General features: G+C 47.4%; 7 protein-coding genes across 14 annotated transcripts; 4 read left to right on the forward strand and 3 right to left on the reverse strand.

Annotated features, from left to right (window-relative positions):
* Nucleotides 1-835: 835 nt before the first annotated feature.
* ncoa7b (nuclear receptor coactivator 7b) lies at nucleotides 836-10,588 on the forward strand. Of its 3 annotated transcripts, none has more exons than XM_067241017.1 (17): nucleotides 836-872; nucleotides 1,774-1,945; nucleotides 3,216-3,370; nucleotides 4,777-4,847; nucleotides 5,132-5,239; nucleotides 5,332-5,427; nucleotides 5,598-5,717; nucleotides 5,820-6,004; nucleotides 6,341-6,495; nucleotides 6,676-7,254; nucleotides 7,346-7,511; nucleotides 7,603-7,750; nucleotides 7,908-8,030; nucleotides 8,114-8,266; nucleotides 8,440-8,535; nucleotides 8,656-8,729; nucleotides 8,914-10,588. In XM_067241017.1, the coding sequence occupies exons 2-17, from the start codon at nucleotides 1,908-1,910 to the stop codon at nucleotides 9,047-9,049; spliced, it is 2,403 nt and encodes an 800-aa protein (XP_067097118.1). In that variant the 5' UTR covers nucleotides 836-872; nucleotides 1,774-1,907; the 3' UTR covers nucleotides 9,050-10,588. The 3 variants fall into 3 exon arrangements, with proteins under 3 accessions (XP_067097118.1, XP_067097120.1, XP_067097119.1); XM_067241019.1 differs by having other exon boundaries at nucleotides 6,374-6,495; XM_067241018.1 differs by lacking the exon at nucleotides 836-872 and adding an exon at nucleotides 1,363-1,400.
* A 365-nt stretch (nucleotides 10,589-10,953) lies between these two features.
* Nucleotides 10,954-13,570, forward strand: LOC136947484 (adenosine 5'-monophosphoramidase HINT3-like). The gene is made up of 5 exons (XM_067241580.1): nucleotides 10,954-11,262; nucleotides 11,560-11,680; nucleotides 12,107-12,176; nucleotides 12,858-12,984; nucleotides 13,233-13,570. Exons 1-5 carry the CDS (start codon nucleotides 11,101-11,103, stop codon nucleotides 13,311-13,313), a joined length of 561 nt encoding a protein of 186 aa, XP_067097681.1. The 5' UTR covers nucleotides 10,954-11,100; the 3' UTR covers nucleotides 13,314-13,570.
* A 566-nt stretch (nucleotides 13,571-14,136) lies between these two features.
* cenpw (centromere protein W) lies at nucleotides 14,137-15,152 on the forward strand. Its single transcript, XM_067241582.1, has 3 exons — nucleotides 14,137-14,347; nucleotides 14,540-14,653; nucleotides 14,943-15,152. The coding sequence occupies exons 1-3, from the start codon at nucleotides 14,261-14,263 to the stop codon at nucleotides 14,967-14,969; spliced, it is 228 nt and encodes a 75-aa protein (XP_067097683.1). The 5' UTR covers nucleotides 14,137-14,260; the 3' UTR covers nucleotides 14,970-15,152.
* A 5,060-nt stretch (nucleotides 15,153-20,212) lies between these two features.
* si:ch211-57i17.5 (usherin) lies at nucleotides 20,213-21,643 on the forward strand. 2 transcript variants are annotated; one of them, XM_067242482.1, is made up of 3 exons: nucleotides 20,213-20,326; nucleotides 20,686-20,895; nucleotides 21,522-21,643. In XM_067242482.1, the coding sequence occupies exons 1-3, from the start codon at nucleotides 20,315-20,317 to the stop codon at nucleotides 21,609-21,611; spliced, it is 312 nt and encodes a 103-aa protein (XP_067098583.1). In that variant the 5' UTR covers nucleotides 20,213-20,314; the 3' UTR covers nucleotides 21,612-21,643. The 2 variants fall into 2 exon arrangements, with proteins under 2 accessions (XP_067098583.1, XP_067098582.1); XM_067242481.1 differs by lacking the exon at nucleotides 20,213-20,326 and having other exon boundaries at nucleotides 20,557-20,895.
* A 2,165-nt stretch (nucleotides 21,644-23,808) lies between these two features.
* Nucleotides 23,809-33,149, reverse strand: fez2b (fasciculation and elongation protein zeta 2b). Of its 4 annotated transcripts, none has more exons than XM_067242247.1 (8): nucleotides 32,802-33,149; nucleotides 30,006-30,114; nucleotides 29,767-29,883; nucleotides 29,478-29,592; nucleotides 28,654-28,904; nucleotides 27,685-27,754; nucleotides 27,529-27,594; nucleotides 23,809-26,450 (listed from the first exon to the last, which is right to left on the reverse strand). In XM_067242247.1, the coding sequence occupies exons 1-8, from the start codon at nucleotides 33,107-33,109 to the stop codon at nucleotides 26,434-26,436; spliced, it is 1,053 nt and encodes a 350-aa protein (XP_067098348.1). In that variant the 5' UTR covers nucleotides 33,110-33,149; the 3' UTR covers nucleotides 23,809-26,433. The 4 variants fall into 4 exon arrangements, with proteins under 4 accessions (XP_067098348.1, XP_067098346.1, XP_067098347.1 ...); XM_067242245.1 differs by having other exon boundaries at nucleotides 29,463-29,592; XM_067242246.1 differs by having other exon boundaries at nucleotides 29,767-29,889.
* A 1,595-nt stretch (nucleotides 33,150-34,744) lies between these two features.
* On the reverse strand, nucleotides 34,745-45,719 carry wdr26b (WD repeat domain 26b). 2 transcript variants are annotated; one of them, XM_067241399.1, is made up of 14 exons: nucleotides 44,982-45,719; nucleotides 42,768-42,867; nucleotides 41,981-42,037; nucleotides 41,211-41,347; nucleotides 40,992-41,089; nucleotides 40,753-40,909; nucleotides 40,303-40,441; nucleotides 40,054-40,194; nucleotides 39,578-39,697; nucleotides 38,965-39,110; nucleotides 38,626-38,704; nucleotides 38,294-38,423; nucleotides 37,073-37,267; nucleotides 34,745-36,860 (listed from the first exon to the last, which is right to left on the reverse strand). In XM_067241399.1, the coding sequence occupies exons 1-14, from the start codon at nucleotides 45,290-45,292 to the stop codon at nucleotides 36,835-36,837; spliced, it is 1,836 nt and encodes a 611-aa protein (XP_067097500.1). In that variant the 5' UTR covers nucleotides 45,293-45,719; the 3' UTR covers nucleotides 34,745-36,834. The 2 variants fall into 2 exon arrangements, with proteins under 2 accessions (XP_067097500.1, XP_067097499.1); XM_067241398.1 differs by having other exon boundaries at nucleotides 40,303-40,492.
* A 1,267-nt stretch (nucleotides 45,720-46,986) lies between these two features.
* Nucleotides 46,987-59,157, reverse strand: LOC136947520 (adenylate cyclase type 3-like). Its single transcript, XM_067241618.1, has 21 exons — nucleotides 58,531-59,157; nucleotides 56,703-56,852; nucleotides 55,411-55,535; nucleotides 55,056-55,167; nucleotides 54,826-54,953; nucleotides 54,493-54,651; nucleotides 53,425-53,608; nucleotides 53,224-53,316; nucleotides 52,962-53,041; nucleotides 52,073-52,234; nucleotides 51,317-51,404; nucleotides 51,070-51,186; nucleotides 49,728-49,993; nucleotides 49,500-49,505; nucleotides 48,936-49,017; nucleotides 48,613-48,771; nucleotides 48,311-48,457; nucleotides 47,782-47,898; nucleotides 47,572-47,698; nucleotides 47,366-47,490; nucleotides 46,987-47,163 (listed from the first exon to the last, which is right to left on the reverse strand). Exons 1-21 carry the CDS (start codon nucleotides 59,155-59,157, stop codon nucleotides 46,987-46,989), a joined length of 3,231 nt encoding a protein of 1,076 aa, XP_067097719.1.
* Between the last annotated feature and the right edge of the window lie 4,132 nt (nucleotides 59,158-63,289).

The raw sequence follows: 63,289 nt of genomic DNA on the forward strand, positions 1-63,289 counted from the left end.
TTCACTGTGATTGTCACCCATTGTAGAAGTAATCATGACTCATAACATGACAAGATGTGATTTAACAGTAATGTTATAATGCATTACAGTAATTAAAGCCTTGCCTGCAGTATAAAGTTATACAGCCCTAGCAAACCCTAACTCTAAAGTCATGATCAGTTTCTGACATGCTGATTATATGTGCTTCCCTTTTTACAGTGTTCCAGGTCTACCAAAGAGAAACCATCTTCACACTGTTGTTCTTGTTGTTGCTGATGATTGTTTGGGTCATGTGGGCACCACAGAGGCTCACCTGGTTCTGAATCCTCCACAGGCCATTTGCTGCATGTCTTCATGTCTTGAAATGTCTATAATTCATGAAAATGATCTAAAATACATCCTTTAAAAAACCCTCTTTTATTAAATGGCTTTTACTGACCAAATATTTTATTTAAATTTTTACCACAGATTAACAGCTCTGAATTGTGTTAAGTGGGTACACTAACATGTTTGGTAAATTACATAATAGTACAAGACCACACATAGGAGTGTAACTATGTGTTGACAACAAATAAAATAATAACATGAATTCATTAATTTATGTATTTATTTTTTCAGATAGTGACTATTTTCATCAGTAAGTTAACTCCATTTTGTTCAATTTTTTTACTAATTTGATGCTTACAAATATGATAATTCACACAAAAAAACAAACTTAAGACAAAGATAAAATACATCTGTACGTTTATGTCACACAACATTGAAATGAGAAACGGCTTTGCTTCGCCAGGGCAATGAATCAAAAACGAAAAGCGCTTAACAAGTTAACACAGGGTGGCGCTGTTTAAGCGTAAACGAGCACTTGGAAGGTATTATAAAAGCCGCTGCTTGAGGTAGGTTGACAGGTCAGATATCTAACCAGATAAAAATGTTTATTGATGGAATTCAGTGCTTCTGTACATTTTAAGAAATGCTCTTTTTTATATGTATGTAGTTGGTGGTGATGCTCAATACATTAACTTAAGTGTACATCACCAGCTAAATACAAGACTACCTAGCCATCGTTTAGCTACCTAGCGACATCACTGCCCATTGTTTTGGTCTGCACTGCAGACGGAAGACCTAGTGGACCTTGTTCTCCAAACTGTTGCTAGCAATATATTATGTGCTGATCAAGCAAGTGCGTAGCAAAAATAGCTAATTGCAGCTGCAGATTTTATAGTTTCCGTTGTGTTATCGTGGTGCATCCTTCCTGTACATGACGGTGCCGCTATATCGAAAGGTAAAGCGTTAGCAGATTACAGTAGGTGCTGCATTTAACTACAGTACAGTATTAATACTAGCTACGAACTTCAATGGATATGGACCTGTTTTACTGGTCTGCTGTCTTGATCACCATCTGTCTGTTGTTGGAAACACTGGTTCGTACATAACGCTAATTGTTTTAGCTAGCTACTGTAACTGTTAGCTTAGAACACATTAAATTGTACTAGTGCTAACAGTAGCTAAACTAGCTACCAAAATGTTTCTTTTGACTGTATGTCTGGTTTCAAACGTTGTATGTAGTGACAGGCGATGGTATGTGCTATATATCATTTATAATTGCGGGGCAACTTTGAAAAGCCCTCATCACTACATCATTCAGGATTCCTAGGATCAGTACCGTGCGGTCCCTGTTGTTTCAACTATCATCACCGTTTTCCGGGGTTTATTGTGCTGGTAAGATACAGCGCGTCCACCACTACGCCACCAATTTAATTTACGCAGTTTTCCGTCCCCTCCCCTCTCCATTAGGATACGGAAGTGTAGGAACTCCGCGTGAGAGTGAACAGAGTGCACATATCACCACATAACTGCTCCCTGCTCTCCTGGGTGTGTGTGGGACAGCTGCATGCGGCGCTAACGCACCACACACACACCCCCCACAGATGGAGAAGAGAGAGAGGAAGCCAGGCTACTTTGCCAGGTAAGTTTCTCAGCGTGTGTGTGTGTGTGACACAGAACATGTAACAGCTTTGAACCCCTAGTTGTTTGGTGTTACCCAAAGCAGTAGCTTTTATAGTGTGTAACCTAGTGCTGTGTGGGTGGGTGTAGCTTAGTGGTGGAGCATTTGACTGCAGATCAAGAGGCTGTAGTCGCTTATGAGAAAAGTATCTGCTAAATAAACACATTAATATTACATGACAGTACAGCCTGTCTAGACTCCTCTCAGATCTGCCTGGGCTGAACAGAGGAGAGACTAGAGGTGTTGTTGTGTTGAGGAGGATTCTGGGAAAGGGAGGTTTTGTTTATGGGCTGAGCTGATACACAGAGAGAAAGAGAGAGAGAGGGAGAAAGGAGAGACAGACAGACAGACAGCAATGAAGAAAGAGGGAGACAGGAAGAGAGAGAGAGAAACAGGAAATGTAGAGACAGCAAAGGATATCTCTGCATTCCACTCTGCCTTCCTGAGGGAATGGGGAGTGTCGTCTGGAATGCAGTGTTAGAGTCTTGAAACCTTCAGCAGATGTGGGTCTGGCTGCATCCCTAATGATGGAGAAGCAGAAGGTCGACTCTCCCCATCCAGTCTTGTCTGCCTTCCATTCACCCTCTCCTCCATTAGAGCAATAACACTCTCTCTCTCCCCCATCCCCTCTCTCTCCCTCTTTCTCTCTCTCCTCCATTCTCTCTCTCTCCTCCTTCCCTTCTCAGTCTACCTTTCTGGATCTCCCTCTTTCATCTATCATTCTCTAATGTGATTGTCGTCTTTAGTGCATGCATTAAATATTAATTCCTCTAACAGTTCTTCCCAGTCTACCCTGAATAATATGTACGCTAAGTGATCTTGTAACTCATGAGGAGGGTGCTGGTCTGGATTATAGATTAAAAGTCCTTCAGCTTGTAGTTGTCTTGGTGTTGTATGATCTTGTACATGTAGCCAGTGTGACCTCACTCGCCTAAAGTGGGGCTCTGTGATAGTTGTGTGTGCTATGAGGGGAGAGGAGGAGAACAACGTCTACCTGACTTATACACGATGAATGAGGGGATGAGATGAGAGAATGGAATGGAGGCAGAGATATGGGAAGTGATATGTTGTGTCACAGTGGTTCATTGTTACTAAAGATTGCACTGATGTCCTCCCATAGTGACTGTTAAACCACTGCATAATCAAACATGCGTTGTCACTGACGATGTAGACTAGTGCAGTCAGTCTGAATGGACGTAAACACGACAGGCTTCTCTCAATCTCCCTAAAGGCTGAAAAGGCGGAGACAGCTAAAGCAGAGCCAATCAGAGAAGGGCGTGGCTCAGCAGAACCCATCTGATTCGCCGATCATTTCCTGTCCAGAAGCCCCTGCTCTGAAGCAGGGAGACCCTGTAGGAGACGACCCACACCTTCCACAGCGCCCAGGTGAGCACACACACACACACACAGTCAGGCGAGCTGCCATTCTCCCACACAAACACACACATGAAGTCAAGTGTTAATTTAGCTTTCATCCAAAGCAATGAGGGAGGATTAAAACCGTAACTGTATTTAGTTTGTGTGGACTTTGAGTTCAAACACTTATATCAGTTAGACAAACTATCCTGCCAAGATTTGTTGAACTTTAACTTCATCTCAGTTGGAGAAGTGGGAAGACACACACTCATTGAAGTGAGATCATCTGCTTCATGGTGATCTGCTCTGTGTGGATAAAGCATCTTCTAAGTGAACATTAATGAGTTTGTGATGTTTCAGTCTCCAGTTCCAACTCCTCAGTAAAGAAGTATGAAACATTGTACCTGTGAACATCGCATGCGTACGACCAATCCCACAACAGATGTTTCACAACTCCTGTACAGTAGCCTATCAACATGTTACATGAGAGATAGAGTTGAGACAGGAGAGAGAGAGAGAGAGAGAGAGAGAGAGAGAGAGAGAGAGAGAGAGAGACGAGAGAGAGAGAGAGAGAGAGAGAGAGAGAGAGAGAGAGAGAGAGAGAGAGAGAGAGAGAGAGAGAGAGAGAGAGAGAGAGAGAGAGAGAGAGAGAGAGAGAGAGAGAGAGAGAGAGAGAGAGAGAGAGAGGAGAGAGAGAGAGAGAGAGAAATATTGCTGTTCAAGCTAAAACAGTTGACAGACTTGTCATCTACATGTTGTTGTATAACAGAACCAAACAGCGCAGGATTGCAGCTGTGTCCACAGGGCCAGCAGATAACCCTGCTCTGGTCAATCATCCTGCCACAGGACTGTGAAAGAAGCCATGTTACCATGCCTGACTTACACACACACACACACATTTTAGTGTGCCTGCTCTTTGCTGAGTCATCTGTCCAGTGTGTCTGTGCGGAAGGAGGGCCAGGCTGCAGGAAGGAGTGTGAGGGTGGTGTTAGAGCATGTGAGGGTGGTGTTTAAACCTGCTCAAGCACAGAGTGCTGAGTAAGACAGACACACTGGGAGGTCACTTAGATAATTACTGAGGGGGGGGGGGGGGGGGGGGGGGCGTTGGGAGGAAGAGAGGGGGGGTGAGAAGAGAGAAAGAGAGAGTGGGAAGAAGAGAGGGGGGAAGGAGAGAGGGGGAGGAGGAGAGTGAAAGTGTTCTTTTAACTGTGGTGTAAGCCATCTTAAAACTAGATAGGTGTGTGTTATTGTGCTCATGTAAACAAGATTGCCCGTCACTAAGTTAGACTATGGACTCGTCAGTCTATCGGATCCTTTTTTCTGTAAATACTGACTGACCCCTCCCCCCCCCCCTCCCCCCCCCACACACACACACACACACATATATACACACACACACACACACACACACACACACACACACACACTCCTTCCAGATGAGAGGGACAGCTCTAACAGCCAGTCTAAGAGAGAGAAGAGGAGACCTCCAGGGACAGTGGAGTACACCGTGAGTCTGACCCCTCCATTACCCTGTCCCCCCTCCATCACCCCCACTCCATCGCCCTGTCCCCCCTCCATCCCCCTGTCCCCCCTCCATCACCCTCCCTCCATCACCCTACCACCCATCACCCTGCCACCCATCACCCTGCCATCTTGTCCACCGCAATACCAACTTATCACACACACACAAACACAGTCAAGTATTTGTGAGTTTGGGCACAGCCTTTCCTAGTAAAACTGTTTATAAAAACGTAACCACAGCAACACTGTTGCTAACGGTGTATGGTGCAGGTGGAGCCCCAGGACACACTGAACATCGTTGCTTTGAAGTTCAACATCACCCCCAACCAACTGGTCCAGATCAACAAGCTGTTCTCCCAAAGCATCTACCCTGGACAGGTGAGCTCCCAGCCAATCACACGCTCCAGCCCGCCCCCTGCTGCTAGGCCTGGTCCTGTGATTCGCTAACATGCCCTCCTGTCACTCTGCAGAAGCTCTTCGTTCCTGACGCAGAACAATCGGAACCGGACTCGAAGGGTTCCTGCGATCCTGCCTCGACCAATGGGCAGCCGGAGAAAGGGTCACAGGTGAGTGATGTGCTTCTGGTTAGGGTTAGTGTGATGGTGTAACGGGTGGTGTGATGGTGTAACGGGTGGTGTGTTGTGATGGTGTAACGGGTGGTGTGATGGTGTAACGGGTGGTGTGACGGTGTAACGGGTGGTGTGTTGTGATGGTGTAACGGGTGTTGTGACGGCAGGATGGAGGTGTGCGCCCGGCCAGGACGCTGCGCAGGGAGGTTACTCCGCCCTCCGAGGATGAGAGCCCCACCACCGTCAAGTTCATCAAGATGAGCTGCAAGTACTTCACAGACGGCATGGTGAGCAAACCCTCCCCCCCCCTGTGTCTGTGTGTCTGAGGGTGACCCCCGCCTGACCCCCACGTGACCCCTGCCTGACACCTGCTCTCTCCCCTCCTCCAGGGTGTGGTAGGGGGGGTGATGATCGTGACCCCCAACAACATCATGTTTGACCCCCACAAGTCGGACCCCCTGGTGATCGAGCACGGCTGTGAGGAGTACGGCCTCATCTGCCCCATGCAGGAGGTGCTGTCTGTGGCCCTGTACGACGACGTGTCCCGCATGAAGCTCAAGGACTCGCTGCCGTCGTAAGGACGCTCCCACGCCCGGACCAACCACCCTCCTGATCTCTGTTTCTTGCTTTGTGTGGGCTGTTAGCCATGTCACTCTCACTCTCCTGGTTTGGCCGTTCTGGAGAAGAGGGGGTTTAAATGTCAATGTTGTATCATTCCTTCACATTAGTTTGTCTTCACAATATACACGTACATTTATTTTTCCATTTTCTGCATTCAGAATGTTCATTTTATTTTGTGTTGCTTTCATTGGTTTGTGTTGTCTTTCTCTTCATTCATCATTTGTTTACATTTCCTTTGTTTCCTTAAAACTTGATCCCATCCTCCCTTGCGGTGACCCCTGACCCCCAGAGACCCACCCCAGGATCTGTGTCCTCTCTACAGGCCGGGGGAGTGGGAGGAGCTGCCGTCCCAGCTGCACGCTAACCCCTTCAGCCGCTACGAGGCGCTGGACGCCGGACGCACCATCGTCCTGGACGACATCGACTCCGCCCTCTCGGAGACCGGTACGATCTGGATCGTCTTGATTGATCATGATGACGACTCAGTGCATTTTATTACATCCATTGAAATATCACATTTTAAGTTGTTGAATAGGAGTGTAATGTAGAATATCATGCTCAAAACTAAAGGTTTGTAGTGTAGATTCAGACCAAAGCGTCAACATGGCGTCCCTGTTCCTGTAGTCATGGAGACGGCGGAGTGTGATGTGTCGTCTCCCTCAGACGAGGGCTTCACCGAGCTCGTGCTGCCAGCCAATGGGAGCGCAGACGGACTGGAGAGCACCAGCCAATCGCACGCTGGTTCTCCTAGCAGCCTGGACCAGCAGGGGGCGCTGTCACACAGCCAGACACTCACTCAGCCCCAGAAGCAGAGCCCCCCAGAGAGGACGGAGGAGGAGGAAGGTCTGCTCCAGCACAGCTCCGTAGAGGAGTCCCTTGCTGTCCCGTCGGAGGGTGGAGGTGCAGCGAGGCTGGAGCAGACCCCTGCTGGGCCAGGCTCCGCTGACACGCCTCTCCAAGCCGCCAGGAGCTTAACCAATGGCGTTGCCGCAGGATCCACCGGCGCCCAAAGCAGGAAGTTGAGTTTGAGCGAGGCAGAGGTAGCCTCTGGGAAACGTGGTCCCCGGGACGAGGTCCTGACCGGCCGGCCGCAGGAGGTGCCGCTGGGGGACGAGGGGATGAGCGAGGAGGAGACGAGGAAGAGGAGCTACGAGGCGGAGGTGAAGAGCTGGCTCATGGAAAGGATGCAGGCTCCCATCCAGGGTGAGTGATGAGGGGATACACAACTAGAACCATCCAGGGTGAGGGGTCCAGAGGTACACAACTAACCATAACCGTGTGTGTGTGTGCGCAGACATGCTGCTGTCGTCGGAGGAGAAGAGCAAGACTCCGCCCATGTTCCTCTGCTTCAAGCTGGGCCGGCCAATGAGGAAGTCCTTCTCCCTGGGCCGCACCCCTAGCCCTGCCCACGCATGCCGGGACACACAGCCTGAGTACTGGTTCGCTGTCCCTCAGGAGAGGTGAGAGGTCAACCAATCACAGCCACCACTGTGTGACTCATGCTCACTGTTTGATGTATGTTTTGAGGTTGTAATTGTTGTGCGTGTGCAGGGTGGAGCACCTGTATGCGTTCCTGGTGCAGTGGTCCCCAGACGTGTACGGGAAGGAGGTGGGTGAGCAGGGCTTCGTGCTGGTGGAGAAGGACGAGCTCAACATGATTGACAACTTCTTCAGTGACCCTGTCCCCAGGAACTGGGAGGTGAGGCCTGTGACGGTGTTTAATCTGCTCAGTGGTAGAACATGTGGATGGGTATAGCTCAGTGGTAGAACATGGGGATGGGTATAGCTCAGTGGTAGAGCATGGGGATGGGTATAGCTCAGTGGTCGTCTGTCATGTGATTATCCGCGCTCCGTAGATCATCACCATCAACGAGGCCAAACGCCGGCAGAGTTTCAGCTGTGAGGGGGAGGAGCCTGTGGATCTTCTGCCCGTGCTCAGTGATCCCAGTGCCCTGCTCCAGGACACACACATCGAGAAGGTACACACACTCACTCACACACTCACACTCTTACACACACAGTGTGTAGGACCTGTATGTAGTTATCAGTGTGTGTGTTGCAGCTGGCGTGCCGTCTGCCAGCCAGGGTGCAGGGTTACCCCTGGCAACGGGCCTACAGCACGGTGGAGCATGGGACCAGCCTGAAGACTCTGTACCGTAACCTGGCAACACTGGACTGCCCTGTCCTGCTGGTCATCAGAGACACGGACAGCAGGGTACACACACACAGTACACACACACACACACAGTACACACACACAGTACACACACACACACACAGTACACACACACAGTACACACCATACACACACACTGCCCTGTCCTGCTGGTCACCAGAGACACAGGCAGCCAGGTACACTGCTCCTCTCTCTCTCTCTCTCTCTCCCAGGTGTTCGGGGCGTTCTCCACACACCCCTTCAGGCTGAGTGAGTACTGCTATGGGACAGGGGAGGCCTTCCTGTATAGCTTCTGTCCTGAGATCAAGGTGAGACCCTCACTGGGGCTATCTCCTCCTCTCTCTCCCTCTCCTCCTCCCAGCTGTCTCTCCTCCCTTCTCTCTCTCCTGAACTAACAGAGGTGTGTGCGTGTGTGTGTGTGTGTTCAGGTTTACCGATGGACTGGGGAGAACTCCTACTTTGTGAAGGGAAACACAGACTCTCTCCAGATGGGAGGAGGGGGGTAGGTGGATTGCTTTAGCAGATGAACTGTTGTGATAAGATGCTGTTCTGAAGTAAAACCCAAGACACAATATCGTAAAAATAGTAATAGGCCCTCATTAGTGTAGCTATAACTCTGTCTCCCCCCCTCCCCCTCCCCCTCCCCCTCCCCCTCCCCCTCCCCCTCCCCCTCCCCCTCCCCTCAGGGGTCAGTTAGGGCTGTGGCTGGATGCTGACCTGTATCACGGCACCTCGTCTCCCTGTGCCACCTTCAACAACACGCCCCTCTCCGCCCAGAAGGACTTCACTGTCCACAGCCTGGAGGTCTGGGCCTTCGAGTAGCCTCCCACAGGGGGGAGTCTGGGGCTGCTGGTCCTCGGCTGCTTCCTCCTGGACGTGGAGTTACGCAAGAATTCTGTGTGGATTCCTCTCATTCTATTGGCTGGCTTATACCTTCCACGCCACACATAGCAATGCTAGCATGCAGCCTGCCTAGCAACAAGAGGCCGCTGGGTCTGGAGAGGGGCAGGAGGGAAGGCCAATGAGGAGTTGGCTCACGTTTATGACGGCGTCTTATGACGTATGAGAAACGGACATCCAGCTAAAACGACCAGAAACCAGTCAACAACAACAACAACAACAACATCCCAATAATATAAAGAAGGTGAAATCACATTCTGGGACAACGTTCAGGTAGAGATGAAGGAGGAGAGGTGGATGATGGGGGAAGATGGTTACAGGGAGAGCAGTTGACTGCGGCGCACAACACACCCATCAACACGTTCACACACAGAACGAGGATTCATTGTTTACAGAGAGAAGAGTTAAACCTTCTCCCTATCATATCCTGATCCCAAATGTACTGAGAAAGTTCTAGTGCATTTAGATATTAACAAGCCTGCCAGGATTCTCCAAACAGTTGGCTCTAGAGAAGGGAAAGTTCTACATCTACAACGACCAAATGTTTCTGTTTGAGTTTTATACTGTTGTACTGTATAGTCTTGATACGTTGTTGTTTTGTTTTTATAATTTATTTTTATACTTCCATATATTGTTTTTATGAATGTATGTTTGTCTTTTTGATATGGTTTCTCTTCTGTTTCTGTTTAGAGGATGTATTTAGTTTGTGCGTTTCGTTTTTTCTGTTTTGCTTGGTTTAAGATGGGATTGTGGTTTGTAAGGGTGATTAAGTCCAATTTTACAAGCATTGAAGACAGAAAAGACTGCAGTATTAGTGTCTCCTTCACACCAATTGTTCCCTATCTTTGTTTATAATAGTTATTTAACAGAGATCTTATCCCTTTCATCCTGACGGAAGACCATTTGCACTGTAATTTAGTTAAAAACATTTCATGAAGCTCTTTCAACTGCCTGTTTTTTGTTGTTTTTCTCGTTATGAACTGTGAGTAGGGAACTAGACCCTGGTGGTCTTATGTACCATTCTATTCAAGCCAGTTGTTAACCTGATCATGCATTTCCATTTAGTCCTGATGAAAAAGAGAAAGTGAGATGATGTGGGAGAATGTCGCTTTATCTGCCTTCTCCGCTTCTGTTAAGTATTTACCGGCACGCACTACTTTCACGGCCGTTCTGCCAGCATGAATAACTGGTTCTACATCAGGCTTAGTGCGCCGCTCTGAATCCTCGTGATAGAACCGCAGCCGTCGCGTTGACGTGATCAGTGATTCCTCTGTACATGTTGAGTGTTGTCTCGCTAACTGTGAATGTTCCCTATGTGTTATTTCCCTGTGAAGTCAAACCCGTCATATTGTATGCAACATCACTGTCAATATATGAATTATTCCACATTTAACACTTCACTAAAGTTAGGCTATACTGTACAAATGGCCTATGAATTAATAAAACATTTGTCCTCTTATGGTCCGTTCAATATGTTTAAAAAGACAGCGTTCACTAGTAAAGATATGAATAAAATAATTCTCTATTAAACTCTTAGGCCATATTTGGGTTATATAATATTTCTATATGAATATCCGTGTATGGGCTGCATCAGTGGCGATTTTAGAACCTTTTTAGGGGTGCTCAAGTTACTCAGTTACCATCAACTCTGACCATTGGCGGTCCTACGTTTGGCGCCCCGGGCAAGGTTTTCCCCTGCAACTCAGAAGATGTTGTTGATGCTGCTTTATGAAAAACTTCCCGTCTCCTTCCTATAACTGAAACATAGTTCCGTGTGGGTTCATGATGTCATGATGGGCGGGATTGAGGAAGTAGGCTACGGAGTTTTCTACCACTGCCATTTAGGCTATAACAGTTTCGTCGTGTTTGACACAAGCCTGTCATTGAGAACTGTAGGCTATGTAATAAATTAGTGGGCTACATTTGATTACATCAAAAAAATATATATATACAGCCTATGGGTTGTAGGCTATATGGAGGACGACTCGATACCGGTCCAACACAGTCAAGACACCATCGTCTACAGTGAACAACAATATAGGGAGTATGACGAAAATGATGATTTTAACGACGACAACTGCGATTTTTGTATGATCGTCAACGGCATAAATGAAAGCACAGAAATTCTTAAAAAGGTTGGCCTTTTGCCCGCACTGTTGTCATGACGCAATACGTTTTACCGGTTAACGTAAACCGGTAGCCTACTACATAACCTGGACACACGTTTATATAAATATGATTGTGTTAGTCTTTTGCTTTCATTTGGACGCTGTCAGATGTGACGTAATGAATGTTTAGTAACTTGTGAAGTTTGGAATTTCATCCCCTTCGAACTCCTATAAACATTTTCATTATTTACAAGGGCTTGGCTATTTTTCCAACATTTTATTGACATTTTCCTGTCTGCACCTTGTCCTAAAATCTCTTTACAGGATGCAGAACTTGTCTGTTTTCGCGATATTCTCCCTGCTGCTCCGCATCACTACCTGGTCGTGACGAGACGTCACATTGTCAACTGTCGCTCTCTCTGCACGGAGGAGCACGTGGATCTCGGTAAAGACAGAATACATTTATGGAAGCAAATCAGTGACAATGTTTTGTATTTTAAATGGAATTGAATACTTAATAACACCACCGAATTTGTTGGTTTTGAATTCACCTCTTAAAAAAAACATCAGATCCAAAAATTCAAGGTTTGGAAATTCAGTGGCTCAAATTCGAAAAGTAAAATTCAGATCCCCCCCCCCCCCCCCCCCCCCACAAGATGTTCATCATGTTATAACAAGTTATTTTCACGTAACGTGAAAATAACTTGTTATAACATGATGAACATCTTGTGATAACAAGAAACATATCCGTTTTTCTTTTTCTGGAGTGGCAGCAATACGCTGCCGTGGCTTAATCCATATACATTGTGCAGGAGCAGGACTAGTAAAACGCAGGGGTTGTGGAACAACAGTTGCGTGTTCTGTGTTGCAGTAGAGAGAATGGCTGAGATGGGCAGGTGTGTTCTGAAGGACAACAATGTAACCGACCCGAAGGACGTCAGGTATGACACATCTTCATTTGAGGATAACTGGTTGTTTGAGGAAGCCCCAAAATGAATATAGAAGTAAAATTACCAGAAAGATTTTGTTTATGAAAATATGATTAAGTGAAGATTTAAGTTGGAGAGTCATAATGTGAACATAAACTGCATGTGCACTTTATAACATATATAGGTTTTAACATAATATATACTGTATATATAACATATATATGATATATAACATAAGTGCAAAAGTATTTTCTAAATTAATATTGTCTGAAATATAAAAAAAGGTGTCGTTTGTATTTGTGTGGCTGTATAAAAGTACAAGGTTGAGAAATATTTTGTTTAGTCTTTCATTTAATTATTTTAACCCTTGTGCTGCCTTTGGCTCACAACGACCCATCGTTGTGATGCGACAACTTTACCCAATACAAAAACAAATAAAAAGCATTTTCTTTTAACCTTCGCGCTGTAAGGGGTGTGAGACAGCCCGACAGTTAAAAGAAAATGCTTCACTTTATTTTTGTATGAGGTAAAGTTGTTGCAACGCGTGGGGGGTCACAATGACCCGAAGATAACACAAGGGTTAAAGCATTTTTCCTTAACTTTTTGTTGTTTTTATTTGTGCCCAATACTTTTGTGCAGTACTGTGTGTGTTATGTGTTTCCTGTGTGTGTGATGCGTTTCCTGTCCTCTCAGGATGGGATTCCACTGGCCTCCCTACATCTCCATCCCTCACCTCCACCTCCACGTCCTGGCGCCAGCCAGCCAAATATCTGAGCACATGGCCCACAAGTACCTGCCCTGCACGGACAGGTTTACCACTGTGAGTACAGGATCACACACACACCGCATGCAGAGGAAGCTGTGGTCCAGTATTGTTTGGCGGTGGCACATTTAGCAACATTGTTTTCCCAGTGCTGCAAAGTGTTTTCAACTGCTAAATGGGGGCATGTATAAAAACTCAGTGTTTCTCATGGAAACACACAAACATACAACACACATGAACACATGCACATACTATGTAATTGTTGTACGGTTGTACAATTCAACAACAAAGTGTTTATATTGTAGGAGGACTGTCTTCGTGCCAGACTGAAATCTGCTCTTGGGGCGCGGCGCAGGACCTGCCAGATACAGTATTGTTGTTGTTGAGAATAATGTTGATGAAACAGAGGAAACATAATATCAATAAAGGCTGAATAGCTTAACCACATCTTCTTTTATAATTTTTTTGGTCTTGGGGGATGGGTATAGCTCAGTGGTAGAACATTTGACTTGAGATCAAACAGTTATAGGTTCAAATCCCCCCTGTACATGTTGTGTTAAACCAGGTGATGGTAATACCTCAGCTCTAATGTACTTCCTGTCTTGATATGTCATATGTTTCTAACCTGATTTGATATGTCATATGTTTCTAACCTGATTTGATATGTCATATGTTTCTAACCTGATTTGATATGTCATATGTTTCTATTCTGGACAGTGATCCTACCTCAGGGAGACTTAACCATGAAATCAATCGAGTTGTTCAGCCCTTTATAAGGACTGTCACAGCTGTCACCGAGGGCTTTAAATCACTGACTCTTTCTCTCTGGACTGGTTTCTCACTTTTAAAGAATACAATTTGTTATTTATACAATTATTTTTACTTTGATTAAAACACAAGAGCATTTCAAATATTAATGTTTTGCTTATAAGGTCAAGTTATCTTTGTCCAAATATTACATGTTTGCTTGTCTTTTGTCATATGGGAGTGTGTCACTAATTTACTTCACTCATATTATGATCTTGGATTCCTTCTGTCATGGAATCCTGACGACACTATCTTTTTTAGAACCCTTGGTGCTGATAGAGTCCTACAAATCAGACTTTTGCAAGTAATTTGCATCAGGATAAATTCGTATCGAGAGGATTTATGATAATCGGGTTTAGAAACCAGACATTAAGAAAACTCACGAGGGCGCTAAAGCTTTTCATCCGGCTCTGTGTCTGTATTACTGACGTCATATCATGCGCCGGTAGTAAACAGGCGGGAAATTGAAAAACATAAACAAAGCTGTCTCTGTTCTGTTTGAAAGAGCTAATCTGAGGTCGTCAACATGGTGAAAAAGGCACCAAGGAGCAAATTAAAGTCTTTAATGAAGAAAAAATCTCATATTCGTGTTGGCACCGCAGCAGATGCAATGGTAAGTTGCTAGAAGCTGAACTTTTTAAACAACGTCAACGTTCGTCCTTACCCTCCATCTACATGTCTCAGTAGTGTTGTTGATATGCAGACAGAAAAATAGCGTTAATCCAAACGTTAATCAACGTCATAAACGCAAGTACCTTTTGGGGGATTATTTTACTGAGTGACCATGGTCGTATGTCGCTTTCAGGTGGAGCTGAGCGTGCTGCTGTTCCTGCACAGTCTCGCGGAGGAGGCGAGGGCGCGAGCTTTCGAGGGGAAAACCGCGACCATCAAGGCTCAGCACGTGGCAGCGGTGGCCAAGGTCTAATGGACAGTGTACCTAGAAAAGACAACCATGTTTAACTGAACGTTTTAAACAAAACACACACAAACGTTTGATTTGGGCTTCAACAGTCACTTTAGTGGGCTTACTTCCGTTTATAGAGCTACATTTAATATAACTGGTTTAACCAAGCATTGCAATAGGATTGTGTATTCAACGATATAATTAAAAAAATCTGAATGTCTAAGGATAGTTTTTTGTGTAAAACATACTAGTGTCAGTATACTTTGTGTACTATATGTTCAAATATTATTTTTCTTGTCTGTAGAAAGTGCTAAAGAGAGCCAGAGGTTGAAGCAACACTCCGGGACAGTGACAACAGCAGCTACGTCACTTCCTCATGTAGAACCCACGCCGTGAGACCTACAGTCTTACATTTTATGTGTATTTCCCATTTGTTGCTAGACATGCATGATATTTTATTTTGATGTAAGACAATTTCAATTTTGTATGTATTTGATTAAATCTGTGACAAGGATTCTCAATGTCGAGTTTTTTTTGTTGTTGAAAACTTCTGAAGTTTCGACCAAGTCTTCATCCTGGAAACAAACCATGAGTCAGGAGCGGCTCCTCAGGAGGCAGTGACTTGATTAAATCATTTTCTTACAAAATTGTTCATACCTTGACGATGAAAATTATAGTCTATGTATAGATTTATTATAAATGTTTTCATTTACCAAGAGACGCAGGCGGTTTCATACGGCCAGATGTAGTGTATTGTGTGTATTGCACGCAGTGCCAGAGGCTAGTCTCTCGTTACTAAATTGATCAATCAGAATGGATGTTCAAATATTGAAAAGTCATTTGTTTACCTTGAAAAAGGCAGAAGGGAGGAGAATTGAATTGTGCCTCCTTCCGCATAAATAACCAATAAGCATTGATCTCCTAATCCTAGCCATGCCATTGGTTATGAGAGAGATGCAAACCAACATGGCTGCTATCGCTAGCGTGGATTATTTATTACAAAATAATTTTAGAAATCTACTATTAGATCAGCAATTAGAAATAAAAAATGCTGGGCGACCAACTCCAGAATGTAGTATTACACAACAGGGAGGACGGAGTACTTGTCGTAGAACTTTATGTCGTGATGTCTACAGCAAAAACGAATGGATTACTGGATCTTCTGTGTTGAACCGATTTTTTTGCTGGCCTTGTCTACTGTTTGAACGGGACTCTGGTATTCCATGGGTGAAAGATGGATTCAACGATCTCAAAAATCTATCGAGGGGAATAGATAGACATGACAAATCAAAAAGTCATATATCATCTACAATAAAACTGAAACTTTTTGGGAAAGTCCGGATTGACCAGGCCCCCAGTCAGGCTGCTGTATTGTCAGCCAAACTTCGTAACGACCAAGTAACAAAAAACCGCGAGATCTTGAAAAAACTTATGGATGCTGTTATTTATCTCGGAACGCAAGAGCTCTATTTTCAAGGACGTAATGAATCTGCATCCAGTTCTAACAAGGGAAATTTTGTAGAACTTGTTCATTTATTGGCAGAATTTGACAGTGACTTGGCAGAACATTTGGGCAGTGCAACAGTGGTCCGCGGTATGTCGAAATCAATCCAAAATGACATAATTGACAGCATTGCTTCTGTCATACAGGACGAGATAGACTCTGAATTGAATGCTGCCCCTTTCTTCGCAGTTCAGGTTGATGATACCACTGACACTGACAAGTGTCAGTTAACCGTCATACTGAGGTATGTTAATGGCCTTGGAGAAATATGTGAACGATTTATTGGATTTTTAGACGTGAGTTTGGACAGGGATGCACAATCTATTGCTGCTGTAGTAATGGAGGCTATACAACAGTACAGTCCGAATAGTAAATTAATATGCCAGACTTATGATGGGGCGAGCTGTGTGAAACTCAGCGACGTTTGTGCTCGTGTCAAGTCCCACTGCCCGCACGCGCAGTTCATTCACTGTTATGCCCACACGTTAAATCTAGTTTTATCACAAGGAACAAGTGGTATTCAAGATGCAAAATTTCTAAATTATTAATTTAGAAAGTTTCCATAACTTTTTCTCTCGCTCTGCAAAACGAAGAGCCTTGCTTGCCGAGGTTGATCAATCCGTGCGCGAACCTGGAAACTCAGCAAAGAGGTGCAATTTTAAGAACCGAGCCGTAGATACTGTTCGTGAGGGTCGGAGTTTGCTGAACACAGCATTTAATAGAATAATAAACGAACCTGGCTGGGACAATGACTCAGTTGCACATGGCAGCAGTCTTAAACGCAGCCTACATGATTTCAAATTCATGTTTTTACTGGATGTGTTCTCTGCTATTTTTGGCCACACTGAAGCGCTGTTTCAGGTCCTCCAGTCAAAATCCCTAGATCTGAGTCGGTCGTTTGACCAAATTGATGCCACCCTGAATTCTCTGAGAGCCTTAAGAACTGAGACAAAATTTCAGGGCTTCTACGAAAGCAATGTCGACTCTTTATCACACGAAGACAACAGACACAAGAGATTCCGTCACACTTGGGATGACTTGGAGCACGGATTTAACGGGGACAGTGAGACTGACTTTCATGGTTCATATAGGCGAATGTACTTTGAAATTCTGGATGCAATTGTTTGTCAGTTGGAAGAGAGGTTCACTGACATGAAGAAACTCAGTTTCTTTCATATTCTTGATCATGCACGCTTCACAAAACTTTCAAATACGTTTCCATTTAAGGAGATCGTTGCTTTGGTTGAAGTTTATCCATTTTTTGATGAACCAAGGCTAAAGAATGAGCTGCAAGTTTTGTATGAAGACTCTACCCTACATGAGGCGCCACAGGAGCTTCTGCAACTGCTGATGAAGGATGACCTCTGCAATGCCTTGCCCGAAGTTTGTAAACTCTTACAGTTGGTGCTTACCATCCCAGTTACAAGTGTTTCTCCTGAGAGGTCATTTTCTTGCCTTAAAAGACTAAAAACATACTTAATAAACACTACAAGTGAAGAGCGACTGTCCTGTTTGGCCAAAATATCAATGGAATCTAAATTACTGAAAAAACTAAAAGCTAGTGGGCATTTGTATGACAAGGCCATTTATAAATTTGCGACAATGAAGGAGTGGAGGATGGAGTTAATCTACAAGTAGGTGAGTAGGAATATTAGACTGAATGGGGTCCTCCATTCATACTTTAATACATTTTTTTTGTATTAAAGTATGAATTAAAGTACTAACCCTTTTTCTCCAGAATGAGAGGTGGGTGATGATGATGACAGGACACTAATGATGGAGGAGAAGATGAAGAGGATGAACAAGATGAAGAGGATGAACACATGTCAGTACTAGCTCGTTGTTGGACGGAAGCCTGGAGAACCAGAGACTGGTCCTGAATCCCCCTGAGACTCTCTCCTGCTCGTGCCACGCAGACCTACTGCTCTCTGAATCACCCTGAGTCCTGGTCTTCCAGGATGTAAAGTAATCATGTAATAGTCTCCTCACACGGAGGTCAGTGTGGAGTAACCATCCTCTCTCAGGATGGAAGATGTTATAGATGCAGTTGAAGATGAGTGAAGCAGTATCTATCTAGTCATAAGACAATTTTGACTTATTTTTATTCTTACTGCATAATTGTCTCCAGCCTCTGGTTTGCACCTCTCTGTGTCTCTGATTGTCTCTGGAAGAGGGGAACCCTCACTGAACTGCTCCTCGCAAGGTTTCTTACCTTTTTTCTCAATGAGCTTTTGGGGAGTTTGTTTATGTTGGATATAGCTGCTGATCTGTGGGCATCTATGAAGCCTTCTGTAACATTATTTGTAAAAGGGACAATAGATCAAATTTAATTTGAAGATCTTGTGAGGAGACACTAACAGCTTGTTCATTGGATATCTGGCACACCACTTAATGCGCAATACTGCATGCTGCTACGGCCATTTGTGATGACCTCATGGGTCAGATAAATAGTTGACACACAGGTGATTCCCCAAGTGTATGTGTTTGCTGTGGTTTTCTAAAGACTGGTGGTTTTTTTCCAAGCACAGAACCTATCCTAACCCTAACCTTGCATTAATGAATGTAAAAAAATGTGTCTACTAAGTGAATACATTTTGACATAAAACTAAAGATTTAATCTGATGGTAGTTGTATTTCTGATCTTACTGTCTAGATCAAAAGTACACACGCACACACAATACTTAGATGGCTGCAGGCACACCTGCTCAGGTAAGCTGACACCCGACACCTGCCAGTTGCCATGACGCTCCTTGGGGGAAGCAGGGCTTGATGGGAAATATTTGAGGTTAGGAGGACACACAACCAGCGTCAGCAGACAAGACCTGCATCTTTCCCTCCCTCTCTCTCTCCCTCTCTCTCTCTCTCTCTCTCTCCGTGTCCTACACACACACACACACATCCTGGGAGCTTCCAGAAGGCCAGGGACAGCTGGGTCGCTTAGCTGTTGTTCTACTTGCCTTTCTCGGACGTTGTGTTTTGGACGACTGCTCTCTGGAGCGCTGCGTGGAGTGTGTCAGCCAGGGTAAGCGACACGGTGAAATATTGATGAGGCGACAACTGTGATCCTCACCCCCACAGGCCTCGCCCTCCTGGCCACATGCACGCTACGGTGAGGGGGTGTCGATGCCCCCAAGACCACCTGCACCACGGACACCAGCACTGGTGAGTACCAACATCCTCTTCCTGACACTCAACATCCTCCTCCTGTCCCTCAACTTCCTGTTCCTTTCCCTCAACTTCCTGTTCCTGTCTCAACATCTTGGTCTTGAATCCGTCCAACAGATCAGTGATGAAACAATGTGAGAGCTGGAGAGGTATAAGAGGATGAGAGAATGAGGGAGACTGTACTGCCCTGTTTGGAGAGAGGGATGAGAGTGGATGAGGGCTGGTAGAAAGTAGGCCACTCTAACGTGCGTGTCTCCAGTTACACGGTTATCTCTGCTGCGTGTGTCTGATCACCTTTCAAAGAAAGGAGTGTTGACTTGTCCCTTTCACCTGCATGAGACCCACAGTCGACAGAAAAAGGAGGAAAGAAAGAAAGAGATCTGAGACGTTTACTGATGATAACAGCATGTGTGGACCAACACAGAACCATCTAGAACAGAAACATAAGTGGTCCTGTCTGTCTCTTCCAGGCCTCTGGCTCACTTTACCACTGAGGGGTCGATCTACAGGTCCTTTCCTCCATGAATAACTGTTCTCCTTATCCCCACCTCCCAACACTCCACCTTCCTTCTCCTCCTTCCACTCTCCTGCCCTCCCCCCTCCCCAGATCCAGTAAAGCCCACTCCTCCCAGCGGGGGAGGGGGTGAGCGAGCGGAGGGGGGGCAGGGAGAATCGCCCCTCTTCTACCGAGAGCTGTGGTTCATCTGTGTGATGGCGGGTGTGGCCCTGCTCCTCCTGGCCCTCCTCCTGGCCCTCATCCTCCACAAGGCCCTGAACAAACCCCCCTTCACCCGAGAGCGCCCCCCTATGGCTGCCTTGCCCCTGCAGAAGAGGATTCCCATGGTGGTACCCCCTCACTCCCACCTGAGGAAGCACCTCACACCTGTAAAGCACACCTGTGATATGAAAACCTTACAAGCTGCTTGACAAACACACTCTTCTTACAGTTTGAAACGGTGCCTGATACGACTAACGCATCCAACAGTGTCACTCTCAAAGGGTTCACTATGCATCTAGAGGTGAGACACACACCTACTTGTAAACACAGACTGTTCCTTGACTGACCACTGAAATATTGTTAGAACATCTGATCCTTGATCTTCTGCTGGACTCAATACTTGCACTGTTTTACTGTTTTTACATTGCTTTTGGATGACAGCTTCTGCTGAATGAATAGCTACAATGTGGCTGTAAAAATGTACCTGGTAACTAAACGGCTCTGTGTAACTGTGTACCTGTGAAGGGGGTACTGTACCTGGTAACTATGCGTCTCTGTGTACCTGTGAAGGGAGTACTGTACCTGGTAACTATGCGTCTCTGTGTACCTGTGAAGGGGGTACTGTACCTGGTAACTATGCGTCTCTGTGTACCTGTGAAGGGAGTACTGGACAGCAAGCTGGGGCCGGGAGGACACGGACCTGCGGAGGCAGACCTGGGGATCTTCAGCGTGTCCTCTCTCCATGCCCTGCCCCCGGACCCTTCCCAGAATTCCCTGCGGCGCAGCGTGAGCCAGCTGATAGACAGGAAGTCCCTGACTGAGGACGAGGAAGTGTGGGACCCCCACGTCCACGGACATGACAGTGGGATGGTGAGACATAAACACCTACACCTGCTATCCACACATAGCTATAGTACCTGAATACCTGCTATCCACACATAGCTAGCACCTGAATACCTGCAATCCACACATAGCTATAGTACCTGAATACCTGCTATCCACACATAGCTATAGTACCTGAATACCTGTTATCCACACATAGCTAGCTAGCACCTGAACACCTGCTATCCACACATAGCTAGCTAGCACCTGAATACCTGCAATCCACACATAGCTAGAACCTGAATACCTGCAATCCACACATAGCTATAGTACCTGAATACCTGCTATCCACACATAGCTATAGTACCTGAATACCTGTTATCCACACATAGCTAACTAGCACCTGGATACCTGCATACTACTCAAGTGATGAAGCTAGAAGGAAGACCCTCTAGGCTACGTTGCTTTGGACAAAACAGTTGGAAAATAATATTTAAGTCAGAACTTTATACAACATGATTTATAGGATAAACAGTTAAAGAAGATCCCACACTACATATGGATACTGTATAGTGTATACAAAAACGGATTCTGTCCTTGACTGGATATGATGCATCTGATCAAGTATCAAACTGACCCAGATAATCTTCCGGTCGTTTTGTTCCCCATGTCAGTTCATGGAGGACGAGGAGTTCGTCGACACGATCAAAGGCTTCAGCACGGTGAGGAAGGAACACACCATGTTTACCGACACTAACCTTTAACCTTCGAAGGACTCCTGGATCTCACACTCGACGGCAGGTGGCAACGAGAAGCATCACACCTTAGTGGTTAGAGGGGATGAACACTGACCTATGAGCTACGAGAAGCATCACACCTTAGTGGTTAGAGGGGATGAACACTGACCTACTTCAGACGGTTAAGATGAGGCGTCTGCAGTGACGTTGTTAATAACATTAAGAGTTGTGTCATCGTTGACCATCTGTACTGGAGCAATTCCTGAAACTTCCAACACTTAACAGGGTCGACATATAGGAGAGATGGGAGGCGTGTGGCTCAGTGGGGTGTTTGGCGACAGATCAACAGGTTCCCCTCTGTATGTTTGCATGAAAGTGTCTGTGAACAATTATAGTCATCATTCATTAATTTAAGATGGCATGCAAACTTGACATGCTCGTTGCGTAGACAGCTGGTTTCATGGTATTGACAGTATTATTGCTACAATTAAGATGTCTGTTTCAGTCGTCATTCACGTTAAAGATTTATAAATGTCTCAGGCATGTTACTTTTATCCATGATGAAGGAAAACGTTGTCATGCATGATCTTAAATGTTTTAATATGTTTATGATCACTTTTTGTACAAAATCTCTATCAAGTGCAGAGATGGGAAGTAAGAAAATACTTTCTTACTGTACTTATGTTGATTTTTCGGGTATCAGTACTTTTCAATTTCAATCGTTACATTTTGTACACAAATATCTGTCCTTTCGATTTCTTACATTTTCAAGCCAGGCTTGTTATTTCAATTTTAATCTGTATTTCGTGGCACGATCAATATTATTTCTCGTTATTGTGCGCCTGTTTTAGTTTTCCGGCTATCACACACAACAAACGTAAAGTAGTCTACAAAGCTACCATGGAGCAAGGCAGAAGGAAACAACCATTTATTTTTCGAAAAAAGTTAAGAAAATAAAGTTTCTAAAGGTAGAAAAATATTTCTAAAAGTTCAAAACATATTTATTATTATTTATTATTATTATTATTATCAATAATAAAACATATTTTCACAAAATGTTTCTAAAGGTAGAAAAATATTTCTAAAAGTTCAAAACATATTTATTATTCTTATTATTAATAATAATTATTATTATTATCAATAATAAAACATTTTCACAAAATGTTTCTAAAGGTAGAAAAATATTTCTACAAGTTCAAAACATATTTATTATTATTAATTATTATTATTATCAATAATAAACATATTTTCACAAAATATTTCTAAAGGTAGAAAAATATTTCTAAAAGTTCAAAACATATTTATTATTATTTATTATTATTATTATTATCAATAATAAAACATTTTCACAAAATGTTTCTAAAGGTTTTTGAAAAATGTTTTGAAAAAGAAGTTTGCATCATTGATGAGTACTTGATGAGGACTCTACTGTACTCTGCTGTACTGTACTCTGCTTTAGGCTTCCCTGTTCTCCCCTCTCTCCTGTGTGGAAAAAAGTTTCTAAAGGTTGAAAAAATATTTTTGAAAAGTGTTTCTAAAGGAATAAAGAAAAGTGTGCTGCGAGTCTATAGTGTTTTTTGTAGGAATATTTATTAATATGATGTGAGGTCCAACAGGTAGTAATAATGGAAACTTTTTACTTAAGTATATGTCAGAGCCCATACTTTTTTACTTTAACTTGAGTGAAAAGCGTAGTCAGCACTTCAACTTTCACCAGTCTTTTTAAACATGAGTAGTCTATCTGTGCTTTTACTTGAGATAAGGATGTGTGTGTTTTTGCCATCTCTGATTAAGCGTGTAAAACATTAAAATATAAGGAACTTATATGATCCAAGTTAAATCATTATGCGCCCATCAGAATATAACACTGACAGGATCGCCCCCTGGTGGCAAATTCCATGATTTGCTTCTCAGTACATTATATACTTGTGAAATGAGTTCCTGAAAGCATTTGCAAAGCACGAAAACGTTGTCGCACTGAAATATGGAGTTAGACCGTAGAACAGTTTCTCTTCCGTTTTCAGGTCAGGTTTTAATGGGCGGAGCCAAAAATGACCTATCTACGTCAGACCACATACGGTTGCATTCTGTTACTCAGCTGGTAAGATGCAAAGACAAAGTAATTAATACATAAAACACTCAGAGACTGACGGTAGGTCTGTTCCTCCCCCCCCCCCCCCCCCCCCCCCCCCCCAATAAAACAACACTAACACAAGTAGTCAACATATGGATTTATTTGAAATTGCTGCAATTCAATTCTGGCACAACACACATGTACCACTACAATTGATAATACGGTTACAAAACAAACATTTTCTTAATAAATTAATGTACTTAAGTACACATCACATGACAAGGATAACAGAAAAACCCAAAATGGGGGAACAACTATTTTAGCATTAAAAATAATCAAGTCGATTCAATATACAAAAATGTCAGGCGTTTAGAAAGGCAGCCTTATTCGTTGTTTGAGTTTCTATATAAATATAAATCTCTTGTTAAGCATGAATATGCTGATATGTCTGCTAAAAAGACCAGGCCGGAAGGGGCGGGGCTTAGTCTCAGTCTGTAACCTGAACCACTTCCTTAACAATGACACCTAGCAACCGTCCTCCTACCAAGCAGCAGGGACGAGGAAAAAACTGAAAATCCTGGAACACATTTCAGTTCGACTACTTGTTTTTTTTAAACATGAACAAATAGTTCGCTGCCCGTGGATACTGTATATATCCGATATATAGCCCGTCTAGTGTGATACAATTCATATATTCAGGTGTCAATCTCTAAATATGTTTGCAGCTGTAAAGTGCATGCAGCCCATCCGGGTGTTGAATGCTTTTAAAAGGTGTCTACAACTTACGAGACGATTAGCTACCAACATGAACCTATACACAAACTACTGGCTGGCTGGTTTCAATTACGGAAGTTTACGAGGCATATTCATTACTTTCCCTGTTGGTCAATAACTCCTCAAAGAATTCGCACACACACACACACACAGACTATATATGAACCTTTGGCTACTGTACATCCCAAACATTCTAAATGCCAACCTTAGGAATCCCTTTAAATTGGGTTAATCTACCATGATCTGTTAAAGTACGAAAACATCTCCCGATGCTACTAAACGCTGTAGCTAGTAGCGCCACAACAATGCTAGCATCACTACACCGCTAAATCTGCTTACTGATATCACATCACAACCACTAAATTAGTCCTTATAGGGTAGCCTACAACACTAGCATGTTGGAGGTACCACAAATGTAGCTTTAGCTACTGAAGATTTAGGGATGAGGATTCAGTTTACGGTCTTTAGACAAAGAGTAGCAGGCTAACAGATACAACATCAACTAACGTCAACTAATACTGAAGTAACACGAGAAACTCAGCCAGGAGAACCAGCACAACAGGAGTCTGGTTGAAGAACGGTGCTATAGTCTGCACTACACTGAGATTGTTCATCATCATCCTTAGTGATGGCGGTTCAGGGTCACATGGATGCGGCCTGACCAAGTACCTGAGGGTAGGTAGGGGCATCTAGGACATGTGTTGTGTACATGTGCGTGAATGTATGTATGCCTAGATGCATCTAGGGTGTGTGTGTATAAGTATGCATGTGTATGTGCATACGCGTGTGTATAAAAGCACATCAGTGCACACTCTCGATGATAGATGTGTTGTTAGTGTCTGATAGTCCCACACTGTACTGATGTAGTAGTGATGCTTCATCACTATGTTAAAAACATGGATGTATGTTGAGCAGCAAATGATAAATCTTCCACAATATCAACCTTCAGTCTCATTCTTCGTCAGACTAGCGATCTCCTGTAGACCGATTTATCACTACAGCTGTTGTCTCAGCATGATGCTGGGCTCTGGTCACCAGACCTGGTCACTGCTCAGCAACATCCTCTCAGACTAACATCCTCTCAGACTAACATCCTCTCAGACTAACATCCATCACAGCCTCTAATCTCTAAACCACCTCCTTCCAGCAACAACATCCTCTACACATTCCACTTCAGTCCCTACATTTCCTGTCCCTTTTATTAAGAAATTATCAAAAAAAGTGTTTCCAAACTGTGCAATTTTAAGATCATAAGTATATAAAATATATGTTTGTTTTTCTTCTAATGTTTGTGTACCTACACTTTTAGAGTATAAAGCAGCATGGAAAACAGGTGCAACGCTATATTGACGATGTGATAGAAGGTTGTAACATTCCTCTTTTAGGAAAACGAGATGTCAGCTGACTGCCAGAGCTGTCCATCATCTACTGCTATGAACCAATGGGTGCTCTCTGATTGAAGGAGCCAAGCTCCCATTCGTTCCCACAACTGATCCTGCCCACTGAGACACAAAAGGTGCGTTCGTGAATGCAGCGCTGGCGTCGCCTGCAGCCTGGCTGACTTGAAGCAGCCAATGGCATTCTTAGCTTCAAGTCAGCTGGCTGCAGTCGGCTGTCGGCGCTGCATGAAGTCGAACACAGCTAAAGTCACTACAGCATCCTGTCATGGCAAATGGCCTATCAGAGTGCAGGTTGCAATGAGTAATACTGCTAATAAAGAGAACCTAACATGCAGAGACAACGTACAAACTAACAAGAGATAGTCGCACTTAAACATTAAAACACGCTTAAGATTGGAAAAGGGTACAGGCAGTCAATCAGCTAAAATATCACACGTTAAAATCTCAACACTCGAGGGCGTCGAGGAGAAAACAGCCTCAGGAAGAAGCCGTTGTACTACAGGAAGGGGGAGGGGCTTAATTCATGGGAGTGTTCCAGAACTTCCCAACGCTTGGCGTGTTCCATTGGTGACTTCTAGAAGGTTTTGGAACTCGTCTGGGTTTAAGTAGGGCACAGAACTGCGGAGACAAGCAGAGAAACTGAGTCACTCACAACACGATCCACACAGTCACACAGGAGGAGAGGAGTGAGGAGGAGAGAGAGGGGTGAGGAGGAGAGAGGGGTCAGGAAGAGAGAGGGGTCAGGAAGAGAGAGAGGGTCAGGAAGAGAGAGAGGGTTGAGGAGGAGAGATAGGGGTGAGGAAGAGAGAGGAGTGAGGAGGAGAGATAGGGGTCAGGAAGAGAGAGGGCGAGGAAGAGAGAGGGGTCAGGAAGAGAGAGAGGGGTCAGGAAGAGAGAGAGGGTTGAGGAGGAGAGAGAGCGAAGATGCTGATTAGTTCTGGTGAGCAGCACTGACACGGACAGCTTTATGAAACTATAAGCTCGCAGACGGGGTGGTGGGGGGTGGGGGTGAGGTGAGAGAGAGAGAGTGAGCGAGTGAGCATGATCAAACCACAAGCACAGCATGGGGCACTACAGTCAGAGCCTGCGAGGAAAGCCTCCGGAAGGAGTCTTGTGGAAAGGGTTCATCTTGTGAGTAGGTGTGTGTGAGTAAGTGTCTTTGTCAGTAGGTGTGTGTTTGAGTGTGTGTATGCACGTGTGTGGGTGGGAGTGTGTGTGCGTCTGTGTGTGTGTGTTTGCCTCACAAACCTCCAAGTCCATTGCTCCTATACCAGAGCTAGTAAGAGAACGCAGCAGAGATGAGAAACAAGTTCACACGTCAAAGAGGTCAAAGAGGAAAGCACAAAACCACTGGTAGCTTAGCAGTAGTGCTAGTAGTGTAACAGTGGTTCTAGTAGCACTACAGTAGTGGTATTAATGCCTTGTACTGTAGGTATGTTAGTCATCATGTATCAGTGAATAAAGACCTCCTTAAATGAGGCCAGGCGGTAATACCCCCCCCCCCCCAATCAAACACCAGGGGGCAGAGTGACAGACACTGAGTGTGTGCGCTGCCTGGCCGGTACGTCAACCCGCACACACACGTATCCTCATCCCTGGCCTCAGATTAGTGAAGGCTGATGGAGAGGTTCCACTGCCCTTCAGCAACAGCTGGGCTCATGTAAAGACAGTGTGTGTGTGTGCATGTGAATGTTACCTTTCAGAATGTAGTCTGTTAGCAGACTGGGCACCTTGTCGCTGTCATCTCTCATAGCGTGCAGGACTGAGGAAACAAACACGCATGATAAACACAACATCCAGGGGTGAGCTGGATGTGGAAGATGTCTGATCCTAAACCAGAAGGGGAACTCACTCTTGGTGAGGATCTGGAGGTCTTCCACCGAGCAAGCCTTCCTCTCATAGGGGATCACTGTGGTCAGGTACTGAGAGAGAGACAGCAGACACACACAGAGAGAGAGAGAGAGACAGATACATATCAAGAGGGGAGAGGATAAACATGACATTTTAAAATGCTGAATCAGGAAGTGAAGAGTTGACATGGCATGCCGACACAAAAAAGATAAAACGAGATTGACATCATCCTGGCTGTTTGTGAGACGGGGGGGGGGGGGGGGGGGGGGGGGGGGGGGGGGTGGGTCAGAAAACCCAAACTACATTCAGCCAATCACACAGCACAGCGGTGTGTTCACAAACAGCAAATGAATAAAACAGGACAAAGCAGAAAACAGATAAAGAGAGATAAACTAGAAGATTAGACAGAGCTGTAACAGTTCACCAGAGGGTCTACTGAGAGAAAAGAACAAAATGGGGAAAAGGAAAAAATCAGAAGAGAACCAAACTAAAGAAACTCAGGAAACAGCAGCTGCAAACACAAAGAACCAAGAGTCAGTGAAGAACAGAACAGAGAACCAGAGGAGAGAGAAGGAGATAGGAGAGAGAGAGACAGGCACCTGCTTGTCCCCTTCTTTTGTGCTGAAAGTTTGACGGAGGCCATTTTGAATGACAGAGGAGAGTCCCTCTATAGTGAAGAGCTATGAGAGGGAGGGAGGGATGTAGGGAGAGAGAGAGACAAGGAGGGAGGAAGGGAGAGAGGGATGGAGAGAGCATAAGAGAGAGATAAGCAGTAAAAGTAACAGACCAGAATAGCAGGAGAAGGCTTTGTGGCTCGATTCAAACATGCAACTGTGAAGTTAATATCTCCCAGCATGCATCAACATGCACTTGAGTGTGTGTACGTATGGTGTGTGTGTACGTATGGTGTGTGTGTACGTACGTATGGTGTGTGCGTACGTATGGTGTGTGCGTGTGTGTTTGGCCTCACCGTCCCCGGTACGTGTGTGCGGTGGGCGCGGGCCCCGTTGGGGCGGATCTTCCTCCTCTGCTCCCGCAGCTCCTTCTGCCTGTTCTGCACCTCGATCAGCAGAGAGATGAAGCCGTTCTTCACCTCCTTCTCAAAGTCCAGCTCGTCTCTCAGAGCCAGCTGCTGGATCAGCTCCTCGCTGTAGCCCCTGATCTGCCTCTCCACCTCCTCCAGGGCCTCCGTCAGCGCAGGCACCGATAGCTGCCTCAGTCCTGGGGGGAGAGAGAGAGAGGGGTTACCCTGAAACTAGCCTTTTATACATCCCCAATCACACACACAACATTAATAAGCTGTAAATGAAAGACACTGCCAGTCTTTTGCCACGGTTAAGAAGGGACAAATCAGATAAGGCGGGATGTTTTAAATATTATAGAAGACAGGACAGGGGCAAAGTCTAGGACCCTGAGGTGACTCACAATCAACCAGTAGGGGCCAAGGTCCTGGATACACACTGCCAGACACAGTAGGGCAGGATGGCTGATAAAACTTTTGCTTGGGTGGTATGGCTCAGTGTTAGATAATCTAACTGCATAAAGGAGTTTAATCAAAATCTGTATCCCTTTGGGTAATAGAGCCTGCTAAATTTTGATGATAGTTTTGAGTGAACTCTGCCTTTAGCAGGTGGTGTGTGTGAGGTTATGTAAGGTTTGGAGCAGCAGTGGTTGTGCGTGGTTACGTCACGAGCATGCCACACTCCCAGGGATAAGAGGCTGGGAACGTGTTTATATTCAGAGGAAGCACAGGCTGCTGTAAGACACCAACACACACACTGTGGTGGTACTCACGGAGAAGGTACCCGGAGCCAGGGTGTGTGAGCAGGCTCAGTTCAGGGGGGAGGGTCTGGCTCTCATCCTCCATGTCTGGAGACTCCTGCATGATCTCCTCAATCTCCTCCATCACCTGGACACACACACACACACACACACACACAGAGAGAGAGATGAGCATAAGGGAGCCCCATGTGTGTGTGAGTGTGGCTGCCTCAGTAGGCCCTTCCTGCCAAAGTAAATTCCTTGTCTGTGCAAACTTTCATGGCGAATAAAAACCCATTCTGATTCTGCTGTGCGTGTGTACCTGCTCAGCAGTGAAGAGGGGCTCGTTGCTGATGCAGGACACGATGATGGAGTGCATGTCCATCTGCTCCCTCAGATCCTCATCATCAGACAGCTCCAGAGGACAGCTCTCCTGCTGCTGTACCTGACGAGAACATGCTAGACTGATGACCTAACCAACAGGTGCTGAATGTTGTGAGTGTACTGTGGCTTGGAAGCAATGTGTGTGTGTGTGTGTGCTTGTGTGTGTGTGATCCGTACCTGCTGGTCTCTCAGGTTGAGTGTGGGGAGATGGAGAGAGCGTGTGTGAGATGTCCTCCAGTCCACAGGCATCACGTTGCCATAGTTATCAGTCAGCGCGTTCCACACCCTGGAAGAGGAGGAGAGAGGGAGGAGGAGAGAGGGAGGAGGAGATGGAGTAGAGAGAGGAGGCAGAGGGATCAGCAGGGATGACAGGTGATACTAGAAGTCTTTGCTCAGACTAAATGCAGATCTCTCTCACTACCATCCACTCTCCTGCTAAATGTGAAGTTGGGCCTGTGTGTGTGTTCCTGACCCTCGTACTGCGGACACTGAGGACAGACCCTGTGAGGACAGACCCTGTGAGGACAGACCCTGTGAGGACAGACCCTGTGAGCCTGTGTGTCAAAAACACTTCTAATCAAAGATGGCTGCTCACACACACACACACATCTGACTGTCCCTCTGAAGTCTCTTACACTCTCGTTCACCAACATCCCTGTCACACACACAACTTGGGGGTGTGTTCTGGACACACACACAGCTTGGGGGGGGGTGTTCTGAACACACACACAGCTTGGGGGGGGGGGGGGGTGTTCTGAACACACACACAGCTTAGGGGGGTGTTCTGAACACACACACAGCTTAGGGGGGTGTTCTGAACACACACACAGCTTAGGGGGGTGTTCTGAACACACACACAGCTTGGGGGGGGGGGGGGGGGTGTTCTGGACACACACACAGCTTAGGGGGGTGTTCTGGACACACACACAGCTTGGGGGGGGGGGGTGTTCTGGACACACACACAGCTTGGGGGGGGGGGTGTTCTGGACACACACACACAGCTTGGGGGGGGGGGGTGTGTGTTCTGGACACACACACAGCTTAGGGGGGTGTTCTGAACACACACACAGCTTGGGGGGGGGGGTGTTCTGGACACACACACAGCTTGGGGGGGGGGGGTGTTCTGGACACACACACAGCTTGGGGGGGGGGGGTGTTCTGGACACATGCTTTCCTTTTAGCTCAGGTTCCCCCGGGCTGACAGGTCACCCAGCCTCGTCAGACACTTCCTTTATGAAGACGTCGACGAGAACCCTTCCTGTTCTCACACACACGCACTATATGCCTAACATCTCTCTCTCTCTCTCACATACACATCTGAACATCTCTCCCTCCCCCCCCTGGAGGTCTCATTAGGAGCTCAGTCACGTGCAGAGATGAAGCTCATCGTTTCAGAAAGGCCTTCGCTTCACTGCTCCCCCCCAGAGCTGGCCGCTACAGGCTCACATCCAGACCCCCCCCCCCCCCCCCCCTCCCAGAGCTGGCCGCTACAGGCTCACATCCAGCCCCACCCCCCCCCTCCCAGAGCTGGCCGCTACAGGCTCACGTCCAGACCCCCCCCCCCCCCCCCTCCCAGAGCTGGCCGCTACAGGCTCACATCCAGCCCCACCCCCCCCTCCCAGAGCTGGCCGCTACAGGCTCACGTCCAGACCCCCCCCCCCCTCCCAGAGCTGGCCGCTACAGGCTCACGTCCAGACCCCCCCCCCCCCCCCCCTCCCAGAGCTGGCCGCTACAGGCTCACATCCAGCCCCACCCCCCCCCTCCCAGAGCTGGCCGCTACAGGCTCACGTCCCCCTCCCCAAGATCGACCCATAAACTCCTTCACTACAGTAGGTTTGGTTTGTATATCTATGATGGTGTGTCTGTGTGAATGCTGCTCTGTGTTTGTGATCGTCCTACTTCAGCACATGCTTCTGTATGATCACAGTTGACTGTGTTTCCACTTGGCTCTGACATTTCAGGAGGCCATTTTATGACACGCTACAGTCTGATGAAGAATCCCAGCCCAGAGTCCTACATGCTGTCACAGCCCATGCTCGGGGCAACATGCACGGTTATTCTATACGTCCTTGACTCTCACCACCAAAATACTGTTTAAACGCTCTCCTGATCCTTGATCTGCTGGACTTTTTGTATGAACTATTTGTATGTTGCCGTGGGTAATAGTGTCTGCTAAATGAAAAATATATAAATGTAATGTTAAGATTCCAGAAAGAGACCTAAATAGATACACGATCTAACAACGTGTACATCATCCATGGGTCAATGATTACAGCTGTAACTCAACGTTAAACACGTGAACTGTTCCCAAACTACTGGGCTCTACAGACCATCTCTGATACCCTGGCGGTAACGCAAGTCCCCACGAGTGAGGGACTATCTACTTTCACTAGTCACAGTAAAAGTGACTGACGTTCGTCCCAGTGTTGTGCATTTACAGGAAGACTATCTGGTGTCAACTCCGTTTAAACTCCACCGAAATTACCCCCGCATCACCGCTAGTCCACGCAACTCTGAGGTCAGCCATTTACGTATTTGTTCATGGAGAGCTATACGCAATTTATGCAAACTAAATGCAGTGTTCGCTTCCAGCTATAACGGAGTGATTGGAAAGATGGAGTGGTGGCTACTAGTACCTCTGGAATAACACGACATTCATGCAAATTCTGCAGCAAAGAGTTAGGCTAGCTGGCTAGGGTACTCAACTTTGATTATAACTTATTTAAAAAATAAAAATTATGGCAGATAATGGAATGTTGCGGTTTATAGTCTGTGCCACTTGTAGGCTAATGTATTTGACTGGAATACCATTTTATGTAGCGAATCCATTCCAGGATTTTTTCCGGGACACAGCTAGCACTAGCATGCTAGCAACTCTTATTTTATTCTTACTTCAACTGTTTGCACAACACAGATTGCTAGTTAGCTAGTATAGCTCTACAAACAGAAAGTAGTAATACTTCATTCACTTACTCGTCATCTTTCAGGAAGGTGTCTTCCGCTATAGGTTTAATGGGGGCTATGTTTTCGGTTTTAGTGTTGTAATTTCGGAAGCACACGTTCAGCTTTTCATCGAAGTCATGGACAAGGTCTTCCATCGATTTGAAGCTGCAAATTTCCCCGGAGAAGCTGTTGTCCAGGTCGGACAAATCTTCCAGGCCCGACGACGAGTCGCCGGTGTTCGAGTTCAGAAGATCCAGTCGGTTTGGAGAATCGGTCACTGGCTTGAATTCGTTAAAATCTTGCCAGTCCTCATCGAAGTGGGCTAACGGCGCCGCCATGACTGCCGTAGGACACCGTTGGATTTTGTCCTCCCCGTTCAGCTGCTAGACGGTGTTGTTCATCGGTGTTGGACTAGAAAACGGAAAACAGCGGAGAGCAAAAAGGGGGCGGATCCTTCAAGCTGACGTGACGTGCGAGAATCCCTCCCATTCCCAGGAGAGCAAAACAGATGCCATAAATCCTAACATCTTCAATACAGAAAATGTTTCTTAACGTGAATACATTCTTTTTAATCCGGAATATATATATATATATATTTTTTAAAGTGGACTATTTTCACCAACTTATAAAAGCTCTCCTCCATCACCAAAGATTTCAATTGTAAATAACTTTTACACAATCACCCTCTCCACTAGTCAGTATGGTTAGGGTACTGGTAGGGTAACTCCATGCAGAGCAGGATAGGGCAGAGTAGGGTATGGGTAGTGTAAGTTAAGGGTAGAGTTATGGTAGGGGTAGAGTAGGGTGTGGTAGGGGTAGTTAGGAGTAGTTTAGGGTAGTGTAGGGGTAGTTTATACTAGTGTAGGGGTGGTTCAGGGCAGGGGTAGTTTAGGGCAGGGTAGGGGTGGTTCAGGGCAGGGGTAGTTTAGGGCAGGGTAGGGGTGGTTCAGGGCAGGGGTAGTTTAGAGGTGGTTTAGGGCAGGGGTAGTTTAGGGCAGTGTAGGAGTAGTTTAGGCCAGTGTAGGGGTGGTTCAGGGCAGGGGTAGTTTAGGGGTGCTGAGTTGAGCTCACTTCTGGCATCAAACCCCTGGACATCCTCATGGGCCACAGCTCTTTTCAAAACCCTGAAAGCTTTATTGAAAATATACATACATAACACTTCTCCTACACAACAATACAAAACAGTACAATCACTTTGTAAATAACACATTAAACGCAAACAGGTCCCCTGTCACCCCCCCCCTCCCTACACTCCCCAGAACTCTTCTTCTGCTGTGAGAAGCCCGTGCCACCTCCAGCCCCCCACCTCTAGCGATAAAGGAAACTTACATCCCCAGCTCAGCCCCAGTAAAGTGAAACAGAGGAACAGAGTAGACACCAAGTTGCATACAGACACAGCAGTGTTCGTCACTGGTGAGTTAGAAAAGGGTGAAAAGCTTTTGGCGTTTTATCTTCACTTTTCGATTTGCTCGGAGTCTTCAGACATGGGAGGGTCCGTGTTGTGGGGGTCGCAAGTTCATTCAACGCTCCAAAGAGGGGGGGGGGGGGTCTAGCAAGTGAGAAACAGAACGTGACACACACACACAACTTATACAACACCCATAGAACCACTACTGTGTTTATCAAGTGTTTTGGTTTTCAGTTAAGGGTGGAACTGGAAACAACAGTGGCACATAAAGAGATTTCAGTCTATTACACAGACATGCAAGAACAAGCTCCGCTCACAAGGTGTCTCTTGTTAAAGGCGAGGGGTGGGTAGTTCCTGATTGAAGATAACACACTCCCAGACTCCTCCCTCTCGTATTGGCATGGGTGTTCCTGTGCATATTCACTAGTATAATTTTTAAGTAGTGGAGAACGTAAACAATTTAAATAAAAATAAAAAAGCAACCCGAAAATAGACCCAAAGGAAGAAAATAAAAACAAATAGTTAAGAGGGATTACAAATGATTATAAAATAAGGAGGACTCCAGTTGTCTGGTTATATTTTAATATGATAATACAGGGAGAAGTCAACCCAAAAAATGATATAATGAGAAAAAAGAACAAGTAACAAAATTCAATAAAAACAGACAGAAAAGCATTATTTTTAAACATTTTTTTTTATCAGTCTGTAGCAAATAATCATGACACACCCTGAACAGGGCAGGAAGAAGCATTGTGAGGTGAACTTGACCACGGCCAGATGGGCTTGGCTAGAGTGCAGGAGGAATGACTGTAACAAGGAGCCCCACCCTGTGTGTGTTTGAAGCGTAACGAGAGCATGTAACTGCATAGGAAGCTATTAGACCAGTGTGGGCATCTGTTCCAATATAAACCTAGTCTCCTGACTGCACTGAGCTGACAGCCCAGCAGTGCCCCTGGTCAGCATGGGGAAGGTGCCAGGGCTTGTTTTGGGATTGGGCCTTTGTATCAGAAGCAGCTGAGCCATGACAATAGACCTCAAAGTGCTGCTAGGTTGCATACACACTGAGTAGGTGTATGTGCGCACGCGTGCTGAGGATAATGTGGGTGTGTGTGTGCTGGGGCTAGGCCGTGTGTGTGTGTGCTGGGGCTAGGCCGTGTGTGTGTGTGTGCTGGGGCTAGGCCGTGTGTGTGTGTGTGTGATGGGGCTAGGCTGTGTGTGTGTGTGTGTTGGGGCTAGGCCGTGTGTGTGTGTGTATGTCTCTTCCTTCACTGCCCAGCCAAACAGTAGCCTTCCATCTACAACATTACAATCCACTCCACTTATGAAATGACTGGTTGCTCAACACGAGAGCTTACAGCTTTTAGAAACCGAGGTCATTTAGCTTTTCATTGTATTATTTCCTGTCTCCCCACAAAAATCTATCAATGCCAATCCTGCAGTGCTATCTGAATGCTGTGGTAAGGAGAAGTATAAAAGTCAAATGTAAAATGAAAACCCCCAGATAAAAATAAAATAAAAGTTTTTTTACAAACTGGATCTGAAGTGTGTTTCCACAGACGGAGGTTGCTATGGGGATGAGGCTCTGTCTCGGGGGGTTAGAATCTCTCAGGAGGGCGAGGGGGCATGGGTCATGTGATGCTGGTGAGACCTGAACACACACACACACACACACACACATGAAATAACACACCAACACAGGCATGCATGCACCTGTGGTCAGACGTTCCACCCAAGCACACACACACACACACAGTCTTTAGTGCACTAAAAAAAGAAGCACTTTTCACTCCTCTACTGGGGGGGGGGTACTTTTCACCCCTCACGGCCCTGGACCTCTCAGGTGAAGTTATGAGCTGGGCAGTCGCCAGGGCAACAGGGGCTTGAGAGACACAGGAGGAAACTGGATAAAAAGAGCTCATTTTTGTTTTGTTTTTTCGGGAGAGTGTTTTCTACTTTCACACTGAAGCCCTCCACAGCCCCAGAATGCACATGTGCAAGGATAACAACACTACGATTGTCACCCAGCAACTCAACGCAAGCATGGCCCTTCTCGTTTTCACTACGTAGATCGGGTGAGTGTGGATGATTACCAGCCTTCATTCGATAACTTAGGTGCAAAGAAAGGAGGAAGATGATGGAAAACAAATCGAGCGAAGTCTGCTATTTTCCCCTTCCACCAGCCCCCCCCCCCCCGACACACACACAGGCAGGTGAGAGAGATGCTCTGCAGACAGCAGGTGTGAGATGGGCGCGGGGAAGTGGATCAGGGGGAGGACGCTGGCCTTGAGGCCTGGAAAAGAGATGCGTCTGCAGGGACAGGTTGGAGAGGACAGTCCCTGGAGCAGCTGGAGCCAGAGGGCCGGGTGGGGGAGGAGAGGGAGGCCGGCGAGGCTGAATGTGGGAGGGGGGTCCTGGTGTCGTGGAGGGGTCCAGGGGGGGGGGGGCTGGTTCAGGATGAACACCCTGCTTGTCAAAGAGTGCTTTCACCCTCACCTCCACAGTTTCTCCAGGTCAAGAGACTCAACTACTTTGCGTTTCTGTTTGTCTTTTTTTACTTGGTTGTTTTTTCTCTTGTTGGATTTTGTTGCTAGTTGGGATGTTTGTGTTTCTGTCATTGTTGTTGAAGTGAAGGAGTCTTCTGTCCAAAAGTCACCATCAACTGTCCATGTTACTGCAGTTCTCTGAGGAGACAAGACCACATATGGAGATGAACGGTCAATACAAATCTAAAGGCATCATTAGGGAAATTCTGTAGCAGCCTTTCCATCCAGATTGTACATAAGCCAGCATTGGTATGCGTCTGTCGATGCTAAGCTAACGCCACTGCGTCTCTCGATGCTAAGCTAACACCACTGCGTCTCTCGATGCTAAGCTAACGCCACGCGGATCCCACCGTTGAGCCCGTCAGCTTCCTGCGTGTCCAGGAAAGGGGCGGGGCCCCAGATGCGCACGGTGCCGTCATCGGAGGCGGAGGCCATGAGCCCTGGGATGGCCGGGTTCCAGCTCACACAGTTGACCGTGCGTGTGTGTCCCGTCAGCTCAGCGATGGGCAGCTCGCTGCGGCGGTGCCAGATGTACACCTTGTGGTCTGAGGGGAGGAGAGACAGAGAGAGAGATGTACAAAGAGAGACACAGCAGGGTAGAGAGAGGGAGAGAGAGACAGGATGAGTGATAGAGAGACAGGTAGAGAGATGTACGAAGAGAGACACGCAGCAGGGTAGATAGAGAGAGACAGGATGAGTGATAGAGAGACAGGCAGAGAGAGACAGACAGGATGAGTGATAGAGAGATGTACGAAGAGAGACACGCAGCAGGGTAGATAGAGGGAGAGAGAGACAGGATGAGTGATAGAGAGACAGGTAGAGAGATGTACGAAGAGAGACACACAGCAGGGTAGATAGAGGGAGAGAGAGACAGGATGAGTGATAGAGAGACAGGTAGAGAGATGTACGAAGAGAGACACACAGCAGGGTAGATAGAGGGAGAGAGAGACAGGATGAGTGATAGAGAGACAGGTAGAGAGATGTACGAAGAGAGACATGCAGCAGGGTAGATAGAGGGAGAGAGAGACAGGATGAGTGATAGAGAGACAGGTAGAGAGATGTACGAAGAGAGACACACAGCAGGGTAGATAGAGGGAGAGAGAGACAGAGAGAGACAGGATGAGTGATAGAGAGACAGGTAGAGAGATGTACGAAGAGAGACATAGCAGGGTAGAGAGAGGGAGAGAGAGACAGGATGAGTGATAGAGAGACAGGTAGAGAGATGTACGAAGAGAGACACAGCAGGGTAGAGAGAGGGAGAGAGAGACAGAGAGAGACAGGATGAGTGATAGAGAGACAGGTGGAGAGATGTACGAAGAGAGACACGCAGCAGGGTAGATAGAGGGAGAGAGAGACAGGATGAGTGATAGAGAGACAGGCAGAGAGAGACAGAGATGGGGAGACAGACAGGATGAGTGATAGAGAGACAGGCAGAGAGAGACAGAGATGGGGAGACAGACAGGGAGAAAGACAGGATGAGTGAAACCCAATCCATCTCTCTGCACTAGAAGCAGTGAGTTCTCTGCATGTTGTCTGTGAGTGTGGTGAGAGTTGGGTTCTGATCTGGGCACCTTCACTCCCGCTGGCGATAAAGTCCTCGTTGTGGCCCCCGAAGCAGGAGTGGATGGTGTAGAAGCCCTGGGTCACACCCTGGTACTTCCTCACCAGCACCCGGTCCTGCAGGTCCCACAGGTGCACCCCCTGGGGAGGGGGAGGGGGAGGACAAGCAGGTTAGTTACCATGCACACAGACCTAATCTACATACTTGTTTCTCACACACACTTCCGACACACTCCTAATTTCCATATCATACACAACAACACACGCAAACAAACAAATAAACAAACAAGCACATATTATCCATCCACCTCATACAGGCTTGCGTCCCAGTACTGTGTCTCACCTGAGTTGCTACATTTAACAAAGCTAATCTTCCGTTCTTGGAAACAGTAAAAGACATGATAGGATGGTCCTCCTGAACTCTGAAACACACACAGAGCACAGCAACCGCTTTACATCAACACCCAGTTATTTGATCACTACACTTCCTGTTGTTTTGGACACACATGCCCCATGGTTGTGCCATGGCTTGGCTCTGACCACGGAAAAACATTCAGAACTCTGGGATCTGCTGCTGTACTTTCTGCATTGTGGTATTTGAACAGGGAATCAGGTGGCTGAGCGGTTAGGGAATCGGGCTAGAAGGAGGAGGGTGTCGGGGCGTGGAGCTGGACATTCTTACATGTTCCTGTCGGTCAGGTCCTCAAAGTTGTACCCTCGGATGCGCTGGTGCGTGTCGGAGGCCAGGACTGTGCGCCCGTCGCTCAGACACCACAGACACTGCACACGCACCCCCTCCCACGAGTCCAGCAGGTTACCATCCAGGTCCTGGACACACAGGCAGCGTGAGGCTCTCTCAAACACACACACCCCACACACACCCCACACACACCAGTGCATGTCTCAACAGGAAGCAGGGTGATGTAAACACACACGTGAACACAGTCCAACAGTCTTAAGAGGGTCATGAGGTTCATCTGGATAATCAATAAGTGGGTCGATCTCTCCATCTATAAGCAGCTTAAACACACAGACTCCACCCCCCTCCTCTCTGCCCTCTCTGATACTCACACACTGGTAGAACTGCCCTCTCTGATACTCACACACTGGTAGAACTGCCCTCTCTGATACTCACACACTGGTAGAACTGCCCTCTCTGATACTCACACACTGGTAGAACTGCCCTCTCTGATACTCACACACTGGTAGAACTGCCCTCTCTGATACTCACACACTGGTAGAACTGCCCTCTCTGATACTCACACACTGGTAGAACTGCCCTCTCTGATACTCACACACTGGTAGAACTGCCCTCTCTGGCCCCCGGTGACGAAGCGCTTGCCGTCTGGGTTCCAGGCCACACTGGTCAGGCTGTCCTCGTGGGACTGGCTCATCTTGGTGCGCAGCTCTCCTGTCTGTCCAGCAGGGGGAGACAGAGCACAGCTCAGATCACCCCAACACCAGAGACCGTCTACAGAGAGCCTGTCCACTCCCTATTAAGCCCCATTGTACCGAATTTGGTTGCAGTTCCACTGGGAGTGATCGCGGGCAAGTGCAAAATGAATAGGAGTCTATGGAGCTAAACGGCTAAATTTGTCTCTTTTGCCTGATTTTCGTTCAGTTTCCAGTTCTCCCCTTATTAGACATTCTCTGCCCAACACCACCCAAACACCATACCAACACCACCCCAACACCATCCCAACACAGATCACATCTTTCCATGTCACTTAAATGAGACTTAGACAGCCCGCCCCTGAGGGTCTGTGGTTACCTGGACGCTCCACAGCCAGAGCTCAGAGCAGTCGTCGGGGCCGCAGGCGATCAGGTAGGCGTCATCAGGGCTCCAGGCCAGGTAGGACACCCCGTACGCATGGCCCTCCAGCGTCCTCATCAGCTTAACCTGGTGGTTCTCCTGGGAGGGGGGGAGAGGCCCTCAGCATCAAGCAGTCATGCTGTCTTAATGTACTATGTACTTATGTGCATAGTTGCCTGTGTATATGTGTGTGTGTGTGCCACTCACAGGGTCCACCTGCCAGATGATGACGGTGGTGTCCTTGGAGCCGGTGGCTAGCTTGGTTCCGTCGTTGGAGAACTTACAGAACCACACCTCGTTACAGTGCTCCGTCAGGATCTGCTGGGTGTAGCAGGGGAACTGCTTCCTGTGGGCGGAGCACGACCACGAGAGAGGGAGGTTAGCTAAGGTCAGAGGACTGGAAAGAAGAGGTGGATGCTGGTTAAAAACCCGTCCCAGACCAGAGAGGCAGAATGTCCTCCTCTCCCTCTCAGTCTCCAGGCTCACACACACACACACACACACACACACACACACACACACACTGACATGAATCAAACACACAGTTCTATACAGGTTGACTGTCTAACTAACCTCTAGCCATTACCCCTGACCCCTAACCTCTAGTCCTAACCTGTCCCCCAGTCCCAGGTGAGTGAGGCTGTGCAGAGTACTGACCGTGAGCATGTGTGGTCCAGCAGCAGGGAGACAGAGTCCATGCTGCTGTCCAGCTTGGTGTTGTGGTAGAGACAGCGCTCTCTCTGCAGCTCCACCGCCTGCAGCAGCAGGGTCTGCAGTCTGCGGGGGGGCAGCATGACCGAGGGGGGCAGGTACGCTGGAGGGGGGGGGGACATGGGTGTCAGAGGGGGGGTACATGTGTGTGTGTACGTGTGTGTGTGTGTGTGTGGTTCTCCTACTCTGTAGCTTGTCCAGCAGTCTGCAGCGGGAGGCTGTGCCCTTGCCCTCCCACTCTGCCTTGGCACGCAGGTCCTCCGCATGGCTGCACATCAGGTACCTGAACACACACACACGTTAGATGACACCTGATACCTAGAACTGATGCTAGCTGTAGCTGATGCTAGCTGTAGCTGATGCTAGCTGTAGCTCATACGTGTGTGTGTGTGTGTGTGAGTTACCCGCTGAGGACGTGGATGCGGTCTGTGTTGTACTTCAGGGGGGTGAGCTCTGCCCTGAGCACCTGCAGTGCCTCCAGCACCTTCCCGTCCTCCAGGTACTCCAGGTACTTCTGCTGTAGCAGCAGGAACTTCATACGCTGGGGGGAGAGGAGGGATGAGTGGTAGTGATTATAGAGGAGTGTAGCAGGAGGAGAAAAGCAACAGATAAAGGCGTTGCCACGTGATCATACAAGTCCTGTCCAGTGAGGACAGACCTCTTCACAGCTATCAGCAATACCCCAACCCCCATACTGTGAAAGACAGACATCATCTCCATGGTTTCTGGGATCAGAAATCCTGTGGTGGGTTGTGTCCCAGTACCATGGTAACCAGCCATATAGACACCATGGTAACCAGCCTGGCTCCTGTCAGCTCTAGATTCTGGAGTGTCGGCCCAGATGCTGACCACACAGACACGTTTCATTCACAAACATCGTGCCTGACGTCACAAGGACTCACAACCCTTCAAACCTGACGTGTGCTACTAAAAACAAAATGGCTACCGGCATCCTGAGACCAAGAGGGTGATCTATCTCCGGCTGATCTATGACACATTTCAGGCTGAAACAAAAGCCTGTATTTCCAGTCAGCAGGCCTCTGCAGAACACTCTAGAGTTCACACACAGGAGCTGCCTTTCAGGACAGAGTCAGTTTTGCTGTCATGATGCCACGTCCAGGACCCCCCCCCCCCCCCCCCCCGTCATAGCTGCCCCCCAGGTAACAGGACTCACCACAATGGCGTTGGGGGAGCGCATCAGTGCCCTCAGCTCGTTGAGATCATTCTCCGCCTGAACACAAACAAAGAGACAGAGACAGGAGGGGCATGTGGTTAGTCAGTTCAGCACTTTCCCTCTATGGAAAAAAAGAGAAGCAAATATCCCATGTTATCAATACAAGGCAGCCGGTAACCTTAGTTACCCTGTAAGCATGGAGACAGCCCTGCGATGCCAGCCCAGTTTGTTAGTTACTGTTAGTTACTGGCGTAAGTTTAAATATGTGTCTTTATAGAGAGGAGAGACAGTAACCACTGGCACATTCTGAGTGACTGGACACAGCCAAGCAAGCAGCTGCTTTAAAACTGTTATACTATAGACGTGCTCTTAGTCTGAAACATAAGAAATAGTTGAATGGCTGGACTTTCATTTAGCATTAAAAAGAGAAACGGTATTTACAGTATTGTGCTCCTATCTTGCAGGAATGTTAATGACGTGAAATGTATTGTGTGCATGACCATGATAAGATGTTGTATTGTGAAATATTGAACATTGTGGCATATAAAAAAAATCTAGAAGTAAAGATGGTGCCATTTTACCAGTTTGGGATCAGAGAAGCAAAGTGAACTTTGATTACAATTATTTGATGAAATATTTAGTAAACGGTTTTCTTTTAGCTATTATCACAACAGAGCATCTGAAAAGGTTTGATTTGACATATCCCCCTCTCTCTCTCTCTCTCCGTCCACCCCCTCTCCAGCCCCCCCCCCCCCCTCCTCCCGCTCTCACCCTCGGTCAGACCCACCTTGTCCCACTCCCCCTCCATCACATGGCTGCGGAACTTGGTGGCTGAGGGGTGTTCGAGTCTGCAGCCTGACTCCTGCATCAGCAGGTCCACCGTCTGACTGGGAGGGGAGGCAGGGGAGACACAGGGAGAGAGGGGGAGGCAGGGAAGAGAGAGACAGAAAGAAAGAGAGAGAGACAGAAAGAAAGAAAGAGAGACAGACAGAGAGAGAGACAGAGGAAGACACACAAGGGAAAGGGAGAGACAGAGGGAAAGACAGAGAGCGAGAGAGGTGGTGGAGAGGAGGGGAGAAAGAGAGAAGAGGAGGGGAGAAAGAGAGAGAGAGAGAGAGAGAGAGAGAGAGAAAGAGGTGTAAGATACCCAAAAGAACATGCATGTTGTGCATTAGCTAAAACTGAAATTCAGAAGCATCACATAATGAACCTGTCTGCATATACTTATAGAATTGGATGTAACTGGCTCGTCTCACGTGGGATGAGAAATTAACACATTTCACTTGAATGAACTGTCATAAAATATATTTTTATCCAGAACACATGCAGCAACATTCAGAGAATGAGCCAAAAGAGGTTTGCTGTGTCTCCAACAATGCAGGTGTTTCTGCCAGACTAGCACTAGTCCAGGGGTTTAAACATGTGTAGATCTTTAACTGTGCTCTGCATGTGTCTGTAGAGAAACAGGGGCGTGCGGACACTTCGGCAGAATGACATCATCCTCAGGTATCAGAAGAGTGGCGCAGCACCGGATTTCAGCGGCACTCGCTGTCTGTCCTGCACGGTGCTTGCGTGCATTTCCACATTTGGAATGTAGGGGCGTCAGTTCCTCACCAACTAACGGCCCACTATCCCCTCCATGTAAACATACGGAGAAAGGCTTTCTTTGAGTGTCAGTGTAATGGCAGTGTCGGATACACACGGATGGTGCGACACGGCGTCTATTGAACGATACACGACAAGTAATTCACAGTGACAAGGTTCTGATGTCGAAGGATCAAAATACAGCTTTCGGCAGTCGCTATCTATAATTAGATTCAACCAAGGTTTCTAATCTAAAACAGCTGGTTAGAAGCGCATTCCAGAGCCGCCATGAAACCTTACTCTATTCGGGGAAGCAGTTCTGACAAGCACAGGGAGGCAGTCTTTAATGCTAGGCCAGTGTGATATAGCTAGGCTATTTAGTTAAATGTCATAACACACATCCACGACCAACACAGTATATTATGGACGCGTTTGCCACCTAAACAACAATGACATTACTGAACACAGACAAATCATATGAATTGGATGTTTTTTTTGTATTACTGTTGTCAGCTAAAACGTGATATATTGAGATTATCTAATGGAAAGTAGCCTACATTCATGATAAAAATTGTGATACAACTGGTTAGTGTACCTAATGGACATGAAATCAACCGATTTGTTGTCAACATCTATGTAACATTGCAACTTTCATTGAGGCGTTTTCAGTTGCTTAGATTCTGCTGTTAGTCGAGCAGAAGAAGCAAACCGAGGAAAACATGGGAGACTCGGCAAAAAACAAATCGACGCTGTCAAGAAGCGTCCTGTTGTTCTCCCAACGCACTTTTGCGCAATCCAGCAGTCATTCCACTTCACACTGCGAACTAACAACTCTTTTTTCGAGACAGTGTCCATATTTCCCCTATGACAACAGTGACAGGGTACGGCGATTTAAAATGCCTTTACTTTTCAGACATAACTACAGTTTTTGCACAATCTTTAGCTGGATTAGCTAGCTAGCTGATAGGTGTAAATTATGTTATTCTGTCTAAATGCATCATACTCAACGCACACAGTTCTGCAGCTTTCTCTGGGCTCAACTAGAAATACCGTGAGACCTGAATACATTATATAGTCACCCAAAACATGAAATGTATTGTCTTTACGATGTAGAAATGTCGTTATGGCCCGCATTAACGCAGGCTAGTGGGGGAGCTAGCTGACATTAGCTAGCAGGCTATCACTGTTATTGTGCAAGATGGATCCCTTCTTCTTCAAACTAGCTGGCTAGTGCAGCTAGCTAGAGGCTAGCTAACTTGCTACCCCTCCCCCATGTTTGTGTCTGTGTCAAACGCAGGAGCGCTTTCGTTCACTTATTGATGAATGATTTTGCCATAATAATGTATATCCTGAGGATATTTAATGTGATTTGACACAAAGCACCTTTTCCTTAGAATGACACATTCGGTAAACTTACTTTAGCCCTAAACCGTGGAGATGCTGTCCTATTAATCGGATGACATCTTCCTCCGACTGCGAAAGACGTTTCTTCTTTTTCAAGGAGCCGACCTCCGAGCCAGAACCCGAGGCTGTGGAGGCGGTCGAGGTCCCGGAGTTTGGTCCGGTGGTGGCCCCGTTATTGGTACCGACATTATTCCCATTGTTTGTACTGGAGAGCAGCCCGTTGGAGTGAGTTCCACCAGCAGAGGACGACTCCCCGTTTTGTGCGCTATTCAGACAGGATAGGTCCGACGATTCCTGTCCCTGTCCTGCCCCGTTTGCTTGCATGTTGCTGCTAAGGTTGTTGACGATGCTTCGGTTAAAGTGAATAGCAGAGCTGGCTTGAGAGTGCAGTGAAGATGTAGCAAGTCCAAGAACAACTCCAGACAGGCCCAACACAACTGTTGAAGCCCCGGGCTCTCCTGCTCCCTCCGCCGCCGAGGCTCGGTGTTTCTTCCGCGGGGGCGGCGACGCTCCGCCGGTGTCCGAGTCGGAGGAGGAGGAAGCGGAGGCCAGAGTTTCCTCACCGAGAGCGGCCGTGGTTAGAAGCCGGCGAAGCCCCGGGTGGGAAAGGAGGTTTCAGCTCCCCGGATTCAGACCTCGTAACCCGGCTTGAACGCGCTGACACTGTAGAAGCCCCGTCAGTCGTCCCGTTTTTGTTGTTGTTTCTGTCAAAACAGCTGCAACCCCCTAATGGAGTCCAGACACGCTGACGTAACCGGAAATTCCTACACTACCCACTTCCGGGTAGAATTATATAATCCATAAAGTGGCGCATAAGAAGCAATTTTGCATATTGGTAACAATTTTATTGGAGCAATCAATGTAAACATTAAAATTCGTGACACAATATACAACAGTCACGTATTAAAAAAAATAATTCTAAACATCTTATACAAAAAAAGACAAATGCTAAAAACGTATTTCTTAGAAAGGCATTATGTGACAACATAATTCCCGATTATTTCCTAGTGCCTCAGAAAGGAATCACTGCTTCAGCATGGATATCAGCGATGACAGCGAATAGTGCACTTACCTAAAGCAAGAGTGTTGACCATAAGATACTTAATCTGCCATCTCTGATAATCAACCTACATTCTTTAAACTTTGTCAAAAATTAAATGAGATAGGTCTCCCTTTCTATAATAGGATTTAGGACGAGAAAGAGCTTTTAATGGCCTACTCTTGTCCTAGATCTGTAAAGACCAATTCAGAGAGCAACGAGTACATTCAGAGGCCAAGAGCAGGACTGCAACTGAACGTTAAATTAAAAACAACGAAACATTTAAGGCAAACATTTTAATAATTCAATAATAAATAAAGCATAACCTAAAATAGTACAGAACCTGAGCTCATCAGTTTGAAATAAATGAGTATGGCAGATAATATCTCTGTTTAAAATCTTAGCGCTGATCCGGAGAGAATAGAGCATATTGATAGTCATGCAGTTCTATGAAATAGTTATTGACGTTGATGCATATACTCGCTGATATACTCAGTGTTCGAAGTCTTCAGATGCTTACTGTGTTAGCTCTTACCTTGACTATGCTATTTCTAGATGTATAAAAGTTGTGTAACTAGACTTGTGGGTGGATGATTTTATATTAATATGCATTTTTTGATTTTTCTCAGACAGTTAGCAATGATCTTACACAACCCCTCTCTGTTATACATCTGCACCACTCAAATTTCTTCAAAAGTTTCTGACCACTTTGGGATTAGACAATGGAGATTTATCAAAAATCAATAACACTTTTGCAAAGATTCGTTGGAATCAAGACCAGGATTTATGAGTAGAGTGATTTGTGAGTATGAACCTTACGAATTTTGAAGTTTAATCTTTAAACCATGTCAGTTTCCAGAAACAGGACACACAGAGCTAACAATAGCTTAAAGATGTCTATGCATAAACATATTAGTCTGAGAGAGTAAAATGTTGGTCTTTTTACAGAAAAAAACACGATTTGTTAATTTATTTCCTGTCAGGAGCGCTCCAGGACTTGGTGTGGCAGGGTGGTGATGGTCGTTGTGTTCGTCTGTTTGTCTTTTCCCTTCATGAAGAAGGTGAGCAGCTCCCCCTTCCCCTTCACGAAGATCGGCCCCCTGCGAACGAAACGGAAGCCGTACTCCTTCAGGATGTTGTAGCAGTCCTCCACCACCTGGGGGCAGCACAGCAACACAGCAACACAGCAGGGGAGATGTGACAATTGATCTCAATCCTACATTTGGATAATCTGACTTCTTCTGAAAATACTTTCCAGCCTGTGTCTGAACTTCAGAAAGGGATGTAACCCGTGTGTGTGTGTGTTACCTGGATGTTCCCCATCACCCCAGTAGAACCTGCATGTGTGTGTGTGTTACCTGGATGTTCCCCATCACCCCAGTAGACTCCATCCTGCTCGCCACGTTCACTGCGTTCCCCCAGATGTCGTAGTGAGGCTTCCGGGCGCCGATCACCCCCGCCAGCACTGGGCCTTTGTTCAGCCCTGCAGAGGAGAGACACATGAAACACACACACACTCACACACACACTCACACCCACAATCCAACACACAGGCCGTACTGACCGATGCGGAGCATGAAGTTGTTGAAGGACTGGCTGTTGAGGTTGGCCAGCGTGACCTTCATGGCCAGAGCGAAGTCTGCCAGGGCGGCCAGGTGCATCCAGCGCTCCAACAACACCTGGTCCTCCAGCTAAGACACAGGAGGTCTTTATCATCATCATCATCATCATCATCATTATCCTCCATCCTTGCGGTTGCTGTAGTCATGGTTACCTTGCGGTTGCTGTAGCCGTTGGTGTTGCTCTCGGGGGAGACGCCCGAAGCGGCCATGTAGGTGCTGCCGATCGTCTTGATTTTAGTGATGCACAGAAACTCAGACCTGTCCAGTAACTAGCACACACACACACAGAGGAACTTAAACCTGTCCAGTAACTAGCAGACACAGAAACTCAGACCTGTCCAGTAACTAGCAGACACAGAAACTCAGACCTGTCCAGTAACTAGCACACACACACACAGAGGAACTTAAACCTGTCCAGTAACTAGCAGACACAGAAACTCAGACCTGTCCAGAAAACTAGCACACACACACACACAGAGGAACTTAAACCTGTCCAGTAACTAGCAGACACAGAAACTCAGACCTGTCCAGTAACTAGCACACACACACACAGAGGAACTCAGACCTGTCCAGTAACTAGCACACACACACACAGAGGAACTTAAACCTGTCCAGTAACTAGCAGACACAGACACTCAGACCTGTCTAGTAGTAACTAACACACACACACTCTTGACTCACGCTGTCGAAGTCAGAGATGATCTCGTTGAGGATCCGGAGGCACTCAATGCCCCCGTTGTTGATGCCCTCCTCCGTGTAGAAGTCTGAGAAGTTGGGGATGGAGGCAAACATCACCCCGATCTCGTCGTACGACTGGCTGTACAGCTCCTGGACACCAGAGGGCACAAGCTTTCACCGTCTCGTCTGCCTCAAGAACACGTCATTCCTCTTCCCCCCCCACCTCATCTCACCTCACATGCCCTGCTCTTTCATCTCCCCCCTCACCTCATCTCACATGCCCTGCCCTTTCACCCCCTCCTCACCTCGTCTCTCTTCTTGGTACCCAGGAAGTGTTTGGCCACATGTTCAGGCAGCATGTTGGTGACCAGGGCCTCGTTACGTTCCCTCATGTCCAGCACCTGCTCCTTCTGCTCCTGCACCCCTATCCTCCACAGGAACATCCTGCGAGACTGCCTCTCCACCTGGGGGGTGCATAAATAGTGTTTGTTTGAAAATGGATGAAAAGAAGGAATTAACTCATCTGAAATCCAGGCAGACTGTCCGTGATAAGAATAAAGCAACTACAGTATATACCCTATAAATCAGATGCTGTGTGTGTGTGTGTATCAAGACGATGATGACTCACATGCCGGGAAAAGTAGTATAAGCTGATCATCATGATGATGATCATGATGGTCATCAGGTACCTGGAAGGGAGCAGAGACGTACTGAGGAGCAGAGAGGAAATACAGTTTAAGAGTTGAGTAAAACTTCAAAGAATTATAAAACAGGCTGATAAAATATTAGGAAAGCAACCAATTCCACTCTCCGATTTGGTTACTTTACACTGTGTCTGGTAGCTGAGATGTTACTTTACACTGTGTCTGGTAGCTGAGATGTTACTTTACACTGTGTCTGGTAGCTGAGATTTTACTTTACACTGTGTCTGGTAGCTGAGATGTTACTTTACACTGTGTCTGGTAGCTGAGATGTTACTTTACACTGTGCCTGGTAGCTGAGATGTTACTTTACACTGTGCCTGGTATCTGAGATGTGGTTACTTTACACTGTGCCTGGTAGCTGAGATGTGGTTACTTTACACTGTGCCTGGTAGCTGAGATGTGGTTACTTTACACTGTGTCTTGTAGCTGAGATGTGGTTACTTTACACCGTGTCTGGTAGCTGAGATTTGGTTACTTTACACTGTGACTGGTAGCTGAGATGTTACTTTACACTGTGTCTGGTAGCTGAGATGTGGTTACTTTACACTGTGTATGGTAGTTGAGATGTGGTTACTTTACACTGTGTCTGGTAGCTGAGATGTGGTTACTTTACACTGTGTCTGGTAGCTGAGATGTGGTTACTTTACACTGTGTCTGGTAAAGACTGCACAGACTGGCGTTAAATAAACGCTGTGAAGGACGTGGACTCCTCTCACCTGGAGAACAGCATGATGTCATACACATCGTAGATGTCCCTCCAGCTGTAGATGTTGACCGCGCCCGTCGCCACGACGACCAGCAGCATCAGCCCCAGCTTGACAAAGTGGCTGACCTGTACCAGCATGGTGGTTGCCACGAGCAACAGCACCGCCATGATGCTGTAATGTTTGGGGTTTTGGGCGCATCCTTCATTGCCTAGCGACTGCAGCATGAGGCCAGCGCTGGTGTTGAGGAAAGGTTGGGGGGACTGGAGGCAGCTTAGCTGGGAGGGGGGAGGAGGGGGGAGGAGTCAAAACAACATTTCTAAACGAAACGACTTACACCAAGGAGTGAGTTTAGCCAATCCACATCGACCACACATGCAGGGTGGTGTGTGTGCTGGGGGAGGTGTGCCTCTGGATAGAAGCGCTTTTTGACATCTGCTGACGTACAAGAAAGTTGATCTACAATTACAGAAGCTGTCACTGCTACACTCTCCATTGAGCATGTGCTCGCAGGAAGAAGCTTTCAGGGTTGGCTCCTGGTCCTGCCTGACTGCCAAGCTGACAGGTGGAACACACGGTCCCAGCAGGCAGCACAGACGCCCTAATGCTGTAATGGACCCCTCTGGGAGCTGATACCCAGACACATGAAGAGGTAATGATGCATGTGAACGCAGGCAGGTGACGACACACACACCAACAACACGCACACACCCACCCACACAACACACACTCACAAACACCTGCACATGAGAAAGCACAACAGAGGATGTAGAAAGCACAACAGAGGATGTAGAAAGCACAACAGAGGATGTACTTCCTTCGGCAGCTGAAGAAGTTCAACCTGCCAAAGACAATGATGGTGCACTTCTACTCAGCCATCATTGAGTCCATCCTCACCTCCTCCATCACCGTCTGGTACGCTACCGCCACTGCCAAGGACAAGAGCAGGCTGCAGCGTATCATCCGCACTGCTAAGAAGGTGATTGGCTGCAATCTGCCTACCCTCGAGGACCTGCACACCTCAAGGACCCTGAGGCGAGCGAGGAAGATTGTGGCGACTCCTCCCACCCTGGACACTCCCTGTTTCAGTCACTCCCCTCCGGCAGAAGGCTGCGGTCCATCAGGACCAATACCTCACGCCACAAAAACAGTTTCTTCCCTTCCGCTGTTGGCTTCTTCAACAAGGCCAACAGCGGAAACTTTCATGGCGAATAAATCCCATTCTGATTCTGATTCTGACATTCACACATACACACCTACACAAACAAAGCAGGACCCACATGCACACTCACAAACACAAACACCTGCACGTACACACACACACACTCACAGTCCCAGGGAACCCCCTGCTCACCATGTCTGCTATCTCAGCCATGGTGAGAACAAAGATGGCCGACATGGCCCAGACGTTTCTCGCCCAGCGCGTCCGATCGATCCACATGGAGAACGACACCAGCCTCCTGGAGAAATTCTGGCACATACACACACACATATAAACACACACATAAGCACACACACACACACACACACACATAAACACACTCAGAGGCATGTACATGTGTAGGAATGACATCATGATGTGGTGTGTAGTGTGTACTCACCCTGGGGAAGACAGCAGCCACAGAGCAGAGGGTGAGGACAAGCAGCAGACACTGCCCGATGACCAGCGTCACATAGTTCACCACCAGCCTGTCAGAGACACATAGTTCACCACCAGCCTGTCAGAGACACATAGTTCACCACCAGCCTGTCAGAGACACATAGTTCACCACCAGCCTGTCAGAGACACATAGTTCACCACCAGCCTGTCAGAGACACATAGTTCACCACCAGCCTGTCAGAGACACATAGTTCACCACCAGCCTGTCAGAGACACATAGTTCACCACCAGCCTGTCAGAGACGGACAGTTCAGCTCCACACCAGTGCAGGCTGTAGTATAAACATGCAATCTTAAAAAGGCCGGCGGGTCCTCTATCTCTCGTGGGTCGCCACCACTCGCCATACTCGTCCATAGTGCTGCTAGCTATCTCTGACTCACGGCGGCGCCAATCAGAGCTTCAGAGCTAAAGTGGGGCAATAGATTAGGTGTCCCTAAAGAACCCGAGTATCTAACAGTAGTTCTGCATTACATTAATTAATTTGCACACTAGTTTTATTTATTTTTATAATGTGCATTCTCCGTGTAATTTCATGCACCGAACCGTGACGCCCGTACTGTTTCGCTTCAATACGAATACATGTACCGTTCCACCCCTAGTATATAGTATGTAGTGTATACTACATAGTATCCAGGCTGCAGTGTGCAGTGTGCAGTGTGTAGTATATAGTGTGTAGTGTGTAGTGTGGGGCCCTCACAGGGGGTCTATGAGCGCCTGCATGGCAGCAGCCAGCAGCAGCACCAGGCAGCAGCAGCAGAAGGCCAGGCCGCTCTGGGTCTCTTTCTCAGCAGAGTAGCGCTCCTCCAGGCCCACGTCCAGGAAGCGCAGAGACACCTGGCTGAAGCGCTGGGAGGCTGCCCTGGGGGGAGAGGGGGGGAGGAGGGAGAGGGGGGGAGGGAAGGAGGAGAGGGGAGAAGGGAGGTAAGGGGTGGGGAGGAGGGAGAGGGGGAGGGGGAGAGAAGGAGAAAGGATGGCCAAACACTGGCTGTTTTAGAGAGGAAATGATCGCACTCTAACCCATTCACAGACATACACCCTTACAGACACACATTTATACTGTGGTGGCTAGCTTTTTAGCCGAACAGGTGCAAAGGATGAACGCAGGGAGTCTGTCCAAGTTTTCAGATGCAACCACAAGATTTTATTGATCAAAGTCAAAAAGGCAGCATACGTTAGGTCTCTCTGAGCACAAGATAGAGAGCCTGCTTAACATTTGAATACAGACAGCATTTATAGCATATGGACAACCCCTTATCATAATGGCATTTCACCCTGTCCTCCCAAAACCCAAATGGTCAGTCTACCCTGCTCTCGATGTATCTCGTTATCTCCTGTAAGCGTTATGTCAATATGTTATGTTCTCGTTGTAACTGCTGATTCATGCTCATCTTGAATCAGCTGACCCCCTCCCCTTACTGTCCCCGTTTCTCTGCTGAGAGACCAAATGTCAAGACAAAGCTTGCTTGACCTGTGGTTATCCACTTACGCCTAAACTTGAGGTGTCTTATCCAGTTTTCGGCCTACGACAATACCCACATCCACACACTTACAAACCCCCCCAAACACACACGCTCACAAACACTCACGTCTCCTGGCTCTCTCTCTCCAGTAGCTGCAGATGCAGGAGCTTGTTGAGTTCCTGTTCGCTCTCCTGGTTGTTCGTCTGCTTCCTGTCTGCCATCTTGTTTCCCGTTGGGCTCGCCACCTTGAGGTCAGACAGGGCGACAGAGAGCAGTCTGGTAGGTGTGTGCGTGTGTGTGTGCATTAGTGTGTTAGTGTGTTCGACTGATGCCAGATCTCAGGGTGTGCGGCTCAAGTGAAAGGTCCGGGGTCGTAGTTCAGGAGTACCTGTTTAGAGTGGGGGGGGCGCACAGAGCCTGCGCTCCCATTGGTCACCTTGGTGTTCACCAGCTGGGGAGAGTTTCTATTGGACACTGGCTTCTGGGAGGAGACAGAGAGAGGGATGGAGGGAGGAAATTTAGTTTTTTGACGTTTTTTTATTGATTATTAACAAACTAGTCAGTGAGTGTAGTGCTGCTTGTGTCTCACTGTGTCGCTGATTGGTTGGGGCTTGGTGTGGTCTCTGATTGGTTGGGGCTTGGCATGGTCGCATATCAGGTAGGTGGTAATGCCTCTCTCCAGGAGGTACTCACACCTCTCCCCTCCGTTTCCCTCCTCCAGCTCAAACTCTCCACTCAAACACTCCATGGTGCTCTGCGAGATGTGCACACGCCTGGGACACACACACACACACACATCAGACACACACACATACGAACATTATACCTCCTCCAACCATCCCCACTGCCCTCCACTGCCGTCTCGAGATCGACAGAGTGTATGTCTCGCAACTGTGTCTCCCCCAGGTGTGTTTCCCCCAGGTGCGTCTCCCCCAGGTGTGTCTTACCCAGGTGTGTCTCCCCCAGGTGTGTCTCCCCCAGGTGTGTCTCCCAGGTGCGTCTCCCCCAGGTGTGTCTCCCAGGTGCGTCTCCCCCAGGTGTGTCTTACCCAGGTGTGTCTCCCCCAGGTGTGTCTTATCCAGGTGTGTCTCCCCCAGGTGTGTCTCCCCCAGGTGTGTTTCCCCCAGGTGTGTCTTATCCAGGTGTGTCTCTCCCAGGTGTGTCTCCCCCAGGTGTGTCTTACCCAGGTGTGTCTCCCCCAGGTGTGTTTCCCCCAGGTGTGTCTCCCCCAGGTGTGTCTTACCCAGGTGTGTCTCCCCCAGGTGTGTCTTACCCAGGTGTGTCTCCCCCAGGTGTGTTTCCCCCAGGTGTGTCTTATCCAGGTGTGTCTCCCCCAGGTGTGTCTCCCCCAGGTGTGTCTTACCCAGGTGTGTCTCCCCCAGGTGTATCTCCCACAGGTGTATCTCCCACAGGTGTGTTTCCCCCAGGTGTGTCTTACCCAGGTGTGTCTCCCCCAGGTGTCTCCCCCAAGTGTGTTTCCCCCAGGTGTGTCTTACCCAGGTGTGTCTTACCCAGGTGTGTCTCCCCCAGGTGTGTCTCCCAGGTGTGTCTCCCCCAGGTGTGTCTCCCCCAGGTGTGTCTTACCCAGGTGTGTCTCCCAGGTGTGTCTCCCCCAGGTGTGTCTCCCCCAGGTGTATCTTACCCAGGTGTGTCTTACCCAGGTATGCCTCCAGACTCCATCTTGTTGGCGACGGTGACGTCGGTGGACCAGACGTCAAACTGCCACCTCTTCTGCCCCAGCACGCCCCCCAGCACGGTGCCTGTGTGCACGCCCACACGCATGTCTACCTCCGTCTGGGTCGTCTCACGCACGTACCTGGGGGGGGGGGGTCACAACCTGGGCTCATCATCCATGCTTCAGCCTCGCCTTGTCTACACTCCCACCTCTCCTCCTTCCTCTCGTCTCTCTCTTTCTTGCCCCTACCCTCTTCCTCCCCCTCCCCTCCTTCCCCCCTCCACCTCTCCTCTCCTTCCCTCCTCCCTCTCTTACGAGATGGCGTCCACCATGTCCAGTCCCATCATGATGGAGCAGGCGGCGTGGTCGGCACGGTAATCAGGCAGGCCGCAGATGCAGTAGTAACAGTCTCCCAGGATCTTGATCCTCAGCTGGTAGTGTTTCTGGGTAACACAGAGGGTGTTACAGGCAGACAGACAGAGAGACAGGCAGACAGACAGGCAGACAGACAGGCAAACAGACAGGCAGACAGACAGGCAGCTTACATCGGCCAGCTTGTCGAAGCGAGCGAACAGCTCGTTGAGCAGCTTGACCAGCTCCTGGGCGCTGCAGGCGGAGGAGAGCTGGGTGAATCCCACGATGTCTGCAAACAGGATGCTGAGAGGGGGGAGGAAGGGGAGGAGGAGACATGGTGGGGAGAATGGAGGAGGGGGGACAAAGGGGGGGAGAAAGGGATGGGGGTAAAGAGAGAATTTCAAAAGCAACTTAAATTTGAACCTGTGACCTTGTAGTGAGCTATACCCATCCCTGCATCTTCTTATGGTGTGCACGCCATGTGCTTGGCATGTGCTTGGCGTGTGCTTGGCGTGTGCTTGGCGTGTGTGATTGGCGTGTGCTGACCTGACGTTCTCGTGGCGGTACATGTACATGGTGTTGAACTGCTGCTGCGTGTCCTTTTGTTCCTGCATCCCCTGCAGCATCTCGTCTGCTATGTGCTTAGGCAGGATGGACAGCAGTAACTCCTCCTGCACACACACACACACATGTATACACATACACACACAGAGACGGGGAGAGAGAGGGAGAAAGGGGGGAGACAGGAGACTAGTGTGAGTTTTCTATAATATATCTATTTGCCATGAAAATGCCAAACCGTCGGAAAACTCTCTTGAAATCACTGTCTCTCCTCTCACCCTTCACTGTCTCTCCTCTTCCCCTTCACTGTCTCTCCTCTCCCCCTTCACTGTCTCTCCTCTCCTCCTTCACTGTCTCTCCTCTCCTCTCCCCCTTCACTGTCTCTCCTCTCCTCTCCTCTCCCCCTTCACTGTCTCTCCTCTCCCCCTTCACTGTCTCTCCTCTCCCCCTTCACTGTCTCTCCTCTCCTCTCCTCCCTTCACTGTCTCTCCTCTCCTCTCCCCCTTCACTGTCTCTCCTCTCCTCTCCCCCTTCACTGTCTCTCCTCTCCTCTCCCCCTTCACTGTTTGCTCCGCAGGACTACTCCACCACCGCAGACAGACAGCAGACAGTCAGAGATCATGACGTGTTACATGAACACACCTATAGCTCTGCATCTACAGAACTAGAAGATGAGCCTTCTCCTGTGTCTACCTACTGGCTCTGCCTCTATCTCTATTGTTATCTCTATTGTTATCGCCCTCTTTCTCTATTGTTATGTCTTATCTCTATCTTAATGTCTATTGTTATTTCTGTCTCTCTCTCTAAGAGATGCTCAGATTACTAAGACAGGTACAGGCAGATCAGTTTAATCAGAAAAACCAACGGAACAGGCAGAATCCAGAGACAGTGGAGAAAGAGGTTAAGATCTACTGTTGATTTATTTGCTTGTAGAATGTTTGCTTGATACAGCTTTCCTCCATGCACAACTGTTAAATGTAACATATCCACTTAGAGACAACAACAGCCTCTCCCAGAGTATTAGACCCAGTCAGGTGAAACACAGTGTAATTAGAGCAGACCTAGGTGTTCCACAGCTACTCAGAATGTGTGTGTGCGTGCGTGTGTGTGTGTGCGTGTGTGTGTGAGAGAGAGAGGGAGAGCTTAGGGAAAAGGTTAGCTCATTAGGTACAGACATGCTCTTTACTTAGATCTTCTTTGCCCAATGGCCTTTAACTTTCCAGGCATGCAAACTAACACACACACACATACAGATACACATGAAGACACACACATACCTGCTGGGTGCTCTGGTCCTGCAGGGTGAGTTTGACCTCCAGCGACTGTCGTGCCTCCAGGAAGGCAGCTCTGTACTTCCTGTCGGCCATGTAGTAGGAGACCACGCCCACGGCAACCGCACACACGTACAGAACCAGGTTAGCTAGGAGCTGGGGGTGGGGGGGGGAGAGGGAGGGAGAGGAGAGGTAAGAATGAGAAAAGGGGAGGGGGAGAAATAACATCACAGGTTCTACTTAAACAAAATTGATTACGTACATTTTAGATTGGCAGCAATAGAATGGTAACTGGAGTCAGATGGCTGAGCGGCCCTGGCCCCCCTGAGCTGACTGAATAAAAAAATCTTTTTTTTTACACGTTTTTCTTCTTCTAGTAGTCATCATGAAACGAGGAAGGGACATTGCAGCCTTTTTTGCCCCAGTAAATAAAAAAGTGAGAGAAACATATCAAGGTATTGAGAGAGCTGAGGAGCTGGAAGAGGGAGAGCCAGAGCCGTTTGTATGATTTTAATGTAAAGCTAAATTAAAGTATTTAACCCTGTAGCGCCATTTGTATCATATTTGATACATGAGTTTCAGAGACCTCTACATCATTATCATGAGCAATACTTTCCTAAAAAAACTGTTGCATACGATCCTAGATATGTCTTCTGCCAATTGGTAGATTTTCAATGCACTACAGGCAGTATCAGGCATTTAAATACCATTTCCAAAATGGCCGCCGTCACAAAGTGATTTGTTCGTTTTCGGTAGGGACGATCGTTGCTAATTTTGAAAAAGTTACAGTAGGAATAACATTTATAGTGTTTATGATTTTTCAATATGAATATTTACTGTGTTGAAGCAGCCTATAATTGATTAATGTTTCATGTATTATTTTATAGTCAAATCGTGTTGAAAATGTGTGTATCAAATATGATACAGCAGGTTTATAAAGTAATATTTTACCAAGTTTCCCGCATAGCCAATATACTGTATTTCATGATGCAATCTGGATTTTGTCATATCACAATGCCAAATACACTATTTTGTTAAATTTTAAACTAATTAAAAGTAAGGATGTCATAGTAAGACATATTTAGATTGGAATTTATTTGTTTTTTATATACAAAAACAAAGATGTGGACCTACTTTCTTCATTTTTTGGCATTAAACCCCTGGGAAGTGTGAAACACTGTGATTGAAAATCCAAAACTCACATAATACTTCCCAGACCAGCAATTGTTGAAACATAAAACAAGTTCATGGAAGGTGTTGACCTCCCAGATATGCTGTCTGCACTTTACAAGTTCAGCTTCTGATGGTATATGTATATTACAAAGACTGTAAAAAGGTTCCTGTTTGGGAAAAAATAAGAACCAAACCACCTCAAATGTTCCAAAAGCAGTGAAAATCATTTGTTATTGTTTAAAAAAAATTGTGTTGTGATAAATACATTGACGAATATGCCTGATGTATCAAATGTGATACAAATGAAATATCAAATGTAAATTACATTTTTGATTTTTTTAAATATGTTTTGACTTAAGGTCCAATAAACACTATAATAACAAGAAAACAGAATTTTCTGGATATTAGTTGATATGTCAGGCTTCACAGGGTTGTTTAAATATCATTTGTTTCCGTTTTTTAATGTGCCCCTCTGAATAAACACTGCCCCCCACTTCTTGGGCCCCCCAGTAAAAGTTGTCTAGAACCGCCACTGCATCCATCTAGGCACTTGGATTGTTGTGGGGTGTGGAGGATGACATGTTTAGGTTCAACATCACTGTGAAAGATACACCTCACACTGACAAACAAGAATGTCTTGTGTGTGTGTGTGTGTCCATACCTGTCTGACCAGCATGGTGCCCTTCAGGTTGTCCTGGAGACTGCGCATGATGGTGATGCCGTGAACCAGCGTGTGAATCCCGCACGAGAGCGTGCTAAGCAGCAGCAGGGGCACGAGCTTCAGCGGCAGGGTGAGAAAGCACGAGAAGCAGAAGAACATCTGCCAGCCTACAGCATCGCTCGACCGCGGGAAACTCTGGTAGTTCAGACCCAAGTAGCACAGCACGTGCACGGCTATCATCAGCCAGAGTAAGTAGGGGACCGCGCCGCGGGTAACCGGAGATGCGGGAAGTTTGCCCAGACTGCAAACTGTGTAAAGTGCGATATCCGCGGTCAGACCTACAGCCGCAACTACAATCATTGCCAACTTTTCTTGTGAGTACACCACCGCGCACATGATGATGATGTAGCAGTTGAAAAGGGCGGCAAACATCATGAGCACGAGGAGGGTTTCCTGCCGCTGCCTTCTGAAATATATCTGGTAGAGCAGCTCGAGGGATTCTGGCGAGAAGGTTAGTCGCATTACGCGCGGGAGACACAGGCAGCAACCGGACTTGCGCACGGTTACCCTGTGCGTTATAGCCGTTCCGTGCCCGTGTCCATTCTCGTTAGGTTGTTCTTTGTCCATACCGGTGTAAACCCGATTCAGTGACATTCTTGCTTGAGAATCGGTCCAATTACAGTATCTGTAATCCTTTCCTTCTTGAAGTAACACTGATTTCCACGGTTTGCGTTATCCCGGTGCACGCGTCAAGAGCCTCTTCTCGCTTCTGACTTCCATCTTACTTCACTGAACCTAACCACAATGATTTATTTTGGGGTAAATTACATAAAAACCGTCACGCATCATTCACCAGAAACAGTCTTTTTTAGTCTCCTGACCGAACCAAACTACCTATCCAGAGGCGTCATCAATTTAGTTTTTTAAATATGCCTAATTGTTTTTACATATAGCCTAATGAACCCCTTCTTACAATTAGCTTCAAATCGCGAAACTTTTTTCATAAGCAGATCAACCAACTTGCAGTCACGTCAGTCAAAATATCAAAATATGGCTTCTCTTGTCTTTGCAGTGCATGGCGCGACCAATTAACATGAACAGCCAGGCTTCAAGTCACCCGCCTACTGCATCCCGATCACATAGAAGTGCGATTGGCCCTCCACGTTTCCATGGTAAAACTCACAGACTCGCTGTGAGACTCATTGTATTGTCATACAATATACTTTGCTGTCGTTTTACATCACTGACATATTTGGTGAGCAAAATACTGTTTAAAAATAAAAGTTTTCTGTTGTTCTCTACACGGGCAAAAACCCCAGCTGGTTGCCCATTCACTTAGGCTACGCCCATGTCATTCACCTACCGGAGAGATGTTTTTAAACGCTACAAATTCAGATATCGGTAAATCATTAAAACCATTACTCCTGTTGTTGTCTTAAACTTTTGCTTCCATTTTGGATCCTTGAAAAGAAGACTTGACCTTGTTCTGGCAGAAAACAGAAAAAGTTCTGACCGTGTATCCTTTTAAATAATTAAATTATAAAGTGGAAACGTGGAAATGAAAACGGACCTAGCCTATTAGTCCTCAAGTAAAAATGGTTATTCAATTCTCAAGCAGTCGGATAGATCTTCTCCTCCCTGTCTCTCCCCCTACCTCCCTGTCTCTCCCCCTCTCTCTCCCTCCTCCCTCCATCCTTCTTTTCCTAATTAGAACGTCCTCTTCCAGTGTTGCTTTACAGTTGAAACTGAAGTAATGACATTGTTATGGCACTGTTATTGTGTGTTTATGTTCGGCGGCGGCAGGGGAGTTGACGGCAGGGGAGCAGGGAGAGCCTCGTCTCTAACAGGCACACCATCAAACACAAACAAATGCAGACTACTTCACCCTTTATTATTATTATGTGTTACATTTCACAGTTCATTACATCTGCATAATAACCAGAGATCACAACAGTGTAATTATTATGCCCTCCCCTCCCCCATTACCCCCTCCCACATATCCCCCATCACCCTCCCACATAACCCCCCTCCCACACACCCCTCCCCTATCACCTCCCCTGGGCTGCAGCTTCCAAGGTCTTCCCCAGAGCCAGCCCTGCAGCTCCCAGCACCCCCATCGCCCCCAGCCTCCCCATGGCAGCCGTCCCCAGCGCCGCCGCCCCGAGCGCCCCCACCCCGAGAGGAGACGCTGCTGCGGAAACCGCCTCCATGCCAACGCCCTCCATCAGCGCCGGCCCGGTGAGGATGCCTCCGCGCAGCTTTACCTGAGTGTGGAACGGGCTCCTCGGTGCGCCCAGGATAAACGCCCCCAGGGCAACGAGCGTCACGGCCGTCAGTTCCGAGAGTGATAATCCCGGGGATAATCCCGGTGATAATCCCAGCGAGCCCAGAACGACACCAGCCGTGACGGAAGCTAGAACCAACAACGTTGTCTTCCTGGTTTTGAATTCCGTTTCCGAGGCAACGCCGGCGGCCCCCAGCAACACGCCCGCGGCAGTGGCCCCCCCCAGCAGACCCCCCACCCCGCCCGCAGTGCATGCTGGGAGGACGAGTCTCAGGGTGGCGGAGGAGGCCAACACAGCCCCCAGCGCCACCCTCTCCGCCCCCGCAGGCTCCAGGCCCACCACTACCACTGTTCCCAGGGCCCCACCCAGCAGAGCTGCAGAGAGCAGCCCCACCCACAACACCGACCTCAGCATCAGCCCTGACCCTGGCCCCACCACTGACCCCACCCCTGACCCTGACTCCACCCCTGACCCCTGACCAACGCTAAACCCCATCGCTGCCACGACAACGGAGTACAGCAGCAGCCTCTCTGACCAGTGTTTGCTTCTGTCTCTGGTTTCCTGAGTCCTCCGCTCTGATAGGGCCTTGAGGACGGCACACACGGTCGCCATGGAGATCCCCATGGCGACCAGTCCGGAGAAGACCCCCAGGCTCCCGAAGAGGACGGAGAGGAAGAGGAAGATGAATATGACGGACAGGACCGCGGTCATCTCGTTGGCCCTGGGGAAGGGGTAGGCTGCCAGGACCATGATGCTTTGCAGCAGGAAGTACATCCACCCGGGGAGGAGTCCCGCCAGCGTTCCGTTCGCCACAGCGCCGGTCACCACGGCGATCCCTGCAGCAACCTCGGCCGGTCCCGCCCCTGCCGCCCCTCCAAGCAGCCGCATCACCCGCCCCCCGACGAGGAGGCCAGTAGCCAAGGAAACGAGCGCCGCGGCGAACGCCAGGCACAAGGTCACGGCGCCCAGCCCGGCCACGCCCACTTTTCCCGTTACTTGGGCAACAATGGCCGGCAGGGGTCCGATCGGGGCGGATGCCGATGCCAGAACGAGCTTAGCGAGGATGAAGCCTGCCGACGCGCTCCTCACCACTGCCCGCAACGCCCCCCACACACCTGGAGAGAGAGAGACACTTATCATGGATTTATTTTTCTGTCATTCATCTAAATTTGTGTAACAGGTGTAGTTGCGTTGCTCGCTAGAAAAGATGGTCCAATATATGTGCATCCATCAAATGAGAGACACATGGAATCATGCACATCATTCACTAGGGGGCAGTGATGGACCAAAGTTAAACAGGGAAAGACTCACCATGAGAGATTGAACAGCAAATTTTACACCATTGATTATAAACACACTCTACTTCTATGATTGCGGGCAGTGATCACACAATCAAACAGACGTAATGTGTTTGAATAAACCTTTCTTGTGTCTCTAAGTAGTTTAGCCATGTCTCAGAACCACTCAGAATCAGCTGTCACAACACATGGTAACATGAACCAGGAAGTCTGTTTGAAATACCAAACAGTTCAACAAACTGAACCTAGCAGAACATTTCTGACAGTTTCAAACGCACTGATTTGGGACTAACTGTAGTTTTCACTGGTATACGTTTTTGTTGCTCTTAAACATTAGAACAGCTTTTCCTTATCAGTCATTCCTGAGACTCTCAGTAAGATGAGATACAGTCGACTTGTATAAATATTTAAATACACTGAAAGACAAACATGCACTGCACCGGTCGTTGGGAGTTCAAAGTTTGTGAAAAGTTGTAAAAAATTGATATTTACCCATGTGTGCCTCTTCCATGGTTTTGCTTGCATGCCAAACACACAACACACACTTCCTCTAGGGAGGTGGGAACTTCCTGTTTGTCTGAAGCTCCACCCACAGGTCAGGATAATGTGATACTTCAGGATGTGCTGTCATTAATCACATTAACATATCACACCTCCTCTTCATCACCTCCTTTTCATTGCCTCCCCCTCTTCCTCTCCTCTCCTCCTCACCCTCTCCTTCCCCTCCCCTCCTCCTCCTGTCCTCCCCCTCCCTTCCTCCTCTTCTCCTCCCCCTCCCCTCTTCCCTCTCTCCTCCCCCTTCTCTCCTCCCCCTCCTCCTCCTCTCCTCCCCCTCCCCTCCCCCTCCCCCTCTCCTCCTCCCCCTCTCCTCCCCCTCTGATCCTCCTCCCCCTCTCCTCCTCCTCCTCTCCTCCCCCTCCCCTCCTCCCCCAACTTTTTACTTAAGTATATGTCAGAGCCCATACTTCTTTACTTTAACTTGATTGAAAAAGTGTAGTCAGCACTTTAACTTTAACCCCAGTCTTTTTAAACATGCATTTCTACTTGTACTTGATTGAATGATATGTGTACGTTTGCCATCTCTGCTTAGCTGGTTAGTTATTTCTTGCTGATGACGCCACTATTCTCAACCCTAAGATTGTAGCAGAGTCAGTTTATAGCCTGTCAAAAAAAAAA

This window comes from Osmerus mordax, chromosome 8 (genome assembly GCF_038355195.1).
Source record: "Osmerus mordax isolate fOsmMor3 chromosome 8, fOsmMor3.pri, whole genome shotgun sequence".
NCBI classification, from domain to species: domain Eukaryota; kingdom Metazoa; phylum Chordata; class Actinopteri; order Osmeriformes; family Osmeridae; genus Osmerus; species Osmerus mordax.

Bases quoted from the DNA above. Each gene is read 5' to 3' on its own strand.
- ncoa7b (XM_067241017.1), top strand. From the start codon at position 1,908: ATGGAGAAGAGAGAGAGGAAGCCAGGCTACTTTGCCAG. The intron at 3,371-4,776 runs GTGAGCACACAC...CACTCCTTCCAG, and splicing joins ACACCTTCCACAGCGCCCAG to ATGAGAGGGACAGCTCTAAC. The intron at 5,718-5,819 runs GTGAGCAAACCC...CCCCTCCTCCAG, and splicing joins AGTACTTCACAGACGGCATG to GGTGTGGTAGGGGGGGTGAT.
- si:ch211-57i17.5 (XM_067242481.1), top strand. From the start codon at position 20,572: ATGCGTCTCTGTGTACCTGTGAAGGGAGTACTGTACCTGGTAACTATG. The intron at 20,896-21,521 runs GTGAGACATAAA...TCCCCATGTCAG, and splicing joins ACGGACATGACAGTGGGATG to TTCATGGAGGACGAGGAGTT.
- fez2b (XM_067242244.1), bottom strand. From the start codon at position 33,109: ATGGCGGCGCCGTTAGCCCACTTCGATGAGGACTGGCAAGATTTTAAC. The intron at 29,890-30,005 runs GTACGGATCACA...TGTTCTCGTCAG, and splicing joins TCAACCTGAGAGACCAGCAG to GTACAGCAGCAGGAGAGCTG. The intron at 28,905-29,462 runs GTGTGTGTGTTG...CTCTCCCCCCAG, and splicing joins TCTCCGTGAGTACCACCACA to GACTGAGGCAGCTATCGGTG.
- wdr26b (XM_067241398.1), bottom strand. From the start codon at position 45,292: ATGCAAGCAAACGGGGCAGGACAGGGACAGGAATCGTCGGACCTATCC. The intron at 39,698-40,053 runs GTAACCACAGAC...CCTGCTGGACAG, and splicing joins TCTGGCTGTGGAGCGTCCAG to ACAGGAGAGCTGCGCACCAA. The intron at 36,861-37,072 runs GTGGGATCCGCG...TTGTCTCCTCAG, and splicing joins GGAAGCTGACGGGCTCAACG to AGAACTGCAGTAACATGGAC.
- LOC136947520 (XM_067241618.1), bottom strand. From the start codon at position 59,157: ATGGACAAAGAACAACCTAACGAGAATGGACACGGGCACGGAACGGCT. The intron at 54,652-54,825 runs GTAAGAGAGGGA...CCCCCCCCCCAG, and splicing joins GACATGGTGGACGCCATCTC to GTACGTGCGTGAGACGACCC. The intron at 53,317-53,424 runs GTGAGACACAAG...GTCTCCTCCCAG, and splicing joins CCCAACCAATCAGCGACACA to AAGCCAGTGTCCAATAGAAA.
- LOC136947484 (XM_067241580.1), top strand. From the start codon at position 11,101: ATGGAGGACGACTCGATACCGGTCCAACACAGTCAAGACACCATCGTC. The intron at 12,177-12,857 runs GTATGACACATC...CTGTCCTCTCAG, and splicing joins ACCGACCCGAAGGACGTCAG to GATGGGATTCCACTGGCCTC. The intron at 12,985-13,232 runs GTGAGTACAGGA...TTTATATTGTAG, and splicing joins GCACGGACAGGTTTACCACT to GAGGACTGTCTTCGTGCCAG.
- cenpw (XM_067241582.1), top strand. From the start codon at position 14,261: ATGGTGAAAAAGGCACCAAGGAGCAAATTAAAGTCTTTAATGAAGAAA. The intron at 14,348-14,539 runs GTAAGTTGCTAG...TGTCGCTTTCAG, and splicing joins GCACCGCAGCAGATGCAATG to GTGGAGCTGAGCGTGCTGCT. The intron at 14,654-14,942 runs GTCTAATGGACA...TCTTGTCTGTAG, and splicing joins ACGTGGCAGCGGTGGCCAAG to AAAGTGCTAAAGAGAGCCAG.